Source organism: Rhipicephalus sanguineus, chromosome 2 (genome assembly GCF_013339695.2).
Source record: "Rhipicephalus sanguineus isolate Rsan-2018 chromosome 2, BIME_Rsan_1.4, whole genome shotgun sequence".
NCBI lineage: Eukaryota > Metazoa > Arthropoda > Arachnida > Ixodida > Ixodidae > Rhipicephalus > Rhipicephalus sanguineus.
This window is the reverse complement of record NC_051177.1, coordinates 211,243,391-211,315,479: the sequence shown is the minus strand read 5'-3', so window position 1 is coordinate 211,315,479 and position 72,089 is coordinate 211,243,391. Positions and strand designations below refer to the sequence as shown.

General features: G+C 46.6%; 1 long non-coding RNA gene across 1 annotated transcript; it reads right to left on the bottom strand.

The window, feature by feature from the left end:
* Window positions 1–42,931: 42,931 nt before the first annotated feature.
* On the bottom strand, window positions 42,932–44,964 carry LOC119381472 (uncharacterized). The gene is made up of 2 exons (XR_005181465.2): window positions 44,686–44,964; window positions 42,932–43,076 (listed from the first exon to the last, which is right to left on the bottom strand). It is a non-coding gene; the product is annotated as an uncharacterized LOC119381472 (long non-coding RNA).
* Window positions 44,965–72,089: the final 27,125 nt, after the last annotated feature.

The following is a 72,089-nucleotide window of genomic DNA, read 5'->3' as shown; positions in this document are numbered from 1 at the left end:
AATTAGGATGCGTGTTCAGTGGCTCCATCAGGCGACGTCGTTACAGCCAGTCTAGCATTAACGCGGGTGTGGCTCTCACTCGCTCCTGTCCGATGAAAGCCGTATGTGAAGCGGGCCACGCCGACGATGTTGGGCACCTGCACGGTTACGTCAGTGATTAGGCGAGGGTGTTCTGAACCATCACCACGTATAACGACAATGTGCATCACATAATGGCACTGAAAGAAAGAGAGCTCACGATGTGCATGCTGATCCAATGGATAGCATTCTTCCTAGACGAGATGACCATGGCAGCTCTTTCCGTCTTCTTCTTCTTCTTAAACCAGCAGTTGTAAATTATCTATTTCCCAAACAGGACACATAAGCATGTGAAAGAGCGGTCGCGCGTTTAGGCTGAATAGTATCGAATCTGTAACCCACCCCTGCCTGCGACTTCGCATAAGAGTTGGCAGTATTGACTAAATATATAATAAAAATTGAAAGGGAAGGAGGAGGGAAGGGTGGGAGAGGGGTAAAGGCCGAAACCCATTGCAGCGTTCAAGCAAAACTTTGCCTGACTTGTTAGTTTCCCAGTCTGCAGCCGACAATGACGATTGTTGAAAAAGGGGGTGGGGGGCTCCGCCCTTCGAACTTTTCTCAGTAGGGGGGCTGGCGCCCCTCTTGCCCCACGGTAGATACGCCTATGCTCTGGGCGTCGCCATAGTCCTCTCTGGGCTATTGTCAATATGCCTGACCCCCAAAAAATGAACTGCCGCGGCTGTGATGTCAGCTCTTGTGCTGCCGTGCAAGAGTCCAGAAAGTAGGCGATCCTTCTCTCCGTTGAAAATATGTTCCGCGCATGTCTTTTTCTCGCTGTGTCCAGCATTTACTTAAAGAAAGTTCTTAGCCATCTGGACCTCTCCTTTTGCTAATCTTCTTTCCTTTCCTTCTCTCTCGCTTTCTCCCTGGTCGGAACAGTGCAGAAGTTAGCTCCTTTCGTGGAAGCTGTCCATGGGAACCGTCTCGATTCTCATCTTGCGGACTCGAGCTGCTTGTCCTGAAACGCGAATTGGTCGCAGTTCATTCGGAAGCATCAAATGTGGTTCGCCAAGTTCGAGGATTGAAAGGGGACGGTCTTTCTAGTAAACGGGCATGTCTCCCAAGATCGTCCCATATGACCCCCGAAGTGGTCGCAGAGGCACGCACGCCAAGTTTTATCCAACCTTCCTTGTTTCTATCGCCCCTATCTCTTCTGACACGACGCGGCCTGCACTTTCGACTGTGGAGAGCCTGCTAGCGACTGATCATGCACAAACAAGGCGCGTACGTTTTCGGCAGTGGAGTCACCGAAGTGCGTCCCACGGTGACGACGACGACGACGTTGACCACGCGCATGCAGCGAATGGCGTAATCCCCCTCAGTGGGTTTGAGCCACAGTTAGAGGTGAACAAGAACAAGAATCGCGCGACTTGGCGGTGGACGCACGAAGCTTTTCGAATAGCCTCACCTCGTGTTTTCTGGATTGCGGTTTTGCCGGCGCAGAGAAATCTGTCAGGAGAGACAAGATGGCACGTCCCTGCTCTTACTTTGCACCTGAAGACGACGCAATCCGCCATCTTCAAGAGGATCAAGGTCGCAACGAGCTTTACACTCCCTGCGATTTGACAAACAAGGAGCACTTCGCAAAACGGCGCCTGTCTTCTTTGGGATTGCTTGAAAAGTGGCGTTCGCATTTCTTCGACCCCCGAGACTTCAATGAGCAGCTCAAGAGGGCCGTGGTGAGTGGAATTACCGTTTGACATAATCGAGGATGCTGTCGGAGCATAGCGGAAGCACGCGTGAATATTTGGCGGATAATACGTTGACTTGGGCGAGCTCGTACATACTTTGGACGAATGCAGCGCGATTTTGACGAAGACAGGAGACTCAGAGAAACACAGACGAGCGCCGTACGTCTGTGTTTCTGTGTGTCTCCTGTCTTCGTCAAAATCGCGCTGCATTCGTCTAAAATATTTGGGGGAATTGGTTAGGACTGTGTCAGTTTGGTTAAGTTGATTAACGTGATTATCGCGCCCAAGATGTCTGTAATGTGTAACGGGTGCTCCACATGCGGAAGAGAACGAGCTTGTGCGCACGTTAAAACGTGCACCACTCGACTCTGTCCAAAATTATAATTGTCATCAATGTACTCGATATATTAAGTACCGAACGGGATGCACCTTCATGCACCATGCAGCTGCCTTCATTGAAGGCAGCTGCATGGGCTGTAGCACGATGGCGATTCTGGCTAGCTCGTTCGGGTTCACGTTGAATTTTGTATGAAGGACAACATCAGAGCCAAATAAGTTTGCCCATTTTTTTAACTCCTTTGTCTCAGTTGCGCTTCACAGAAAATTCGGCTGCCGCTAGCCATGCGTACATTTCCCGTTCCATAGCGGAATCACTTTTATTGTAGGCTAAATGCATTGAATGACTACGTGGGAGTCACAGCAGGCTGGTTTCGGCAAGACTATCGGGATGCGGCCAGCGCGTCACACGAAGAGCATTCCCCTGAACGCGAGTGCATAACGCTGAACGCTGTGCTCTCCACGTTGTGTTCGAGCCGTGCAAGTGCGCGCCAAAGCGAACTACACTGCGGATAATAGACAGATTTATTTGGGCGTCCACAAGAACGTACGGACGCAGCCTGCCATAGGAAATGGCTGGCAGGCTGCGTCCGTACGTTGTTGCGGACGCCCAACTAAATCTGTCTAATGTTTTTAACTTGGCGATAGGTGTGGTTCTGCATCAACGGCAGCGCATCGTTGGTTTTGATGGCCAGCGCTGTTCGCGTCTCCCTTCCCCTAACGGCGTGGGCAGCGATAGAGCAGCTAGCAACGCGTCGTGCGTCGAACAATATGGAGGGTGTCGATGAGAGCGCGCGGCTGCACACAACCGCACTCGTCTGGTGTACCTTGTAGTGGAGATTCACCAAACATGGATGTGAAGTTTGCAGATATTAGGGAGTTTTAAAATAGCGTAGGCGAAGATGTGCGTTAGCGTTTGTCACTACTGTGCATGCGTCATACGCTATCCTCTTGGGTACGCACAGTAAGTGACAGAAATTGTGTACGTACGCAACGAACGTTCCTTTTGCGTACACTATTCTATAACTGCCTACGATTGGCATATAGTCAAGCAATTACAGTCCCACAATTGTATGGGAAAGTGGTTTTTACAGCGACGCTGTACCCTGCGCCGGCGTTATCTGGGCTACGGTGCTTCGCTGAGCAGGTCGCGTGGCCTGGCCTCGTGAGAGGGGAAAGTGTCACGACCACGTAGAGGATGTGTAACTGTAGGGGGGAGAGAATAAAATAAACTTCCTTGTTGAGACGGGTTTAACACAGGCTCTCACGGTGCAAATACAACTGTCATAACCAAAGAACTGGATACGGAAAGTAGAAGGGTAGGTCTGAAAATTAATATGCATAAAGCTAAAGTAATGTGGAACAATCTTGGTTGAGAACAGCGCTTTGCGATAGGTGGCGAGACACTGGAAGTTGTAAAGAAGTACGTCTACTTAGGACAGGTGGTAACCGCGGAGCCGAACCATGAGAGTGAAATAACTAGAAGAATAAGGATGGGATGGGGCTCATTCGGCAAGCATTATCAAATCATGAATGGTAGTCTACCACTATCCCTCAAGAGGAAGGTATATAACAGCTGCATCTTACCGGTACTTACCTACGGAGCAGAAACTTGGAGACTTACAAGAGGGTTCAACCTAATTTGAGGACGACGCAGCGAGCGATGGAAAGGAAAATGATAGGTGCAACCTTAAGAGACAGGAAGAGAGCAGAGTGGGTTAGGGAACAAACGGGGGTTAAGGATATCATAGTTGAAATCAAGAAGAAGAAATGGATATGGGCCGGGCACGTAGCACATCGGCATGATAACCGGTGGTCATTAAGGGTAACTGACTGGATTCCAAGAGATGGCAAACGCGTGAGGGGGAGACAGAAAATTAGGTGGGTAGATGAGATTAAGAAGTTTGTAGATATAAAGTGGCAGCAGAAAGCACAGGACCGGGTTGATCGGCGGAACATGGCAGAGGCATTTGCCCTGCAGTGGGCGTAGACAGGCTGATGATGATGATGAACTAAAGACCGGATTTTAGGCTCTTTTGTTCCTTACGCGCCTACCACGCCACTTTGATATATGAGCATGAATTAGAGGTTAAGAAGGGCTTCCATAGTGTCTTTATAGTGCCTAGAATTGCCTTTTTTTGGCGTTTGTGCCTAAATGCTTACAAATCCCTATAAATGCATATTTTCGAAATTGGCGCTTCTATGAACATGATTCAGTCGCAAGTTTCGCTCCCGAGTGCAGTTTGAGACCGTTATTCGTGTTACCGCACAACATGGACTATTCGGAACTATGAGGTTCAACCTAGTCCTCTATTTTAACAAAGTGCTGGAAACAACCGCTAGCAGCGGTGAAGTGGGACACGCCGGCGAGCATTCGCCGCCGCACTCATATGCTTCGTGCGGTTGGTGAATGCGAGACCGCGGAGAACCGTCAGCGGAAAGGAGAGAAGAGCAAGAAACGAAAGAAAAAAATGTGACGTGCACTCGGCTTTTGTTTTGTTTGTAATTTACTTTGTAAGTTCTTAACTGCAGCAGCGTAGCAAGAAATTTTTCATGGGGGGGAGGGGGTGTTCAACCATACTTTATATGTGTTCGCGCGTGCGTTTGTATGTGTGCGTGCATATATACACATGCAAAAATTGAAGGACACTTTGTAAATTATAAATTGTGGTCGGCGAAAGCCTGTGCCCATTCGACTCCGCTGACCGACGCCGCCGCATTGCTCAAGAGCTGCGCAACACGCGTTCGAAGGAGCAATGCGCAACTGTTGCGCGTTGATGGACGGACGCCGCCGCTGGACGCCGCCACCTCGATGCGTAACAGTTGCGCAACGCGCTTTGGAAGGAGTAACGCGCAACAGTTGCTATGCGCCGCTGTGCCATCACGTGATTGCTGAGAGAGTGTGAGGGGGTTGACACCGCGAGTATAAGACATTAAAGGCTTTCGCCTTACAACTGAAAAGTTTCGAGGGGAAGAGGGAGGGTTTGAACTGCCCGGACGTCCGCAGTTAGTGGTTCACTGCCAGGGGCTCTACGCGATTCGACTCAGCCAACAGGAGGAATCCCTACGTTCTCGTATTTTAGCGATCTCGCTATCTGCTCCTGTTCTGCCCTTCTCAGTCATGCCGAAAAGACGCCCAGGAGTGTGTTAATTCGACAGTGGACACTGACTCACCGTGCAGAACACGGGAAACCGAGTTCTGCACGTGCGGGACAAAGCACAGTTCCACGGCTATGTTCAACTATTGGCGCCTTTGTGCCATCTTAAAGGAGCACTGACATCAAATTTACGCATGTCAAGATTTTTGCATCCACAAGCAGTTTCGACCCCCTAGCGACGATTCGCGACCCAAAATGCAACGAAGGGACGAATAACCATATGTTTTGATTTATATCACAGGTATCTAGCACGATTCAAAACTGCCGGCAATCCCGCCATTTTTTAGCGCTGGCAACGCTTCCTCGCGATAACCTGCAGACCACACCCCAGCGACCACTTGTCCACAGAAAGGAGTGACGCGAGGTTCAGCTGCTCAGATAACATTTCCTCTGCTAGGCGCGCACTTTCAGTCATACCTTGTCACCAGAATCGCCGTCGTCGCGTCAAAAGTGTCGACTAGAGTTGAAGACAACATTCTGGAACTCGGAATAGCCGCGATAGGCGACGTCTCGAATAATTTTACTTCGACACTTTGCAAAACAGAGATTCAAAAATGGATGTCCGTCCAATCAGCAACAAGGAGGTGCCAGGGGACGCACGCCTGAGCCATGCTCGCTGGTGTGTCTCAATTAGCTATATTAAAGAAGGTATTCCGGTATACGCAAAGGGGTCTATGGAATATCGGTATAGCGAACGCACACCAGTGGGCAAATAGAATACATTAGCTTTCTCCAATAACAATTCTGGGCTTGACAGGTTCTTCTTTACGCCTCCAGTCGGCCCCACCTATCCGGCCTCTCACGGTTACGGCTGGAGTAACCCGGTATTACGCTAGCGCGAAGAAGTCTACGGACGAACTAAAATTCACTATTAACGCTACCTGCGTGTTACATGTTAGCGATGATATTTATCTATACACTACTCCACTTTGATAGCTTGTTGTCATGTTGGCATGTACCCCATGAGTGTAACGAAGTGACTCACTCATTCCGCTTTTTCCGCGTTTCCAACAACACTATTTTTATTGCAGCTCACAACGGTTCCCCAACATGCTGAACTGGTGAACACACGTCGAGTCATGCTCTTTATTTTCGCCTGTCTTTTCTTGGTGGTTCGCGCCCTGTAATTTCATGAAATCATTCAAAGCAGCGCGACGCAGGATTGAAGAGGGAGATCGTTTCCAGGCGCCGGCGCCACGATGAAAACACTGTGACCGTCGACGTCATCGCTACTAGCGCATCGTCATTCAGGATGGTGTGCGCCACACCAAACACGTCACAATAGTGTCGATGTCGCAGGGTGCTCAAATCCCCTTTGAGCTTTCGTACGCTCTTTGCCCTCAAAATAAAACTTCCAGGTGACGGACGCCATTCAAATTTGGTCAACAATACCTACGCATACCGTGCGATGTAATGAAGTTGTAATTTGTAATGCAATGTAATGAAGTAATGTAATTTGGTGCCAGTGCCCCTTTAAGCAGTAACATTTTTGTTTTCCTGTCGTAGACAGAGCTCGCGGGCGTCTTCGTTTGATATTATTTGCATTTATGTGAAAGTTTATTGCGCCTATATTTACGATTTAGGAAGCCTAAAACGTTGTTCTGCCTGCCTATTTTTGGCGCCTAAGACGAGCTTTATTAATACCTAAAAATCCGGCCTGTGATCATATCCACTGGTTACACAACTTGAGTTTATGGGAAGCATATGAATGCGGCGTGCCGACGATCACGTGACCAGGGGTAAGGAGGAGCCCCGTGAGAAGGGGAAAGAAAGGAAGCCGCGTGATTGACTACGGAGAGGGCTTGCGAATCAAGGAGGAGTGAGAGGAGGATAATGAGTGGTGTTTGCAAAAAGTAGGTAGAGCGGCTGTGCAGCCGCGCTTAGTAGACTTGCAACACGCGAGCGCATGGCATCACGAGCTTAAACATTGCGCATTCTTTCCACTAGCCCTTATTCCTTGAACTAATCGCTGTTCTATCACTGGAGGATGTTCCCAAATAAGAAAACAATATTTCGTTACAGAAAAGAAGCTAGTTGAAGCCATACGCAATCTTTAAACCCGTGAGGCTACACGCTCCCGTGTTGCAAGTCATATTGAGCGCCACGGTACCTCAGCATCCGCATTGCACAGTTTGTTCTGGGCGAATGCGTTGAGCGGTGGCGGAGTCAGCTCTCCTCTATGCTTTACTCTGTGGGTGTGACGCACGCAGCGCTGCATCACTTACTCTGTCACACTACATTACGAGAGTTGCGGCCGTGGTGGAACGCTGCCAGCGCGGTTATGCATATCCCACACAGCAGCAGCGCTTGCAACGCTGTTTGCGTTCCAGCGCAGCCGTGATAGTAATACACGTTTTGTGCGAGTGGGTTGGTGGAATGGGCCACGGCCTCACTGGAATGCAAGCGTTGCGCGGCCATGCATGTGCATATCGTCGCGCGGAATCGACATGTTTTAACTTAAGGAATAAAAAGAACAAAAAAGCAAAAAAAAATCTTCACTGAAAACTTTTCCGAAACTTAGGAACAAAATGCAGGGCTCCACGAAAGATTCACTGACCGTTGGTTTTCATGGCCTGAAAGTAGCTGGAATCTTTTTTAACACGAATTATGCCGGGGCCCAACAAGACTTTCATGACATATTTCCGTCACGGAAATACGTCAGCAAAATGAACGCCATCAGAGGGTAAAGAGAGGAAACTAAGGAAAAGTTCCGTTGAAAGGAGTCGAACCCACGACCTCTCGGTCCGCGACAGTGGCTGGCGGACGTTTAGCCCACTGAGCTACCGCCAAACACATAACGGAGGCTACATGAACGGGCCTTTTATCTTTCACACTTTCCTCTGAAAGTGCTCTTGGTTTGATGGATGGATGTTATGAGCGTCCCCTTTATAAAGGGGCGGTGACATGTGTGCAACCAGGGTCGAAAAGGTTGCTACGTTGGCTCCACCATTAGCTCCTGCAACGCATCGTTGCTACGACCATCCCATTCAGCGCATTCCAATACAAGTGTAATGTCGTCAACGCTTTAACACATCGCGAACTGGCGGCTTTAGCCCAAGCCTCGCTCATAGCATCCATCCGTATCCAAAAAATAGCTCTCCGACGCTCGCCTGCTGTCGCACCGCGTTTCTCATTCACCCTGTGAGAATTAGCGGCCAAGCTTGAGGGAACCCATGACGTTCGTTGTGTTTCTCTTCGCGCGCGTTTCACGACGCTTTGAAGGACTGCATATCGACTATCAGTGTTTACCATGTGCTTGTTGATGCCATCTTTGCGCGGGATTCACCATATGCGGTGTCCAGGTACATCTTGACAGCCTCAGCTACCGCAGGGTTTAAATCATGATCATGGGCGTTAGTCATCGGTACTAAGATGTGCCACTTGGCGTCAACGTGGGTGCGTCCACATCAAGTGGCGCTACATCTACCAAACAACAGACATTGTACAAGCTCTCACATACCAGTGCACTATTATAAACAATCAACTACTTTTATGACGACACGCATCACTTTCATGCTATAGCGATTCCTATGATGGAGGGATGAGCCATCTTTTTTTAGTATGCAATGTCAATTCATGGCCGTAAAACTACAGGAGTTGACAAGGTTGAACCTATGGGAATGAAAACGTGTACGTTCGCCATTTTTATCCTCCTCAGTGGCGGTGGGTGCGTTTCTGTGTGCAACTTGCTTGCGCCAATCGTGTCGACTAGCGGCCAAGAAAGACCAAAGCACATTAAGTTTTGGATGATATCCGAACCTACTGCGTAATCAATGTCCCTTCATTAAATTTGTTTCATATAATCGCTTTGCTGAAGGCACAACTGTGCTCAACGAGTCGTTCCGTGCTGCTTTCCGGGAGCCACGTATAAATCGCAATATTTGCTCGAAATTGAGATAACCGGTAACAAGTTGCGCAGGTATTTCGAGCCTTATGTTTGTTTATTATGCGAAAACGGAACGTGACTGAGGTATGCTTAAAAAATTAAATTATTGAGAAACAACCTTCTCTTTGTCGCAAGAAAATATCGAGTGCCTTAGAATAAAATCGCGTGAATTTGACGAATTTACACACTATGCGGCATAATTCGAGCCAGAAGGCGCTAATTATGACGTATCTGTAATGAGCGAGCCGTAGCAGGGAGAACAGAAAAAAAGTGGCGGGACGCTATCCCGTTTGTCGATTGAATCTTGGTACAAGATCGTAGCTTTGTCGCCTGATCGATGGAGGTCGGAGACGTGCGGGCGCCCACTTGGATTCAAACTCTACCACCCTAATGCATGTCCTCTGGAACTGCCACACCATTAGATAGGCCACTCTTACGTCCTGTGCGGAGCGGCTTACTTACGCAACACCACCTAGACGGTATAAGTGGTGCCGCACGACTGTGACTGGCCAGCAGTGGTTGGTCAACCGTGCCTAGACGGTGGCTGCGGACTCTGGGGCTTCGAACTGAGGGATCCACCTCCGAGGCGCAGCAGCTTTCCACCGCATTATGACGTTATTAAGTCAACTCCGATCTCATCTCTTGTTTTTGTACTCCTGACACACTGGCACTCTAAATTCCTTCAGGCAAGGGGACATCTGCAAAGGCGTTCATGCGCAGTGATATACGACATATGAGTATCTCCCTCCGCGCAAAGGAACTTTGCGGGAAAGCAGATCCCGCATCTACTTTTCGAACGAAAAGGCTGATCTCTTGCATACAGCGTGCATAACTCAACAATGCGGCCTTTCAACGAAGGATCTCTGGGTGCGCCCATAATCCCCGCCGGGGCTGTTGTAAATATGCGTGACCCTCCCCCAAGAATGCACTGTCCAGGCAACAGCGTCGCCCTTCGTACGCCCGCATCACGTCGCTAGCGCCGCCATGTTGAATTGTTGCGCAACTTTGTCAATAGTGTGGTACATTGGAGTCTGCGCAATGGTCGCCGTTAACAAAAGCCCTAACAAACAGCGTGTTTTTTAAATGTTTTCGCTCCTGCTGATTTTAACGAGCAGAGTCTTTTTTGCCTGCGTTCATCTGAAGAACCGCCGCCACGAACCGCCTAAAAATAGTGCGGCAACTTCTTTCTGCAAAGGGTTCTTCAGAGAAACAAAAGGGGTGTACTGCAACGTACTTTGCTTTTGCCCGTGCATCAGTGGTATCAATCTCCTACTGAACTTCCAGGGGCGCTGAGCCATGATTCATCAGGGTTTGCAGAATGCTTGTGTTTCCTAAGGATAACTAGCGCCCACCCGTCTCCCGCACTGCACTTATCTTTTATCCGCGAATCATAACTCTGTTGTTTGTATGTGATACTTTATTTACCACAGCTTGGGAAGCATTCTAAGTAAACGGTTGATATGGCGGGCAGCGTGATTGTCCTTAACAAATTGTCGATTTCACCTTCGCTCGCAACTCCAGAAGCACTGTCGATGCAAACAGTTGAAGAAATGGCAGCGTTTCATACCCCAATCTGTACACCATGCGAATCGATGAACAACAACGAAATACGCCACGTGCTCGCATTTATGCCTTTATAACACTGCCACGTGCGCTTGACAGCACAGCCACAGCATTCGATCGTGCCAGTCTGAGCAGGATTGTTGATTAGGCTACTCGGTGATTCATGATCTTCAACTTTACAGTGCAAAAAAGGAAAGGGGTGATAAAGACTAGCGCAAAGTACCAACTAAAGGTTGGCGCACCTTATATAAAGTTTGGAAAAATTCACCATCATCATCAGCCTGACTGCGCCCACTGCAGGGCAAAGAACTCTCCCATGTTCCGCCAGTCAACCCGGTCCTGTGCTTGCTGCGGCCACTTTAGACCCGCAAACTTCATAATCTCATCTGGCCACCTAACTTTCTGTCTCCCCCTCGCGCGTGTGCCTTCTTTTGCAATCCGGTCTGTTACCGTTAATGACCAGCGGCCATCTTGCCTACTCGCTAATTCCCTACCCATGCCCACTTCTTGATTTCGACTAGTATGTCCTTAACGCCCGTTTGTTTTCTCACCCACTCTGCTCTCTTCTTGTCCCTTAAGGTTACATCTATCATTTCCCTTTCCATCGCTCACTGCGTCGTCCTCAATCTATGTTGAACCTTTTTTGTCACTCTCGACGTTTCTTCTCGGTAGGTAAGTAGCAGTAAAATGCATCTGTTATATGTGTTATATGTTATAGGGTGATTCCACGTAAGATCGAACAAACGATGGCTGGTCGACCTCTCAAATTTATTTCAAAATTTTATATATTATTGCCTGATGAGTGGAAAGAAGAGATCCGCAATTTGTTTTGCCACCAAAAATTTTTTCGAATCACAGGAAATGAATAATGACGAAGAGGTGGAGTGGAGCGCTCATCCGCTCTGCTGTTTTGCGGAACTTTCGTTATGAATTGCACAAAATATATTAAAGTTAGGTAGCTGAAATTTATTTACCTAAATATATGCATGTTTTTGCTTCTGCTCAGGTATTTTTAGTTTTTATACGTAGTGTAGATGTTTTTATAAAAAACCTCAAAAATGGCCCAATCGGCAAAATTTTCTTTAATTTGAAGGTCTTTATCTCAAAAAAGCCTTGTAGCAGACCGACAAAAATTCTGCATTACGTTCTTCGCATGCTTATCTACGAAAGTGCCAAATCTTGTATTTATGTAACTTTTCAGTAAAGAGATATGATCGGGCTAAGTTCAAGAAAACACCGAACAATGGAAACTTCTGACGACAATTAAAAAAAAAACCATTTTTTAAATTTCTTAAACTTTGTCCACTTATTCTCCTCCACATCAGCTTTCACAATCATTAAAAACATGTTGCATAATGTCGTTGCACTAATAGTTACGGCCCCTCCAATGAGACCCTTAGGCAAGGATGGGCAATTCCGACTTCTTGCCCAGCAAGTGTATAAAATGCAGGCAGGATTGAATTTCTTTTTATTAAAAGGCCAGCAGGTACCTAAAAAGGTGTCGCCGGCACTGAAGACGTTAATTTTGAAAATATTTGGTCACTGCAGCGGCCACGAGCGCGGGGCTACCGATCAGCGCGCGCGCACCCGAGATGCTCGTTGTAAGAGACGGCGCAGTGAGAGCTCGTTTTCGCGTCCTCAGACCGATTGAGTTCGAAACAGCAACACCTCTCGGGTGACTTGAACGCACGTGCACCGGTAGTCGCAGTGATCTGGTTAATTGCGTCGATTTCTTTTTCAGGGGGCATAAGAATGTCATCGTTAAACTGTGCGTTCCGTGAAGATCTTTCATTGCAGTGGTAGCAAAGCACGCGTAGCACAAGTAGTCCGTCTCACTGACAGTCACTGATCTTTCGGGCGTTAAACGTTCCTTCAAAGCATTTATGTCTAGGTCGGTAACTCTGCGAAATTTTGGCTTCTTCGCAATAATTAAAGGAGTACTGACACGATTTTGAGACATCGCAAAAGGGACACTTTTTGCTTCGTTGGTATGCAGTGTCCACGCTGTCCACACACTGGAGTCGGAGAACACGTATAAAATATTTTAATTTGACCTTGAAGTTTTCGTCGCTGAGCATTTGCAAGCCAGCCACACTGCAAGGACATTATCCCGACAAGTCAAGACAGTTCCTCCGAGTTCGTGAGTTCTGCGTCCTGCATGCAGCCTAAATCGTAGAAATCACTGTCAGGGTCACTGGACAATTCACTCATCGAGCAGATGACGGATTTCCCGCTAGTACGTCGCGAATTTCTGTATCTCCGTGACGTCACACTGCTATGAAACGACACTGAGAAGTCACCCCCTCGATATCGAAACCGAAAGTGTCTTTTTAAGGTGGCGCTAATTAAAATATATAGGATGCATTCCCAGGCACCACAATAATCGTTTTACGTTTCTCAACACCAGTATTTTTATTTAGAGCAACAATCCGAATTTTTTTAAAAATTCGTGTCAGTACTCCTTTAAGCTTCTTGTGCTTCGAAAGGTAGTCTCCACAACAGACTCATTCAGAGCTATACTTTCTCGTCATGACACGCACAGGAGGAGTAGAGTAAGAGCAACGCACAAGAGCTATCCGCACCGAATGAAGTGTGAACAGCGCACCGAACGCGCGGCCAGATCACGCCGTCTGCTGCCGACATCTAATATAGACAAGCGCATCCGGTTACCGATAGTTTTGCTTTTCTTTCCTTTGACAATCCATATTTTGCTTTGCCACTGGAGCGCCACGTTAATGCTTTCCACTGATCGCAACTGGCGCAGCGCAGTTTCTGTAGCAGCAGCGTGCGTGAAGCGAGCGCTCATAGCTCCCTTATAGAGTTTTCATCTTGCTTCCATCTCCGCCGTGTTATCAGCGCCTAGCTGAGATGCGAACAGAGGGCGTATAGAATAGCGAAGCTCCAGTGCACGTGCGTTCAAGTCACCCGAGAGGTGTTGCTGTTTCGAACTCAATCGGTCTGAGGACGCGAGAACGAGCTCTCACTGCGCCGTCTCTTACAACGAGCATCTCGGGTGCGCGCGCGCCTACTCGGTAGCTCCGCGCTCGTGGCCGCTGCAGTGACCAAATAATTTCAAAATTAACGTCTTCAGTGCTGGCGACACCTTTTTAGGTACCTGCTGACCTTTTAATAAAAAGAAATTCAATCCTGCCTGCATTTTATACACTTGCTGTGCAAGAAGTCGGAATTGCCCATCCTTGCCTAAGGGTCTCATTGGAGGGGCCGTAACTATTACTGCAACGACATTATGCAACATGTTTTTAATGATTGTGAAAGCTGATGTGGAGGAGAATAAGTGGACAAAGTTTAAGAAATTTAAAAAATGGGGTTTTTTTTTAATTGTCGTCAGAAATTTTCATTGTTCGGTGTTTTCTTGAACTTAGCCCGATCATATCTCTTTACTGAAAAGTGATATAAATACAAGATTTGGCAGTTTGGTAGATACGCATGCGAAGAACGTAATGCGGAATTTTTGTACCTCTGATACAAGGATGTTTTGAGATAAAGACCTTCAAAGTAAAGAAAATTTTGTCGATTGGGCCATTTTTGAGGTTTTTTATAAAAGATCTACACTACACATAAAAACTAAAAATACCTGAGCAGAAGCAAAAACATGCATATATCTAGGTAAAAAAATTTCAGCTACCTAACTTTAATATATTTTGTGCAATTCATAACGAAAGTTGGCCAAACCAGCAGAGCAGATGAGCGCTCCACTCCACCTCTTCGTCATTATTGATTTCCTGTGGTTCGAAAAAATTTTTGGCGGCAAAACAAATTGCGGATCTCTTCTTTCCACTCATCAGGCAATAATATATAAAATTTTGAAATAAATTTGAGAGGTCGACCAGCCATCGTTTGTTCGATCTTACGTGGAATCACCCTATATATGTTACTGTTATATATGTTACTCCATATCTGTCTGGAGGATAGTGGTAAACTACGATTCATGATTTGAGAATGCCTGCCGAATGTGATCCACCCCATTCTTATTCTCCTACTTACTTCAGTTACATGGTTCGGCTCTGCGGTCACTACCTGTCCTAAGTAGACATATTCCTTGACCACTTGCAGTTCCTCGCGACCTATCGGAAAGCGCTGTCCTCTTCCGAAACTGTTCTGAGGGTCCTAAGACGACTCGAAGGCTTTCTCTTCTAAGCCAATTCTGTTCATCCTTCCGCGCCCTGAAGCTTTCGCGCCTCAGGTGGGGCTGCACTTCCTCCGAGATCACCCCTCTTTTGATCAGGCAGCAATGTCATGTGATTGCGCCGCCATATGTCACGATGACGTCACAAATGTCGGCGATGTATGACGGCATCTTGACGTTACATCTCCACATCTAGTATGACTCATCTTGGTATTCTTATAACGTGATACTATTTTTGGAACCATTCGTGTTGACGTCAACATTGCCGATGGTCATTTTCCCCACCCGATCAAACAAACATGCAGGGCTCTCGCCTTAATAAAGGAAAGCAGAACTGGGAAAAGACACAAAATATGCAAGTTTGCGGTTGATGCAAGAACAGTTTGACAACCAATGGAGGTGATTCAGGCTTTGCTTGACAAAGAGTTTCAATTGACATTTTGCAAAAATCTGTAACTTGGCTTTCCCGCAAGAACATTTTCCACCCGAAAACTCTCGTCCACAGACTGCTTTTCTCGCTCTAAGCGCGTTTGCCCCTCCACATTCCAGCCAAGGTGCAGGGGCACTCATAGGCATTTCAAAAGTTACTGCAGGTATACCACGCCTCTTTGTAAGCTTTATGGTGTACAGCGAGAAAGGGAGAAACGAAAGAACGGAAACGCAGGAATGAGTATCGAAGGAATAAAAAAATTGTGGTCTGCTAGTTTGTATTTATCGTCGTCCCTGTTTTCGTCTGCGCTAAAAACACGAGGTCACGCACCATTCTCTTTACTCGCAATTTCACCGTTGGCCGCTTTTTCATTGTCGTAACGTGTGTCTGTATAGGCACCCGCCACTGAGCAGAGGGCGCGACAGAGCTCTTATTTGTAGAGTTACTGTATATGTACATACATACAGAGTACTGTATACGTAACAATAAGTACGTTACTGTATACGGAACTGTACTTATTTGCCGCCTCAGCATCGCCGGCATCGGCCGCCAGGAATACCAAGAAAATAAAACGCTCGCAGAACACATCGATGCGCTCAGGTGTCTCACAAAACAATTAAGCCAAGGAAAGCATAGAGAAGATTCTTTGTTGTTGTTGTTTTTTTAACTGTGGTGTGATGATTTTGACTTTAAATGAAAGGTATTAAAGTGGACGAAAAGTTACGCTTTCCATCGGTGGGATCTGAACCCACAACCTTCGTACTTTAATAGCGAGGGCTTAATCCCGGCAGACTTGATGCCTTAGGTAGCATTCCAGGGTATATTGGTCAGCGGCCACCTCTTGCGAAGATCACGTGCCACGTGACGCCTGCTGAAGACAAGAGTGTTCAACAATCGCCGCCTTGGATACGAGCAGCGCTGGTCAACACTCCCAAGGATTAAACGCACATGAATACCCTTGGACGTGGGAGCGCCCTCCGCCGAAGCTCGATTGGTAGATCATCGGACGAGTATTCTTAGGTTGTGTGTACAGGTACCGCCGACGGAAAGGGTGATTTTTTGTCCACTTTATTCGATATTTTTCAAGCAATCCCCCATAGAGCACTATGGGGAAAATGTGTACGTCGAGCGAGCCGGCTGTTCGGTCACCCGCTGCTCAAATGGCGCCGTGACAGCATGAAACGCGTAGAACCTGTCACCGCTTTTGTGGCGTTAGCTACACTTGCCTAGCCGGAGCCGATTTCGCGTGGATGGTCTTGAGCCGTGCTGCGCATGCGCGAGGATCAGTGATGTCCCACAGCTGGGTCATCGGAGCTGGCATCTCACGCCCTCTCTGCCACCGCCGCGCGCGGCTCGCCGCTGCTGGTCTGCGCCGCATTCATGAGGAGTGACATCGTAGCCATAGACACAGTGGCGCCGGCGCGCGCGCACCTATTCGCCTTCGCTGTGCAGTCGCCGTCTGACACAGTGCTTTTGCCGCTTGATAGCGCCTCTGACTGGCGTTTACAGGTGGGTAACGCCATGGAGAAGGAGAGCGCAAATGCTGCTCGACGGCGCAGAAGAGCCGAGAAGCTTATCTCATCAGATCCCGAAGTAGTTGCCTCGCAATTAGCGGTTCAGCGTACGAAGAATGAACAGAAGAAGGCTAACAATCCTAGACAATCTGGAAAGCTAAGAATATTCAGCTGAACCTTTGCTAACGCTGCGTATATCCTGGCATAGCCGAGCTAAGCCACTGCAAATTTTGTGACTATACTTACATCGTAAATACTACCCATATCCGAAGGCATCTGCATGTATCTCTACGTATGAAATGTGAAGGAAATAACGCATTCAGTGCATGTATTATCGAGCGGATGTATATCGGCTGTAGCAGTTAAGCAGCATACAGTGAAACCTTGGTGATACGAATCTCGCGGGATTACCAAAAATATTCGTATCACCAGAAAACATATAAAATTAGTATGCGACAAAACAAAGTTGGCATACGCTTTGATTCAGTGTTTTTCAGGGCCGCAGCGACGTCATGAACAGCTCTGAATGGCTGCCAGTAAAGCTTTTAAACGGCAACGATCATACTTGTACTCGTATATAAGGTGCGCGCGCGCGTGTGTAATTAATGAACCAGATGTGTTGTCCCCCGAGACCGCTAGTAGCCCCTTCCTAATCTTACTACGCTTTTTTTCATGACACCAAAGTACGGGGGCGAAAGTGACTTCAGAAGCGCTTTGCACACGACAGATGGAGGCCAAGCTCCTTCAAGACCGTCCGCTTCGTCTCTTGGGGTCTTCGTCCACCTTTAATGGGACTTCATGGCGTTCCCGCAGCCCAAGTTTCAGTCTTGTTTCATAGAACGTCTGATTGCGGGGACATGGCTTGCATCGACGTGGGAGGCACGTGTTAACACAGTACAAAGACGCTGCTGCCTCGAGCACAGGAGCACGCGTCAACGCGTCAAAAAAGAAAAGCGCGACGACAACGTCATCTGCAACCTAAACGCGAAGGCGCCTAAAGGTCTCAATATTCGCGCGCACTATCTCGGAGGCAACGACGCAACGCTGATGGTCGCGCATGCCCGCGCCCTCGCGTGACTGCCGCGTCTTCCGCGACAGCGCGGGCCGCACCTGTTCGTACCTGTGCGCTAGCGTACGTTCGTGTCAAACGTTGCGGGGTGCAAATCGGTTCGCAACAACCGTACTCAAATACATTGCAGGCTAATGGGCCTTGGACGGGACCACAGAAATTTCGTATCACCCCGAAATTCGTACGAGCCGTGATCGTATCACCGAGGTTTTACTGTATACGTTATCGCGTGCCGATACTGTCAAGTGACACATATGATCTGGAACACCGAAGCCATGTTTATTCAATGATTACTTGTAATGCAGCGATAGGAATGGAACGTACTGAATTGTAAGAGATTCCCTTTTGTTAGATCATTTAGTGCCATGAACGTTTTCGCGCTTGCCAACGATGGCCTTTAAAAGCTCACTGCAGTGTCCGATCTCATATTGCTTAGGAATACACTTATCTGCACTGTGGTTACCTATGAGCGAACACGCGAAAACAGCACCGGCGTTTGTAAAATACAACACCTGCAGTTAATATCAGCTAAAGGGGATAGAAACTTGTCGGATTTGACATCTATGGTGCGAGCGACGCTCACTGCTGTTTAATCAATGTATCTTATTTTATTAAATGTCGACGTACTGTCGCGCTCAATGTGACTTGCAACATTCGAGAGCGTGGCCTCACGAGCATCAAGTTGCCCTTATTTCCACATCTAAATGATATTTTCTAATTGGGCATCATCCCCAAGTGACAGAACATCGTTTAGTGGTGGAACTAAAGGCTAATGGAAGCTATGAGCAATCTTTGAGCTCGTGAGAAGGCTTGGAAGGAAGGACAACACCACACAGAAGAACAGACGCTCAACTTGCAACTGAGTTTATTTCGAAAGACATCTCACTAAGAAAACGTATGCGCAGGCGCGTCACAGCAGATTGTCACACACCCGATAACAAATTCCTGGGAAAGAGCGCGTTTACAAACTACGATAACGTGGAAGGGTTGTTTGATCAGCTTTTACACTTATCCGCTTTGAACGAACTCTATTTCTTTCTATGTCAGATGCACCGAAGGTGCACTGACGCACGTGTCTGCGGCAGCATTTATCTGGTCAGCCTCTACGATCTCCCTTTCTCGCCTGCCTTTTACTCTGCTGATGACGTCAGTCTCCTCGAAAAGTAATCTGCATCCGCAATTCCTGCAATGCGCCGGAAGGTGCGCCCCATCATTCTGAGCTTTTACTGTGTTTGCATGCTCCCTTATTCTGTCGTTAAGACAGCGGCCCGTTTGGCCTATTTAAGATTTTCCTTGTCCTTCCTTCCAAGCCTTCGCTCTCCCAACCCAGATATGTTGAACCAACTCGCCCAACAATTACTTATTTTGGAGCTCGTGAGGTCACGCGCTCCCTTGTTGCAAGTCATATTGAGCGCGATTGTACGTACGTTGATTCCAAGTGGATCCGCGAATTGCATGGACCACTCCTGGACTGGACCTCATATACAAAACATAGTTGTATACTTTTATTCATTTCATGCCATACGGCGTACTGGCACCAAAAAAAAAAAAAGTTCATCCAGCTCCACTTCGCCAACACTGTCGAAACAGAATCCTTCATCAGGCTCTATCGCACTTCTATGTTTTTCAGTATTCCGCTCGTTGGCGTTTAGCTTCGGCCTCTCTTGCGCGAGCATCGCGGTTGGCTTGGCGGCGACATGCCCGTTCTCGCGTCAGCTCTCGCTGGCGCTCACGTCGGGCGGCTTCTTCATCGGAAGAATGGGAAATGTTCACCGTATTTGAAAGTGCAAACTCGTCAACACTGATACTGACCCGCTATTCTGCACTCCACTGCGCCTCACCATCACCCATCTTGGGGCGTTTCTCGAAGGTTCACCACTCGGCAACCTGCGCCCTCGCCTCTCGCAGCACACGTAGCTCTCCCTTTCCTACTGATCCTCACGCTCGCCACACTGCGAGGACATGTGGTCAGTGCTACCACAATCTCGGACATGAAAGCCCTGACTAAAGAGAGCTTCGCTGTTAAAACAAAGACGCTTCGGAACCGCTCACTTGGTCCAACAGTGGCACGCTGGATAGAAATCGTAGAGAGGCCGTCTCAGCTCAACACAGGAGTTCGTTCGTAATTGAATTATGCAGTAATATGTCGCACTTTGCCAAATTCACTTCAGCTGGCACAGCGCAAAGCTCAAGTGCTGGACACATGGGGCGAATTCAGATGCGATTCACCGTATGGCTGTTCGCCCCAACAGCTGCACCCAACAGACGTCCGACAGGTTCCAACAGCATGCGGAGTCGCTTGGCACGCCGCACAAGCAACCAATAGTGGTACGCGAATATTCGAAAATTTCTAATAACGAATCAAATAGGGCATATAAGAAAAACCGAATACTTCTCGAATGTTTTTCCAATAGCAAGCACCGATGAATAAACCCCGAAGGAACCAAACGTTGTAGCAGAGAGGCGTAAATTTTCTTGGTTTAATCATTAGAACGTTTAACTGGGCAAGTTGGTGTGATTCCATTTTGAGTAAATAAAACGCGCCAAAGAACGAGGACGAACAGAGGAAACGACAGACCACGGCGCTGACTCGCAACTAAAATTTTATTTCGCAACGAACATACTAAATAGCACCTGGAAAAGAATATCAAACGGCTATCGCGTATGCACAAGGCGACACAAGTAACAACAACAACAAAAACCCTACGTGGCTGATTAGTTATGAATACGAGGCAAGCTATCTCTGGGATATGACACTTCAGCCTGTGACAAGGCTATCGAAGGTTGGCTGATGCATCTGTGACCTTCGAATGACATGTAAAAAGCTTCTATGATTTCTCGTGTGCGCTGATCCCTGTGCCTATGCAAAATCTGTCTTACCAAAACTGGGATTACAACCACTTTTTCGATAATGAAGAGTCAAATGAGAACCTGTGCCATTTTTAACACTTTGCGCGTGCTCTTGGACTCTAATGTTTATACACCGACTAGTTTGCCCTATGTAAATCTTACCACAGGAACATGGAATTTTATAAACAACATTAGTTTGACAATCTACAATTTTTTTCTTATGTTTCACCGCGCACCTTAGCCGTTTGTCACTTGTTCTTCCATTTAACTTTCTGTGCACGGCTGGACATACCTGTCGCAACGTGTGGCCAACACTGAAAACAACGTGAACATTGTACCTATTTGCCACATTTTTTATTCGATGTGATAACCTATGCAAATAAGGAATCACTGCTGAATTCTTTCTTGTGGTAGCGCGGTTACCATCAGTTGTTCTGTTCGGCCTGGCTTTCACTGTTTTTGCGACTTTTTTCACAAGCTCTCGTGATAACCCAAGTGGGGTATCCTGCTTCTTGTAGTCTTGACACCTGTCGTGCAAAGCTTTGTTGCATCAAGTGGTGACATGATTTAAACAAAGAAGACTTGGTGCATGCTACGCTAATACCGCTTTTTACCACTTTCGAGTGTTCAGAAGAAAACGCTAGTAAAAGCTAAAAAAAAGAGTATGCGTGACTCTTTTCGGAGAGTTGACTTGCCACGTATAGGACTCTCTTCAAATAGTCACGGTGACTCTCTTGGTGGGTCAGAGTCGGCTCGCTCTAGGAGAGTCCCCCGACCCTCTAGGAAGAGTTGAAAGACTCTCATCCGAAGGATCACGTTACCACTTATAGGGAGTCGGGCGACTCTTGCCGGTAACACTCCTAAGGGGGTCAGGTGACCCACACCGAAGCGTCAAGCGACTCCACGAGTATTTTAAGCTACTCATTTGACCCTTGCTCTACTTTTGCGCGACTACTGTTGAAAATAGTGGAGTATTCATTTTAAGCATGCCTAAACACTTGCCGTTCTGCCCAGCGACTGCAAAAAGAGAATAGTTCAGTTTTAGCATTATTTTAATAAAACTCGTCAAAACAACACATATTTTCCAGCAAAGTTATATAGAAAGCGCGAAAAGATGGTATTTGATTTCCAATTAAGAAGTTCGGGTATTCCTCGTTTACATGCTTCTTCATGTTTACATGCGCGACTAAACTGCAGAGCCGAGCGAAGGAGACGGCAGCGAGAGAGCACGCGCCAGCCGACCCACGGAGGTCTGGCCGTTTTTAAGTGCAAAGCACTTTTACTGATGATGATGATCTGTCTTCCGAACTCGTTCCAAAGAACCCGCAACGCGTTCAACTTGTTGGCGGCGCTGCGCACGCCCGAGATGGGGCTCAGGTTGTTGTCGAACCACAGTCGATCGCACACCGCGCAGCTATATCCGAAGCTGCGGTCCAGGAAGTCTCGCTTGAAGCGCGCGTCCGGCCGATCGAATTCGAGGGCCCGCGCTCGCTCACGCATCGCGCGTCCCCGCGCCAGATCGGCTTCGGGGTGCTCGGCTCGCTTCGCACGCTTTCGTTCGGCGTCTCGCCGCCGGCCTTCATCACCATAGGCAATGCGCCGCTTACGTCTCTCATCGGCCTCTCGAGCGCGGAGTTCGGGATCCGCAGCCCACTTCGCCCACCTGCGCTCGGCAGCACGGGCCTTAGCTTCGGGACCGGCGGCCCGCTTACGCGCAGCATCACGGGCCCTTCGTTGCGCTGCCTTGTCTTCAGCCGATGCGGCATCTTCAACGACGCGTGCAATGCTCGCATTCGATTGCGTTGTACTAGTTCTTGGAGGTATCGCAGTCTAGGTTGATGCCTGCGATGGATCCATACCTATGACGGCGTTCACCACAAACCACGAGCGAGAAGTGAGAGCGAGCGTAACCGGCGGACGTTTATATGCGGGACTGGCGCGCCGGCGCCACACACACAACACGTGACGGCGGAGCGAAACACGCCAGGCGGTTGGAGAGGGGGTGAGCGGTGGGGAGAGTACGCACACGAGGGGCTGTTACCGGGCGAGGAGGGAGCTGTCAGGGCGAGGGGAGAGGCGGCGGCCGAGGGTGAGTGCAAACCTAACGGGGGGAGAGGCACACCAGCTGCATGGCGCCGTGACGTCACGGCGCGGCGCGCGCGCAGTCACGTGGGGCGTGACGTCGCTGCGCCGTTGCTACAGAAGCTCCTCCCCGCTCCTCGCGCCGTTGCTAGGGGAGAGGAGGAGCGCGGATGCCGGCGGAGTGGGCGGAGTTTTCGGGGTCGCTTAAGAAGTGCATTCGCACCTAAAAGTGGTCACGGCTGGAGGTCTCAGATTTGTGGCTTGCTAGGTTGTCGCTCCTGTTCAGCGTGAGCACCATGAACAACGGTATCTGAAAAGCAGAACGTGATATTATGATGAGAAAATGAAATTGCAGTAATGGTTTGCAAAACCTACAAAGTAAGTGGTTCACATAGCCACAATGAAGGAACGAAAACAAATTTTCACGTAAAAGGCAGCGGGAACCTCGTCTCGCAATAGGCACTGGCTATACACGAATGAAAGCACTTTTTTTCTGAGAAATCGCTTCAAAATTTGGTTTCAGAATAAACACGGTTTTGCGCCGGCTTACGCCGACACCCAAACACATCCTCCGGCAGTCAGGGGCACGCCGTGAGCGGTTACTGACCGCATGTTTTACAAACGTAACCCATACCCAGATAAACACATGCGAGTACGAGGGCCCGAACGACACCCAGCGCGTGCGGACGCCGTCTACGTCGAGATCAGACATGTCATATGCTAGAATCAGCACACATAACTCCCACAATCACGTACACTCACTTGATTCCGTTATAGCGTCATAGTAGATGTTGGCAAACCATGAAAACTGCAAATAGAAACGAAGGAAAAACGTGCACGGCGACGGCCGCAACAACGGGCGCCGTCGAAAGTCTAGCATTATCGCCTTACCGGCGAGGCGTGTCGAACTTGAATGACTACCGCACACGTTCTGGAAGCCACCGTACTATACTGCACCTCAAGCTACCGTCTTTAAGCCAACAAAAACCATTATATATAGTGCGTCTGAGCGTTCTGTACACAGACGTCTTTTTTTTTTTTTCACGTTCCCACGCGCGGAAGCACGCAGCACTCTCAAGATCGATGGAAATGTTATTATGAAGTAGACTAAAGTGCATCTCAAAACGACATCTTGCACCTTCAGTAGTGCAGACACAACGTGCGATCAGCAAGAAATGACCCTTGATAATTGTTTGCATCGCTCACTTTATGGGAGCTTGTACAGCAACGCGCGTAACGGTGGCAACTCGTTAACCGACAGCTTTAGTTGGGCATCCGCAACAGCCCCGCGGACACGGGCTGCTGTTGGAAATGGCTGGCAGATAACTTCCGCAGAGCTGCTGCAGACGCCCAGCTAAAGCTGTATAATTAGTACCTACGAAAGCAGCACACTCACTGTTAACTGGCGCCCGTTGTCCGTATCCGCAGCTCCATGAATATTCCGCCCTGCAAGCGTCACTTCGTGCGCGGAGCCGGCGTCAACACCATCGAAAACGCGCATGAACATGAAGTGATGAAACTTCAAGACACGCAACCCGCGCAACCAACGCAACGCATTCCAATAGCATAGACGAGGAGGCTGAGACTGGCTGAGACGACTGAGAGAGAAGGCAGAAGCGGCGCGTCACCCCGGCGCCAACCTCGTCTCCGTTGGCGAGCAACGCGCCACAACGGCGCCAAAGGGCAAGCGCGCGATATGTATGGCGTATACAGTGGCTCTTTCATGACGCCATTCAGGAGCGTCCAGTGACTCCTTCCGAACTGCTAACTCTTTTTCTCTGCCTGTACCTCCCAAAAGGGGTCACATGGACGCCCGAAGAGAGTCACGGTTCCATGACCCTCTTTTGACTCTTTTTTTTCTTAGAGTGTAGGGGAATGCTCCCAACGGATGTGATCCCCTGTAGAGAAAAATAACTTTAAATCTAGACACTGCAATTGTTTTTCAACAGGTAATTCACACGTAAAAGATAGGCCCTTACCGCATTCTCTGAACACTTTTAAAATATCAATAACTCTTATTTGTAAATCACAACTTCTTACAATACCCCAAAAAATGTCTAGACATCACACAACTTTTACTACCAGGTCTCCGATGCTCTTTTCAATTTTTCCTTTTTTAATCGCAGAATGACCAAGACGCATGCAGTCGAAGGTTTTTCGGAACTACCGACGCTAGATTACTCACACAATGAAGGCTTCTTGCAAAAATCCAGTGTCGCCGAAGCGACAGTTATTAATCCGCCATCTTTATCATGACATTCAAGATGATGTTGACTCATGCATAAGAGGTTTATTTAAAATTTGTTGACAAAGTGCCACTTTAAATACTGTAGTCGCTTCTGTATTCACGCGCTCGTTTCGCAGAATTTCCGGTGTCGGTATCGGCGGACCACGGCGTGTTTGGTTGTGAGTGTCGTCCGTGAGCGTCCGTGTCGTCCGTGAGCGACAATTCGATGTGGTTGCAAACGGAGAAATAATAACAAATGTTCGGTTTCAGTGGGACCGGGGATTCAAACCTGCGACCCCTCGCTCCGTGGCGTGATGCGCTTAGCCGCTCTAGGGTGCCTACAGAACCGACCGTTTGTTCATGTAGGCTCCCACCACGCATACAGCATCTAGCAAACCAACGGCGAGCTATTTGTATACATCACTTTGCTTTGATGGTATGCAGATCTCTCAGGTTCTTCCGCGGCTTGATTATTACCCGCGAGATGGCGCAAAGGGCTCACGGGGCGTAAAGTCACTGGAACGGGAAAAGTACCGCGAGCGTCCTGCCCGCCGCCATATTTGGTCCAGCGCGGCCGAAGTAGCGGCGGCGCGGTGTTGTTTTCACGCGGAGTAACGCATGTTTTACGCACTGCGCGCACTTTTGCAGCCCCAAATGAAGCATACTGTTGTTCTCTAAGCGATTAGGAAAGAAATAGCGGCAGTTTTCAGTTGTCTACACGCGCGCGCACGCGTACTAACGCGCTAAAGAAATGCGGACTTCGCGGCATTTACGCGCTTGGCTGTCGGTATTTGTTAAATGCGAAGCATTTCTTAGCGAACTTCTGCGACTTTGAACGTATCTATCTATCTATCTATCTATCTATCTATCTATCTATCTATCTATCTATCTATCTATCTATCTATCTATCTATCTATCTATCTATCTATCTATCTATCTATCTATCTATCTATTTATCTATCTATCTATCTATCTATCTATCTATCTATCTATCTATCTATCTATCTATCTATCTATCTAGCCGCCCGCGGCTTTGTGCTCCCATGGCCGTTTCGTTAATGGGATGTACACCAAATTTGTTATGGCATAACATGACTGTATGACGAATATAAATTACAGGTGATAACACGAAAATAATGATATGCATGCTATGTACGGCATGATTTGCATGCCACGCTCATGGTACGCTCGCGGCCGCTTCGGTAGCTTGATACACACCAACATTGGTATGGCATGTCAGGACTGTATTACGAACATAAGTTACTAGTTATAACGTGCAAATCATGACAGGCATGCTATGTAAAACGTGTTTTACATGACATGGTCTCGGAGCGCTCGCGGTCGTTTAATGAAATGCATATATAGCACAATTGATATGACGAGATATTTCTGTATGACGAACGTTAGTGACAGGTGGTAACATGTAACTCAAGCCTTACATGACGTGCGTGCCATTATTTTAAAGGGGTGGTGCCACCAAAATTGTGGCTTGCGCGTTCTTTGCTGTAAGCGTTTCCTAATAGCTCCATGAAGCATGATTCACGCACCAAGATTCATGTATTCTCGCTAAATAATTTAATATTGCCTTTTGATGTGGACAACTTTCGGTTTCGGTTTCAGGGAGCCGAGGTTGGGCAGTGACATAGAAGTGTAGGAGGCTTGGTCACGTGACCGCACAAGGCTGTGGCGCACATAGCCAAGAAGCGATCGAAACTCGGCGAGTGATGTAGCAACCGATGCTTTGCCGGTACTATAGTGAATTAGAACATATTCTAGTTCACTACAGCCGGTACGAACGTTGCGGAAGTGGCGGAGGTCCGGAGGTCACTCGCGTTACTACAGCAGATTTGCTGTGACGTCACTACAACTTTTGTTGCCCATCCTACAGATCTACGTCAGTGTTGGCGCGCTAGCGATGTGTTTCGATCGGGAGAATGGGCATTTAGGTACACTTAGGAAGTGAATGAAAATATATTATAAACGTTTGCTGCGTCCGACCCTTCGTGTGGAATGTCCTTGCATACAGAGGAAACCCACAACAGGCTTGTTATAGCCTCGAACTTTAATGGCACCGCCCCTTTAATGTTACCACCTGGTATTTATGTTCGTCATACAGTCACGTCACGCAATACCGATTTTGGTGCATATCAAGCCGGCGAACCGGCCCCGAGAGCATCATAAGTACGGCATGTAAATCATGCCTTACATGACATGCGTGCCATTATTTTCATGTTACCACCTGTTATTTACGTTCGTCATACAGTTACGACTCGCAATAGCGATTTTGGTGCACATCAAGCCAGCGAACCGGCCGCGTCGGCGGCCGGGAGACACTAGCGAGGCGACCGAGCTGGACCCTTTATGTGGCGAAGCCGCCGAAAGGGCGCGGCGGCGAAGAGAAAACGAACGCGGTACTTTTCCCATTACAGTGATTTTAACGGGGCGCGCTTTTAAGTGGCATCGCCCTGTCATGTGGCTTGTTTTGTCGCGCCGCATGCATGCATATTGTAGCCGGATGGCGCTGGCACTTTTCTTTCTCCACCGAGAAGCGACAGGGACGGCATGCGAACATGGTCCCATTACGCTATCGCGTTCTACTCTTGAAAGCGAGCCTGAAGCGTCCTGTAAGTTTTTCAAGGTGCAGTTACAAAGTATTTCTAAGGTTGTAGTTGCTGCTGTATACAAACGTGCGTCAGTTTACATAATTGTCGCAATTTTTGTCGGTTTACGGTAATCGTAATGTTTATTTCATTATGTTACAGCGCGACAAGAACGAAGAAAAAAATGACACCATCTCCCGCTAAAGGGAACCCATGTGTGAATGCGAAGCAGCGGAAAGATGGTTCGCTTGAGCGGGAGATGGTGGAATTTTTTGTAGCGTTAGCAACACTTGCCTAGCCGGAGCGCGTGGATCCTCATGAGCCGTGCTGCGCATGCGCGAGGATCAGTGATGTCACACAGCTGGCTCACTGGAGCCGGCATCTCACGCGCTCTGCGCCACCGCCGCGCGCGGCTCGCCGCTGCTGGTCTGCGCGTTCGGGAGAAGTGGCGTCGTAGCCGCGGCAGACACACTGGCGCCGGCGCGCGCGCGGACTCCACCACCGCAGCGCGCGACTCGCCGCTGCTGATCTGCGCATTCGAGAGGAGTGGCGTCGTAGCCATGGCAGAAACACTGGCGCCGGCGCGCGCTCAGCTATTTGCCTTCGCTGTGCAGTCGCCGTCTGACACTGCGCTGGAGCCGCTCGATAGCGCCTCTGACTGGCGTTTGCAGGTGGGTAACGCCATGGAGAAGGAGAGCGCAAATGCTTCTCAAGGGCGCAGAAGAGCCGAGAAGCTTTAAGAATAATCAGCGGAACCTTTGCTAACGCTACGTATATCCTGGCATAGCCGAGCTAAGCCACTGCAAATTTTTTTTCTTGTGTTCTCGAGCCTTTGCCTTCCTCTGGCGTAGAATCAGCAGTCTTCCAGTCTCTATCCAGCTCCCGCTGCGTGGAACTGCCGGCGTCCGAGGTATCCGACTCCCGCAAAGTCGCAAGATCATGTGCGTGTGCCTCTCTGCAGTCCATGCCATTGGTGTTGTCGTCGGATTCTTCAGCGAGGAAAGGAGAGCACGAGCGCCCCGCGTCTAGAGCCACAGAAGCAGAGACGGCCATCGGCCGCTCGTGCCATGTCAAGACGCCGGAGGCGTCGCTGCTGCCTACTCATCGCAGGAGAGAATGAGGCCCGCGAGAGGGGGGAGCGTAGGAGAGGAGAGAGAGGGGACGCGCATGCGCTGGAGCTCATCGCGGCGTTGCGCAGGAGAGAATGAGGCGCGCGATAGGGGTGGGGGGAGTGTAGGAGAGGAGAGAGAGGGGGAGAGCACCCGCATGCGCATTGGGGGTGTGGACGCCGCACGGCGGTGGGAGGGAGTAACCATAGCCCCGACCATAACCTGCTTCGCATCTAAAAGATTAGGCGCACATACGACAGGACACACCGCTATCAAGCGAAATTGTTTATTCAAGAAACGCGTTTATATAGGGTGGGCCAAAGTTGCGCGCTTGCGCACAGTTAACCGCGACATACATGCCTGCGAAAATTACTGACTTCAAATATTAGAAATGGTTCCCACGTGTCATTCTTTTTGCTGCTCATCTTAAGTCCAGAAGTACTATTTCGTTTTCATGTACAGGGATAGACGGCTAGCTAAACGCATCACGTTTTCAATTGGTAGTCGGTGCTGTGTCCTGTCCCAAGTATGCCTAAGCTTTTGTTCGTTGTTGTCGCACTGTAACATAATAAACTATAGTACCAACTAGCCCAGTTCACTGTACTCTTAGATGTTCCTTTGTTAAAGCTTGCGATTATTAACAGCGGAGCTGTTTAAGCTTTTCGTTATGCCGCGTGGCATGAAGAGAAGCTCGGCCCAGCTTGCCTTTGCCATGTTGAGCCTAGTTAAAACTTAGATGGGCCTACTCAAGCCGACGTAAGTATAGCCAAACCTAACTGAGCCTAGCGCTGTGAGTGCTTGCCTCCTCGATCGTCAAACTACCTTGCTTATATAGTGAGGTAATTGGCGAAGGAACCGAAATCAGTTAAAAAATGAAACGTATATTCTGGTATATACAATGCATGACCTGTAGTTTATGTTCATCACGCACTCGCGTCATGCCCTACCAATTTTGGAATATATCCAGGTAACAAAACGACCGGAAGCGCACCATGACAGTGGCAAGTAAATCATAGCGTACATGACATGCATAGCATGATTCGCATGTTAAGACCTCTCATTTATGTTCGTCATACAGTCACATCGCGCAATACCAATTTTGGTGTATATCAAACGAGCGAAATGGCCGCGAGTGCACCATGAGTAGAGCATGTAAATCATGCCATACATAACATGCATATCATGGTTATGTTAGCACCTGTCACTAATGTTCATCATACAGTCACATCGCGCAATACCAGTTTTGGTGTATATCCAGCTAGCGAAACGGCCGCGAATGCACTATGAGCGTGGCATGTAAATCACAACAAACATGCATGCAAATCATGGTTTTCATGTTACGACCTGTTATATTCTTCATACAGTCACATCGCGCAATACCAATTTCGGTGCATATCAATCTAGCGAAACGGCCACGAGTGCGCCATGAGCATGGCATGTAAATCATGATATCATGTCACGGTTTTCACGCTGCCACCTGTTGTTCATGTTCGTAATACAGTCGCGTCGCGCAATACCAATTTTAGCAAAACGGCCGCGAATATATCCTGAGTGTGGCTTGTAAATCATGTCATACATGACCTGCATGTCATGATTTCCATGTTACGACCTCTCATTTACGTTTGTCATGCACGCAGTCGCGTCGCGCAATACCAGTTTTGGTGTACGTCAAGCAAGCTAAACGGCCAGGAGTGCGTCATGAGCATGGCATGCAAATCATGTCGTACATGTCATGCATGTCACGATTTTCATGTTACCACGTTCATTTACATTCGTCATACAGTCGCTTCGCGCATTACCAATTTTGGTGTACATCAAGCTAACGAAGCGGCCGCAAGTGCATCATGAGCGTGGGAAGTAAATCATGACATACATGACATGCATGTCGTGATTGTCATCTTACCAACTGTTATTCATGTTCTTCATGCAGTCACATCGCGCAATACCAATTTTGCTGTATATCAATCTTCTAAAACGGCCGCTAGCGCACCAAGAGCGTGGCATGTAAATCAGGTCTACATGACTTGCATGTCATGATTTTCATGCTACCACCTCTCACTTACGTTCATCATACAGTCGTGTCGCGCAATACCAATTTTGGTGCATATCATGCAAGCGAAACGGCCGCGTATGCACCATGAGCGTGGCATGTAAATCCTGACACACATGTCATGGATGTCATGGTTTTCATGCTACCACCTGTTATTCATGTTCTTAATACAGTCACATAGCACAATACCAATTTTGGTGTATATCAATCTAGCGAAACGGACGCGAGTGCGCCATGAGCGTGGCATGTAAATCATGTCGTACATGACATGCATATCATGTTTTTCATGTTACCACGTGTTAGTTATGTTTGTCATACAGAAATGTCTCGTCATACCACTTTTCGTATATATCCCTTCATTTAAACGGCCGGAGCGCCCCAAGACCACATCATGTAAATCATGCTGCACATCACATGCGCGTCATGGTTTACATGTTAGGACCCGTCATTATGTTCGACATGAACTCTTCTCAGGTCGTACCAATTTTGGTATATATGAAATTAACGGAACGGCCGCAAGAGCCCGAAGGCCGTGGAATGTAAATCATGCTTTTCATGACATGCGTGTCATGTTTTCATGATATGACCTGTCATTTATGTTCGTAATAAGGCCATGTTATGACACACCAATTTTGGTATACATCCGAATAACGAAACGTCCAGGAGAGCACGAAGTCGTAGGCGGCTAGATAGATAGATAGATAGATAGATATATAGATAGATAGATAGATAGATAGATAGATAGATAGATAGATAGATAGATAGATAGATAGATAGATAGATAGATAGATAGATAGATAGATAGATAGATAGATAGATAGATAGATAGATACGCTCAAAGTCGCAGAAGTTCGCTAAGAAATGCTTCGCATTTAAAAACCTCGATTCACTGCACGCGTCTCGCCGGTCACTGCGATAGTTTGTTGTTGTTGTTGCAATACCCCTCTCCAATACCCCTCTCCAATTGAGGCGACGATTTCCGTGAGCCTTGAGCAGCCGCAGTATTAGGCGTCCTGAAACATTGTGGTTCCAATCATTTGTAAAGTAGCCTGTTGAAAAGTGACGAAGGAAGCAGCGAAATCCAAACACTGGCGCTCTGTAACAGTGTGTATGTGTAACATGTGACTGACGTGCTGTACAGGCTTTACTGACTCGTACTTAGATCGGGCAAAGCTGCGTTCTATAGGCTTACAAATCCCACGTACCTAAGGCGGAGCGCCGAAGCAGTTATGCTTCGGCACTCCCCCTATGCAGTACGATCCTGGCATGAGAGATCGATAGAGACTGTCATCAAACAATTTATAGCACCAGTTTGATCCATCGTTATTGTTTGTTCGAGTTTTTCTTTTTTCTTTGAAGCGAAACTCTTCTTTCCGCCAGCGACGCAGAATGAGCGAGCGAGAGCACATGGGGCCGCCGAGCGACGTCGGCTCCTGCATTTAAGAGGAGTGGCTTTCGACGCTTCGGCGGGCAAGATGGCGGACATACGCGCAACTCTGCTCCCGTAGGCGCTTTTACAATCCCGACCAACTCCAGCCGGCGACTGCAACGCCGCGGCGCGTCACGGCACGAACTATTATGAACAGCGCAGAGCTAGGGGTTTTTTTGACGACCGCGCGTGGCCTAGGCACTAAAATGCGCGAACGTCCCTAGCCATTTTAGTCCCTAGCAGTGGCTGGAGCGGGGAGCGATTGTAAACGCCATGGCTGCGCTGTACAATGTTCTGCGCCGTAGTTGTGCGCCAGTTTGTATTTTTGTAATATTAGCGCCGCCTGCGAGTGTGATGATACGTGAGTGTTGGCTGTTTCGTGCAAGTGGTAGTGTTGAATGCGCACTGACGACGGGTACTTGCTGCTGTGTGGTCGCTTTTAAGTGCGATCAGGACTGATTGCAGTATGGTTGCAATTTGAGTGGCGGTATTTGTTACGGATTACTTTGGACCGTGCAGCAGGGACAGGTGTCACACGAGCACTTTTGAATCGCTGGCGGCGTGAGGAGCACTCGGGTACAGCAGTGTTGTGTGTGTACGCCGGTGAGCATTGCACTAGGAGTGGAAGCTTGCGCCGTTCATGAAATAGCAAACGTGAGGATATCCTGCGCTCATGGTTGCATGTGCGCACCGTACTTCTTCAGCACATCTTGTTTGCATACTCTGACAGTACATCTTGTCGGGTGTGAAATCTCAGCTAAGGCTTCATGGCTACGACCTTGAATCTTTAATAACCACTCCTACCAGATGTGACATGGCAGGATCTAATACGTTAATTGACCACATATTTACCAATTTTGCTACGGACAACACAGAAGGAGTCATTGAGCACAGCATAACAGATCATTACCCTATATTCCTGACTTTAGGCACAGAAAATTACAAGTGTAAGGAACACAAAGAGAGGATATGTTTTGATTCTCAAAAATTCGTATCTATGGCACAATCAACAGATTGGACCGTCGTAATAAGTGAATCCTGCGCTGAAAAGGCTTATGAGCTATTTTTGACTACAGTTACACAATGCATCAATGAATGCACGTCTGTACATATCATAACTCGTCACTTTAGTAATCCCAGAAAACCTTGGGTTACAAGGGCGCTACTTCGATGTATCTTAAAGAAAAACCAGCTTCACAAAAGAGTGACTTGTGAGCCATTTAACTCTGAACTTAGAGTTCGTTTCAAGAAATATTCCAACATGCTTGCAGCCGCACTTAAATGTGCAAAACGAGAATACTTCCAGAAAAAAATTTTGGATAATGGTAACGATACGAGGCGCAACTGGCAGGTCATAAACGAATTCTTAAATAATAAATGTCGTGAGCAGATAACGAAAATTAAAACTGATTCAGCGACATACAGCCATCCAACTGATATCGCCAATGCATTCAGTGAGTATTTTAGCAGTACCTCTGAACCTCTGACAAATCCCCTATTACCAACATTACCTCGCCAGCCTTATTCTTTCTTCTTGCGACCTACGAGTGCAGAAGAAGTTCTTCATGTTATAACTTTGCTCAGGTCCACGGGACCTGGCCTTGACTCTGTCCGCCCATCTCACATCAAGTTAGTTTCTAATGAGCTCTCTCCTATCATTGCAGATATTGTTAACAAGATGTTTAAAGCAGGCATATTTCCCGATTGCCTAAAAGTTGGTAGAATAACACCTGTTCACAAAAAAGGCGATCGAGAACTTCTGAGTAATTATAGGCCCATTTGTATTATTCCATTTTTCAGCAAAATAGTCGAGCGTCTTATGCATACAAGAATAATATCCTACCTGACGAAGTTTAATCTGTTGACATCTAAACAGTATGGCTTTCGGCCTGGCTATTCCACTGAGCTTGCGCTCCTAACCCTCACCGATAAAATAAAAGGGGCAATCGACCGAGGCTTCGTAGTTGGTGGCGTATTCATTGATTTAACGAAAGCTTTTGACACAATTAACCACAACATTCTTATACATAAACTTGAATCGTATGGAATAACTGGCCCTCCACTTCAACTTATCTCTAGTTATCTGTGCAATCGCACTCAAGTTGTTCAGATTGACGGTAATGTTTCAGCAGCTAAGAAAGTCAATCAAGGTGTTCCTCAGGGCTCGATCCTTGGCCCGCTGCTCTTTTGCTCTTTATTAACGATCTGCCCAATGTTTTGACCGCTACAGACTGTATCTTATATGCAGATGACACGACCATTTTTACTTATGCTAATAATGTCGATGAGCTACAACGAAACCTTAACATGGATCTACATAATATAAGTTCCTGGTGTCGAATGAACATGTTAAGAATTAATCCATCAAAAACCGTTTTTGTAGTCTTTCATTCCTTCCCGACTGTACTTTCAAAATCTATATCTGTGCGTCTGGACGATAATTTAATTCCAATGTCTGACAGTACAAAGTTTCTCGGTGTAATTCTTGACCGACATATGAAATTCAATCTTCATGCGCAATCACTCATTCGCAAGATAACCTTTGGAATACGCGCCATAATCAAAACTCGTTCATATTTTCAGCCACACATAATCCACTCCCTTTATCACGCGCACATTCACAGCCATCTATCTTATTGCATATCAGCCTGGGGTAACACATATTTCACCCATCTCAATCAACTACAACGCCTACAAAATCAAGCACTTCGACTCATGACTTTCAGCCATTTCTTAACCAATGCAACGCCACTTTATCAGAATCTAAATATACATCCTCTTTATCACCTCTTTCAGCTGAAGTTATCAGTTGTGATGTATAGGCTTTTTCGCAGGAATGTGCATATAGATGGCATTGTCGTGGAAAGCCTTGTAAATAATAATACCACTAGGTTTTCTGAGCTTGATAACCGTCTTCTGCCTAAAATTCGCACAAACTACAGTAAGTTCACTACCACATTTGCGGGAATCAAGCTGTGGAATTCCCTTCCTCACGTAATAAAATCATCAACCACGGAACATGCATTCAAAAACCAAGTAAAGAAATATTTTTTGCAACAATTGTCTTCATCTTAGCAACTGCTTTTTAATGTAGCGATAACAATTGCTACATGTTATATTGTTCTTATGTTTTGTATTGGAACTTGCGATTGTTTGTTCTTTAGAGTTTCCTTTTTGCCTCGTTAAACATATATGTACTTTTCACTTTCGTTTTTTCGCATTGTGCATTTTTTTTCTCACCGAAGATACCGTAACCACTGAATAATGTATATTTTGTTTCTTCTCCCGTTAACATCTTGTATGGGAGCCCCCCTGACAGTTTCTAACTTTGGGGCTCCTTGTGTATTACCAATCTTGTACACACTTTCCTGTAACTGACGTCGTTGTTGAATAAACTTGAACTTGTCACAGTTAACCATTGCAGTTTTTTTTTTCTCAAAGGTTGAATTAGTAAAAGGACCGAGGCAGTTGCGCGGCCTTGGCACTTCTATCTTCTTGCTCTGGAATATTGCAACTTTGACCAGCAACATGAATGCTTGCCTAAAAGCCCTAAATTATTGCGGCGCAGTACTAGTACTTCGTTTACGGTGCTTCAAAGCAAGTTATTTACAAATAGATAATTTTATTGAAATGTGCTGGTGTTCTCTTTTACCGTGTGCTGGAGCCTTCCGTAGTGGTTATAACTCATCTAAGTGCAATATTTACAATATTTAGCATCGATGTTCTACTTACACATATACCCAGACTAACCATATCTATCCATTTTTGTGTGTCTGGGCATTCTGTTGGTTTAACCACTGTGGAGCATGTTGGTTTAACCACTGTGGAGGTCTGAATAAGGAGGTGCCATTGCAGCATCTAGTGCAGGATGCAATACAAACACTGAGCAAGACTGTGGCAATCGTGTTATTTTAGTCTGCCTTTGTGTTGGGTCCTGTGCTAGATTCTGAAGCATTAATAGGTCATGCTCCCAAATGCAATGTTTGTGAACTCTTGCTGAAGACAGAATGAGCCACACTAGGATTGACCAGTCCAACATTTTTGCATTTCTTACTTGTTGATAGTGGGATAAAATGCCAATGGTCACATTTGCACATTTTTCTGTTGTATACTTTAGCATATTTAAAAACTTGCAAAAAATGTAAAAAATAATTTTATATAAACCAAAGTGCATCAAAGAATGTGTAGGTGAAATTCGACTTGCCAAGTACGTAATGAGCACAATATCCAGTACATCTAAATCACCACATCTCTCAGCTAAGCTGTGTTATTAAAGACTGATAAAGTTGATACCTAGCAGTCTTATTTTGCACACAATTGCCCTTAGTACAAAAAAATTATCGATCGTTTTTGGTCAATCTGTTTGAATGTACAGATTCATGGAAAGTTTTATGTGAAAATACTTGAAAGTAAATTATCACTGCTTGCCTAAACCGTAGGATGCAAAAAAATGTTTGAGAAAAACAGCTTTAAGGATTTTAACCGACTGTCCGTGTAATAAAGAAACATTCAATAAGTCAAATTCACCAGCCTGTTTCCAGTACGTTCATCTAACAAAGTGGCAAAACACTGCAGGTTGTACGACCAAGTGCAAATTCCCACGAGGGGTGTCAAGGTGCTAGGCATTAGCAAGTCATCTTTCTTATCAATATGCTATGCGACGTCTTGTTGAGGGCGTTGCCACACGACACTGTTGCAGCTTATCACAGATCTCGCAACACAACTTGAAAGTTTCACGTACAACGTTCAGCATGTCACAGAACTAGAGCATCTCCTTCACTTTGTCTCTGTGGAACCAGAGGGATTCCGGCTTCGAAAATAATGACTTTGGGTGAAACGGAAACGATGCAACGATGTGGCTCATTCTAGAGACAAGAGTAGTCACGCCAACAACTCAATCCCAACGTCATCAGTGCTTCATAAGGAAGCTTTAAAAACCCCTTCTATTACAGGCTGCACCTTTAGCAAGTTTCCACAGCATTTGACAGAGTTCATGGAAATTAGCAGCGCGGAAAACGAGACGACGCACACAAGGAGGAGAAACAAGAACAAGCGCTATACTTTCAACTAAGCTTCTTTAATTGGAAGTAAAACATATATGCATCCCACCACCAAACGGTGCATGCGCAAACAAAATTTGCTCTTCTCTCGCTCAAAACCTAAAGCACACATGGCACATGTTATCCCAAGATATGAAATTTCCTTATCATGTAGTGTCACTGACGCCTGACTGACACATGCTGGTGACAGATTAGAAATGTGTGCAGCCTCAACAAGTTTACGTGCTTTCTGGCTTCTGTGTTTGTACAAAATAGATGCGGTCTGTCTGATGTCTTCTCCCTGTGTGCGTCGTCTTGCTTTCCGCGCTGCTAATTTACATCGATCCATAGCAACTGGCCCAGCCTTCCACACTTTGACAGAGTTGTGCTGTAGATACGTACCTCTATCAAAGAAGCTTCTCTCCACCAACATACCGTGCTGAAGCAAGACTGAAAGTTGGGCTAGTTGGTGATACATTATGGGCGGTAACAGCGCACACACTCACGGGACGGATAGAAGGGAACACAAACAAGCGCTGTGCAATTGGCTTGTTTGTGTTCCCTTCTATCCGTCCCGTGAGTGTGTGCGCTGTTACTGCCCATAATACCGTGCTTTCGATGCACCAGTAAATTTAGGTTTCTGTGTAAGGGATTGCTGGTGTAGAATTTCATGCTTGGGTTGCAGAGGTCATCATGCGTGTGTCCAGTATGCGCGACCCAGATAAGCTAAGCCAAAGAGCATATGAAGATGTCAATGGCAGTAGTACGACTATGTACAGCTACAACCAAGATCAATGCAAGAGGCAACACTTTCACGTGTGTGCCTCTACAGAATTTGCATGCATGGGCAGTGACAGACTATTTGTGCCGTTTAATCAGAGGCGTGTTCAATGGAAGAAGCAAACATGCATTCGTTACTGAAGCTCTTTCAGGGTGTTTGAAGTTGAAGTGTCTCAGCTCTGTAATTGTAGCAATCATCACTTATGCGAATGTCAGCAGTTGCACACCAAAAAGACTACGCATTGTCGCGCTTCACCTCTGACATCAACTTTCTAACGTTGAAGTCGCACTGAGAGCCATCGAGATTCCCCACATTTGCCAAGATTTTTTTGGCCAACATGATGACTTCAGTGTTCATCGCGGCATTAAAAAAACTGGACACAACATTGCTGATGAGCTGCTCCATGCATTGATTGAGAAAGAAAGCTGAATAAGTGTGCTGACTGGCTGGGACCAGATGTGGGAAATGATGAACAAGTGAAATTTACACATATAAAAAGCGAGGAAAAACTCGCTGCCATGATCTCTAAAGTTTAGATGGACATTCCAAGGGAACACCATACACTCGTCATCAAAGGCTGTTGACTTAGGAGCCATGGTATGCATGTTAATTCAAGTAGAGGTTGATGAAGAGTTAATCGATCATCTTGGCAACAGGAAGGTGGAGCCATATCTGATACTGCTGCTCAACTATGCAACACTTCAAGGAAACAATAGAACTACTGGAAGGCAGACGCAAAGTGTTATTGCCCTGAAAAACTGGGTCTGAACTCTGTGATAGCAAGGAAACTGCCACTACCAGACAAAAGAAACCTTCGAGCCACTTGTCTAGCAAAAAGGGTCTTCCGCAGACGTACGGCACCGTGATTCACGGCCATCTACAAGTCGGCCCTGCGGAAGTAGTAGATAGAGCCCACCTCAAAATTTGCCAAGGGTTTATTACATGCCACATAAAAAAAAAATTGTTCGGGAACAAGCATCGACGACAAAGCGGCGTATGCTGGCTGGCGCATCGTATTTTACTGCTGCTAGCGGTTGCTTTCCAGAAGTTGGTTGAACTAGAAATCTCTGCTGAATCCCATAGAGTTCCGAACTGTCAATGTGGCCGATATCATGAATAACAGTCTCAAACTGCCTTCGAAAGTGAAACTTGAGCTTAAATCGTGTTCATAAAAGTGCACATTTGGAAAAAAAAAGGCATTTATAGGCACTATAAAAACACTATAAAAAGACTATAAAAGCCCTCCTTAATCTCTAATTCATGGTCAAAGTGGCACGATAGGGCACAAGGAACAAAACAGGCATTTGCCTAAAATCCCGTCCCTAATCATTATACACCTATTCATTCATTTCGGATACTTTTAAATTTCCAGTAATTTATATTCAAAACGAAGCGAATTCGTTACTGTAATTTTCAAAGTGCTCGAATATTTGCACAAACCTAGTAAAGGTATCAAATGGAAGTTTATGTGCGAAACGCTCCATGGTGAGATTGGCTGGTAAGAACTGTGAAGACACCACTTTGCAGAATTCTCCGAAGAGGCTGCCTTGATTATGAAGAACTTATGATAGTGATCACAAAAGTTGAAGCTGTTGTCAATTTGATAACTTGATTCGCATTCATTGACGCAGAAGACGGCGAACCATGCACTTCAACACTGGCTGATCTGTTAAATGGCCGAAGGTGCACAGTGATACCACAAGGCAGCATCGATGAAACTGAGACATAGCATAAGGGGACCATCCGGAGATATCAGTACAGAAGGTGCCCGAAAGAAAACTTATAAATCATGACCGAAGAGTACTTACTCCTAGTGAGATCAGCGCACTTCTTCTACAAAGGGGGTATGAAGAAAGTTGAGGGCGATGTACTTGTCCATGCTGCAAAACTTTCCACATCAAGTGTGGCTACTCTCAAGGGTGATTTAAGTTTACGAAGGAGATGATGTTCACGTTTGCTTGTACAAGATAAAATAACAAGATGGCTTTGCGACAGCAAGGGTCATACAAAGACTGTACCCGCTAGAACTGCGGCCGTGACACCATTGCACGTCCGGGAATATGTTGAATTTCCCACACTTATTCTACAAGAACAAGAAAATTTGCATGGCAGTTAGCTCATGAGCTCCGTCCACCGGGAAGAAGCAGCCATTTTCAAGGTCTGGGCTCATGTGGACTCTAATGAACGTTTGTAAGAATTCCTAAATCAATGTCCGGCGTCCTGTTTGCCAGAACTCATAACTTGAGCCCTTCTTTGAAGTGGTACAATCTCCTTTTGAGCAAGCTGATGTGTGCATTTTTTTTTTCTTGCAAAATCTGCATCTCCAGCTGACTCATGTTTATGAGCTCTTCAGCAAATCCACGCTTGGTGCATTCATTCCTGAACTTGTGTTGACTCTTCATATTCATCCTATACTTCGGGATATTTTATGCAGCACTATAGGTTTCTCCTTAAAGTCATTCAATGTATTTGAGAACTCTAAATGGTGTACGAAAAAACACACAACTGCAAACAACGTAAACAACACAGTGCCGCAGCACCCTGCAAGAAACCGTAACTTTCAGTTTCCGATGTGCTGCCTAGGAGGGGTTCAAAAGTTGATCATAACTTTTCTAACAGCTTAAATAATATAATTTTTTTTGCTAAAATATTCTTTAATAGACAGGGAGCGTGCAAATGCAACATCCCCCCCCCTCCCCAAATTATTATTTTTATTTTATCTGGGGTTTGACATCCAAAAATGACCTTATGATTATGAGGGACGCTGTAGTGGAGGGCTCCGGAACTTTCGACCACCTGAGGTTCTTTAATGTGCACCTAAATCTAAGTACACGGGCCTCGGCATTTTCGCCTCCTTCGAAAATGCAGCCGCTGCGGCCGGGATTCGATCCCGTGACCTCCCCTAAATTATTTTTTAAAATGTGTTTTTGAAGATGGTTATCATACGTCGGCAAACTCACTCACGAGTCGACTCACTCAGATCGAGTCGCAAGTTTGAGTAAGTCTAGGTGAGTAATATTTTGGCTTGTCTGAGTCCTAGTGAGTCCTCAGCGCAAAATATATTTCTTGAGTGAGTTCCACCTTTAATAGACCCTTTTCATAATCCGCAAGTGCGCTTCTCTGCGCTGCATATTTGAACAACTAATGGCGGCACCTCTCTTGCTTAGAGTGGAGACGTGGTCCTAGTTGCACGTGCTGAGGCTTGTCTATTATGCGTATTTATGTCAAGAGAGCCGAGTCTACATTTTCCACGTCATAGCGTAAGCAAAATGCGCTTGAACACGCTGTTTGCAGTAAGTGACTAGCCGCCATTAGTTGGGCAAACTGCATGACAGGAAAGCTAGCTTTACAATTATGAAAAGGGTCTATTGCTGACCTCAGGTCCTATCCACTCACTTATATGCATTATTATCAGCCTTATATCAGCTTACGTTTACATTCAGATCTATTCACACATATCTCAATGCACTAGCATTCATGCGCCATCTCAATGTTTCTTGATCCGAGGCACGAGTTAGGGGAGGGGGGTGCCAAGACTTCCTCGCGCGAACTTTTTCTGGGACTTTTTTGATAGAAATGTTAGAAATATTTCGTGTGAGTCGCATATTTCATAAAAACGTCCTTACCTGGATTGGAACCACTCATAACTCATATGTGATGGCACAGGATCAAGAGGCGTATCGTAGAGCACCTATTATGTGTGATATTGGCATTAAAGAACGAAAGAAGGAGAATTTCAAGGGTTCATTTTTTCTTTGTTAGACACTTCAATTCCCTTTTTTCAGATTTTACACTATATATACTACAAATAACATCCCCTATACTTTCCTTGGGTTTCTGGTCTGTTAGTTCTATTAAATTGGCATTAAAGAGCATTCACACTATGATCGGAAAAGCTAATTTTATGCCAGTGGACTCATGAGTCGGCTCACTCAGACTCTCATCAAGCCGTGAGGCTGAGTGAGTCCGGCTGAGCAATTGTTAGTGAGTCCGAGTGAGTTCTCGGTACAAAATTCTTTCGTGAGTGAGTCCGAGCGAGTTCCAATATTTTTACCGACCCATGGTGGTGATCTACCTTAAAAGGCTGTGGTGTTGTGCTCTTATACACGAGGACAACTGATTGAATGTTGGCCTCAGCTAGGGCTGCAACTAGTGAAGTAGGTTGAGGTCGTTCAGATTCCACCCCCACCCCAATATTCTCGTCCTTTAATTTTCAGGTGATACTAAAATATCCACACGCCTTTATAGCGATGATCACCATTTGCCAAAGTTAGCCGCTCTAGACAAAACCACCCCGAAAAAAAATTGCTGGGTACGGCACTGACCACACACAGCCGCTCCATTATGATGGGGTTGAAATGCATAACTGCACGAGCACCATGCATTTGTAGGAGGTTATGAAACACGAGGAACTCAAAAATAATTCAGGAGCTGCCTGCTACGTCATTCACCACATCCAATTTGCCACATCGTGCATGAGCTGGTTCCATTCCATGCCTGCAAACCTCTAGATTTTGTGACTCCCAGTAAACCTCCACTATGTGTAGCTATGCAGATCTATTAAAGATTACAGAATAAATCTAAACAAATGAGAAAATAACAGCTGGAAACTGCTTGGCATAAGTGCTGAACAAAGTGACAAAGTCTTTAAGTCAGCAGACCAGTAGTGCCTACCAAAGGTCTTGCATGGTTTTGTCCATGACTGTATACAGTAGTGTCATTCATTAGTTTCACAAGCTATTCTACTTGCGAGCATGAAAAATAAGCAAGTGCAGAGTTATGCAGCGGCTATCACAATGCAATGCTTTAGGGAGATGATCTGAATTCTGTCCATGGCCTGCTGCACTTTTATGATACAGGAAAATTAAAGGAACACCAAACATGACCAAATGTTAGGTAGATGAAGACAGAACGAAATGTTTTATTAGCAATATTTAAAATGCTTGCTTAGTGGACCTCTTTAGGGGAGGCTTAGCTTGTGAGCCAGCTTCATGTGCGGATTCATTGCCACCTTTTACACCCTTTTTCCTTTGCAACCTGCGGCAAAAGAAGCCTTGATTGTAACAGACATCTGTGTCATGGCAAACACTCTGTAAATGCTTGTAACAATCATAATTCTCGTTCTTCCTAATATTTTGTGTGTGAATAATTTGCATGAACTTTGAGCTAGCATTCAAGAATTAAAATTTCAATGCTGTAATAGCACATACATGAGATTGCAGATAATAATTTTGGTTATTTACAGAACACACCACATCCTGTGAATAACCGAAATAGCTTTCAGATGGTGGTACGATATATTGCATTTCCTGAATTTACACAGTAAAGTTCTCATGAATTGAAATTCGACAATTTAGGGCTAAAAAATCATATAATTTTGTTTCCATTGTCTCGATTTTGTGTCACATCGGCGTAATTTCGACTAGAACACTAATATCACAGCCGACGTAACCTTCAGCAGCCAGACCTGTAACTGCATGATGTAGTTATTGTGAAGTATTGTGCACACCAATTGCAATACTAACAGTTTTCATGCTGGATTTCAATCTGTAAGCACTGTACAGCAGCTCTATTGCATGCACAGTGTGAGGACACGTATTTCAGGAAACATAGCTATAGGCTAAAAATGGTCCAAAAGGGGCCAATATTATTCAAATAATGCCCATCGCAATCATGACACCACCAGTGAGTGTCGCCAGTATGCTTATTGGATTGTTTGGAGCATTATGAAAGAGAATAACATGATGCTTAAGACGAAGTACAAGAACGTTCGTCATCTTCACTTCCTCCTGTCTAAAGCACCATTTTATTAATCTTAAAACGGTGGTCTCCTGTTTTATTCACTTTCAACAGTGAACAGAAAGCACTGCTTTTTGTGCCTTTCCAGAACATGGTAGTCTTGTTAATAGTGGCATACTTTTGTGTGTACTTGGCTAACTAAAAAACGTGCAAATTGTGCTTGCTTTATTCATTTGCCAATACATGTCTTTTTGTTTTAATTTTGCCCTTCCTGCCACTTTCACCGACTGCAGTATGCACAAGATAAGTTACTGTGAATAAACGGTGTAAAAAAGGAAACTGGGGTCCATTTAATTTATTACGAAGACACAGCTCTGAGACACTTATCTATCTCCGCCTCTCCATTTTTATTAACAGCCTGCGCTTTTTCATGAACAGCGGACTTTAGAGCCAGATGCACGAACGCTGGCAAATGAGCATAGCGTTCAGTCCCAGCCAAAAGTTTTCCTTTTTCTTTCTTTTTACGGCGACACGCACCTGCAATTTTTTCGGTGGTTTGCTCCATTCTTTGTCCTGTCTGGTATAACGGCGAAAAAGTAGTTTGGATGCGACGTATTTTGCTTAATTTTTTGCGCTACCAACGTTCGCTTGCGAGAGATACTGCCGTTGCAAATCAGTCACGAAAGCAGTCACTCGCGACTAGCCAGACATCATATCGTTAGAAAACCGTTAACAATTAGTAGATCGCGTGAGGAGATGTAGCACAACAGCAACAAAGCGTACCGAGCTAATAAAATAGGCAGTTTTAGAATAGCGTACACAAGTCTTTGCGTTAGCATTTCGAACCGCTGTGCATGCGTCGTAAGCTGCAGAAACGCCGGCATCAGCTGAATGGTTCACAGCTTACCCATGGGCGAAACGAGGCACAGTTCCGAGCTATAGATGTTTGTCTTCATCAGTGCGGTCACTTCAGTCAAGATTTTTCACGAGGGAGGATGCGTTCGACGTATAAAAATCGCGAAAGTTTGTTGAGAGTCCGTATTGAAAAACCTTGCGCGACGAAACAGGAAGCCGCCATGACGCTTTCCCTTCCACGGAAGTAGATGGTGCTTTGCAAAAGCGCTGCCAGAACAATGCACTGCAGCAGTCTGAACAATCATACCACTCGAGTTCTATATTATTTCTCCTTGGCTTTTTTACGTTATAACTTTATTCATTATTGCGGCATGGGATCACGACGCGTGCAACCTGCGAAGGAGAGTTCTTTGGTTGCATCGTCAGTATCATCATCGGCGGCAGCCGCCAAAATTGAATGCAGAACCGCAGCAAAGGCCGCGCAGCAGATAAAATAAAAACAACGCTAAGTAGGTAACCGTAATAATTCGCTCTGTGAGACTTGATAACTTTCCACAAGGCATGTGGCAAAATGGTCTGCAATGCGCTTACTTTGCGGGCAATAGAACTTGTCCATTTATTGATATACTAGTTGTAGGAACACTGGACTCTATGCATAGACATGTAACCATTGAAACACACAATGGTGGTCTAAGTGTGCGCAAACATTCACTTCTCAATGCTAGTAACTCAACACAGGCTTGAATAAATGGCACACAGTGCAGCAGCTCCTGGAAGTACATACAGGTATACACAGAAAGCATATTTATTTACCAAAGTAATTCATAAAGCAAGAGTGCATATAGGACTGCTATTATGTTTGCAGGGGCGTAGCCAGAAATTTTTTTCGGGGGGGGTTTCAACCATACTTTATGTATGTTCGTGCGTGTGTTTGTATGTGTGCGTGTATATATACACATGCAAAACTGAAAATTTCGGGGGGGGGGGTTTGAACCCCCCCAACCCCCCCCCTTGGCTACGCCCCTGTATGTTTGCATAACTTTATCTGCCTCCAAGAGATCCTTGTGACAATGGAAAACATTCTGTTAGAATCCCTATACTAACACCTGGTTTAAAATTTCAGGCACACTGCATTTATATAAAAACAAAATCAAACAAATCTTATTTATCTATCGCTTATTCAACACAATTGTTTCTTTACAACACCTGTAATACAGAGTGGTGCTACATGGAAACTGTACATGCAATTACGTCGTAGGTGGCAACTGCATAGCAACTATCTCAGATGAGTTGGTGCTCTGTACTCGTGCAGCAACTACCAACTTCACCTACCCTTTACAGTAGGTGAAGTTTCATGTTTTAGCTCACAAGTACTTGGGTTGCATTTTACCCATGAACTTCGAGAACGTTCGGTTTTTACGGTTTTTAGACCTTAAGAGATCCTGCAAAGGACATGCTTGCTGGGGCTACTACCCGAGGGCTAAGAAGGGATTGCTTCCCTTTGATTCAACACATTTTAAGACAAATAAGAGAGCTACAGCTTTGGTGTGCCTGGAATCTGCTCTAAAAAATTGTGTCCACATCAAATGGTGCCCAATTTTGAGAACCAAATATGCTTTCGGCTGCAGGGTTCCCCAACTCAGTCTTGACTGCTCTTCCTGAAACCCTCCGCTAAAAATTGAAACGTGGAACAGGATGTGCAACTGCGAAGGTTCACCGGAAAACCCTAGTGCAGAGGTTGTACAATACGTTCATATAGTTTCCCACTATCTTAAGAAGATGAGAAGTAGGCACGGTGTCACAATTTGTTTGTCTACTCCTAATAAGGTGGGAAAGCTGTGGCCATGCATTTGCAACACCAGTAAATGTGGATGCTGGAAGAACCACAAAACGCTGTTGGTCAAGTGTTCCACAGGGGTGGCGTATTGCATTCCCATGTCATGTGGGATGTTCTACGTTGGCAGAACTGGGCGCTTTGTCAATCACCATTTGGGGGGACACGCATAAAAACTGCAAAAGGTAGATTACAAGTACGCAATGTCAGCAAAATGTGTGGCCCGGTTTAAAGGGACGACGGTTTGCGATAGGAGTGAAGGCAGCACTGCACGTATCAGTTTAGAAGCCTATCATATTAAGACATTTGATAAGTGCATTAGCACCATCTCTTGCCCTCTTTAATGCTGAGTTTCATATTCTGGATGCAGCTGGTACATCTTGGATCTCAAAGGAAAATAAAAATCATGTTTTTGTGTGTTAAGCCTTGTTTTGCATCCCTGTTTTTTTTTCCCATGCTTCACTCTGGCATATATAAGGTGTGTCATTCTGCCATCAAAGGGGCCCTGCGACACAAATTAAGCATGCAGTTTTCATTGCTTCTTCTCGAACTATGGAATGCACTGATTTCGATCATTCTTTTTGCATTCACCTCAGTATTCAGCATTACACGCACTACAGCGCTGCAGTTTACAGATGAAAAGGCTATCCAGGGCCCCTTTAATCCAGTTGTAGGTCAGCGCTAGTGTGTCCGTGTCGTCTCTAGTGCAGTGGTTCTCAGCCATGGATGATCTGGGAACCCCTTGCAGTGAGAGACAAAGGGTCAGAGTAATAAATTAACACAACATGCAGCTGAAACAGGTGGCTTTTATTTCTTCCTGGCAAAGCATGGTCAGAGTAATGTGCCACGCTGATTCGATGTCAACAGCTTGTTAACAAGCTGTGCTGTGTGCAGCCACCTTCAACCTCTTTTTTAACAATGTTTGTTCTTCAAATATTGAAAGCTAGAGTAAGTGTGCTCGCGCACATATGCCGAAGACAACTGCAACAGAAGCTTTGAAGCCATCTGATAAAGAAGTGGAATTATAGGTTAGCTTTGCCGCAGTGCAGAAGTTTTACGCGGCGAAGCATACCACAAATGAAAAGGGGCCGCTGTCGCAGGGTAGAGTCAGCCTCCAAAAAGTTTTTTTTTTTTATGAGTGTCGCGGACCCGTTGGGGTCCGTGGACACCCAGTTCAGAACCACTGCCCTAGTGGGTGTGTTCGCGCGGTTACTCGTCAACAATGAACCAACCTGCCCAAAAGGAAGTATTGACGATGTCTTGTTCTGTCTTGGCAATTTGAACATTGCGCGCGTTCTTGTTGTTAAATGGGAAAGAGAAAACGATGAAAACAAGAATCGACACGGTGATCAAGGCACAGACCAGTTTGCTTTTAATAACGGGAGTCAACAAAACAGCGCACAATGCATTCGCACTGGCTTTCCAGGCGAAATTAAACGACCAAGCACAAATGACTGGAAGCAGCGACGCAATAACCCGTCTGCGGCTACAGCCTGTTGCCACACTACAGCTGCTGAACGGCAAGGAACGATTGCGGATCGTGTTTGCCGCAGAACACTCTACATAACACTCTACAGAACAACGCAGTGGAAGCTGCCGATGCAGTCGCTTGCCGTTTTGCAAGTCGTTTACACGTTGCGAAAAGAAGCCTCAATACAGGGCATACGACACCGGCTGGTTATCTCATAGCAATGAGAGTTCAACAAAACAAGAAGCACACATCGCGTTCATACCGGCTTTGCCATCGAAATGACCGCATGCTCGTGTGGCATGGCAGATGGACACGTAAACAAATGGCAAGACCTCCTCACACGCAACAACATCGAATGATGACGGGCCCGACAGCGGACCGAGCTCTTTTCCGACGTTCGTATGTTCCACGGAAAAAGGAATGTTGATATCCGAGGCTTTCCCTTCCGCACAACACGCGACAACAGCTATCTGCACCATGGAGGCACTGCAGGAGCGGCACTCTAGGGACTAAAACAGCTAGGGACGTTCGCGCATTTTGGTGCCTAGGCCGCGCGCGGTCGTCAAAAAAGCACCTAGCTTCGCGCGCTCGTAATAGTTCAAGCCGTGACCGCGCCGCGGCGCTGCAGTGGCCGGCTGGACTTGGTCGGGATTGTAAAAGCGCCCCGTAGGGAGCATATAGTAGTTCTACCGCAGTGGATCCGGTGGCGACATCGTGTGGCATTTTGTCCGGCTACAATTTTTTTTTGTTTTCTCAGTCACGTCACTATTCCTGTCGAAAATAAAGGTACCTCCGCACTAGTGGTGCCAAGCATGAAGGAAGTGCGGAGCTGGGCGGCCTTCTTCGTTTCTCTTTCCTTTTTCTATTTTCTCTCTCTCTATCTTTCTCTCCCTTCTCTCTGTTTTTTTGCGTCTTTTTGTCTCTGTTTATTTCTATTTCTTTATCTACCTACTTCTCTCTCTCCTCTCCTCACTTGCTCACCCCTCTTTCTTTCCTTTGTTTCTTTCCATTTCTCTATGTTTATATCTTTCTATGCTATGCTTTACTCTCCTCGCCCTACTCCCGTTCCTTACCCTCACTGTCCCTTTGCACCTCCTTGCTATACTATACCATACAAGGCTATTCTGTGTTCCGCTAGCTTACCTTGACAGCCAGTGGTAGGACGCTCGCCTTCGGGGTCGCGGGTACGCGGATTCGAATCCACCTTGCCGAGAAATGTTTTATCCATGAATTTCTGTCTTTCTTTCTTTATTTATCTCTCTCTATTTCTCTCTTTCTTCTCTCTTTCTTCTCTCTTTGTCCTCGTCTCTCGCACATCACGGTTATTGCATGCCACGCCGGACAAATAGCGCGCATGTGTTCTGGGAGCGAAGAAGACGAAGAAGGCGAAGAGAACGCGTGCTCGTTCATGACTGATGGTAATTTCTGTTCAAAGATTACGGACTGACACTCGGCTTGAACAGCTCCGCTGCTAAAAAATTATGAGGAGTACTGTGACTTCTTAATTATCTCACTGCCAAACGCTTTATACAGAGTCAGGTGAGCGGGTTAGTCGCTGTTCTGTTTGTGAGTCTCTGATTAGACTCTGCGTAATCTGGTGCCGCTGCCAGCGTTGTACCATACGGTACGTTGTCCAGCGTTGTCCATACGGTAAACGAAACCCGGCCAGAACTCGTGACGTACGAGTTTTGCAAGGGGTTCCCGCATGATGACCTCATCGCGTTTTGCTTCGATTTTCCGATTCGGCGCATTCGCGAACTTCTAAACTGAATTAAAATGCTTTTTTATGCTGTATTTGTGGCTGATATTGTACAGATGGCACATGTTATTCCCATCAAAGCCATGTAACAGTCAAATTGTGTTAGAATTTTAGTGTCGCGACTCCTTTAATGCTCTCCATTTCTAACAGTGCAGGAGAACTCCTTCCAATGAAGAAAAGGCAGCCTCGAAACTCAGCTGCCTCTTCGGCTACGTCCAACGCCAGTTCCAGGCCAAGCTACTGTCTGTGCCAAGTGGACTGCAGCCGTTGCACTCTGCCATCGGTGGAAGCAGGACTGGAAGTACTTCTGCGATGTAACAGGACGCCGACTACGTATTGTGCCACTTAGAGCACCACCCTGGCCCCCAGAATCAACAACCTCCTAGGCTTCTCGATTTTGAATTGACCCAATTCACGCCAGGCACGCATGCCATTCGCAGGGTCGAAGGCTCAGACTGCCAGAGGACCCACGAGGACGACATGGCGTTCGCGTACGCTGGCATGACCTTGCTCTTTCTCCTGCACACGCTACAAGCTGCATCGAAACAGGTTCAGGTTATGGATTGTCATCTTTCTTCCTGCAAGTTTTTTAACACGAAAGTGGTTCATGCCGGGGCATCACTTCAAGTACTTTCCATTATGGAATGGACGTTGATAAAATGGACACCCTCGGTGTGAGAAAGAAAAATAAACGAAGAAAAAAGATCACCGCCGCTTGTGATCGAACACCCCACTTTGCGGCCGCAACGTGTAAACGCCCGACGCTAAGCCGACTAAGCTACCTTGGCAGTGCTGGAAGCACTTCAGGAACGCGCCATATATCCTTTACGCATTCCTCCCTCGCACAGTGCTCTCTGTTGGCGGTTTAGGTTGACAGGGCAGAGCGGGGCGGTGCCGCCGTCTGTGAGAGCTGAAAAGAAGTAATGCGTCACGATCTACACTTAGCGCTTACTCCGAGATTGCACGCGATATCGGCGGTTACTGATTAAGGCGTCTCGATACCAGCGAGGGACACTGGCTGCGCTGGCGTCGCCGAGGCACTCTAGACGCACTTAAGTTCTTGCCTTTCGCTTCGTGTTAGCGTGCGCCCGCTCATCGGCGTAGTACAGCTTCCACATGCACCAAACGGGATTTCTCCGCCGCCGACTCCTTCGATTGCGAGAGCACCGACTAACAAAAACCGCTGCAATACGCGTTTGCGAAAGGACCGATTTCGATGTTCGAATGTCGTGCCTTGGTCGAGCGAGACAGAGGCAGCGGAACGCCGCGTTTGGAGGCTCAAGCTACCAACCCTCTGCCTCCCGTATTGCTGAAGCACAGTGTGATAGTGTATGCATGAGCACAGGGCGTCGGTTATCCATTACTAGAAAGCGCACACCGTGCCGTTTCCTCTCCTTAATTGACAAACGCTTTGAAGAAGTGCATATCAAGTCCCAGTAATTTCTTATGTGCTTGTTGGACGTCATCTTTGCGCGGTGGATGCACAATACGCTGGGTCCAATATATGTCACAACTTCAGCTACCCCAACGTTTAATCATGATCATGGGCGTTAGTCGTCGCGAGGAGACATGCCGCTAGCGTCAACATTCGTGCATCCACGTCAAACGATGCTATAGCGGCCAAACACCAATAGACATTGTAGAAGCTCTCATATATCACTACACGGTAAGCACTACTTCGGTGAAGACACGTTTCATTTTCGTGTTATACCGATTCCGATGACGCAGGATCAGCCATGTTTCATTATATTCATTCAAATGCTGAAGGACAATACTTTATTTAGCGACTTCTTTGTTAGAATGAATCACTCTTATCCCTTCAACAACGTAACTAAACGGCAGTCCCTTCAACAAGATAAAAGTGTTGTAAATGCTGCCGAGTTACTTATTTCAGCGTAAGAGTACGTTTCAGTGCACGATAGAAACGAGCACCGAAGAAACGCAACGGTATTTGCGTTATCTTTTGGCACTGTGCTGGTTTTAGTAAAAACGATTCAAGATCAGGGGTCCATTGATTATCGTGTTATGGAATCTTCTACGAAACTTAAATCACTTTTCTGTGACCCTTGAAACTAACGATAACGCATATACTAACTCATGCGGTCATGGCGTAATAAAAAGTAGAGTGGCATAAGCGCATGTGTTCTGTATACATTTGATTGGTCGAAACCTCTTAGAAAGTAGAGGGGAGTACATAGTGTTTCGCACCATATATGACACGCTTCGACGTTCTTTACTCTATAACCTAAAGAATCTATAAAAATGGCTTATCAGAAAGCCTGAAAGGCATGAATTAACGACAGTTACGTTGGCCATTTCCTTACCCTCTAATGCAAAGTTATGAAACAAATGGATAAGTCCGGGCTAATAGACACCTTTAACGTACACCTAAGCGCACGGATATATCCGCATTCCACCTCAGCCAGCGATAGGCCCCGCGTATGAAACCGAGAAGAACTATACACGGCAACAACTCTTCTTGGCAGTACTGTGGAAGCTACAGAACCGAAACGCATGACTGCGCGCGCCAAGCAATAGTACCGATTTTATTTTCCAGTTTGCAGAGTTACGTTGTTTGAATAAATAAAGATGTCTTCATTATAAAATGAAGCAACTATGGAGCCGTTGTGCAAAAAAAGTTATTTTACACTTAATTTTTTTCTTTTTGCATTTCTTGGACAGCACCTCGTTTCCCGCACGCCTGTTCTTGCAAAAGATGGGCGTCCCCAATGGCGGCTGTATGATGTGCAGCCGCAAACTAGCCATTTCGTTTCTCCGAGAACCATATACTCGAAATGTGACAGAAAGTTGACTGTCAAACAGACCAACTTCCTCATAGAAACAGTGTGGGCAAACGGGACAAGACAGGCAAACAGGACTTTGCGCTGTTAATAGTGATACCCTTTTAAAACAGACCAAGCAAGCTATCTGCGACGTCGATGCTGGGGTAAGGTGCCGTCAGCCTGAGTTGTTGACGAACGACGTGCGCCGGACTATCCCCGAGCTCGCCGGAGTGAGGGAGCGAACGGTGGCCCAAATTAAGTCTCCAAGAGTGTATGTGTTGGTAATACATATTTCATTCAAGGCTGAAGAGCCCAGTTGCTTCCCCAAAGAGCAAGAAAACTGAATTTCTCGGGCGAAGCTGACAAACGGGCAAGACGATGCCAACTGCGCTACCACACGTTCGGATGTACAGAGATGGAAAACATTTGGCAGCCATCACACTCTGTCAAAGTGCATGGCCAGCGAAGCTCCATAAAATAATTTACTCTTTTGAATTAAGCGTCAGCTCTCTTGACATCATTCAATTAGCGGTATCATGGTACTTGCATCTTTGGCTGCGTGTGTGCTTGGAGACGCTCCTATCTTGCCACAGCTTGCATAGCTTTAGTACCCGTGCTGCAATCGGCTGTCTATTTCGACCTGTACCAGGGTTGAAGACTAAATTTTAACAATACGCGGAAGCTAAGCTTACCGTTATAAAGACTGTAAAATGATGCGAAAACCTTCTGAAAAGAGAAACATTTTCTGAACATGAGTCTATATACGGTAAATAGACGCATCTATGCACACTATCAGAATGTCACTATCCCGTTCACATTTGCATGTATACGTGTTTCTAAATGCACTAACGCTGCGATCAAGCAAAACCGAAACTGGCACAGAAATCGGCCTGCAAGCTTCCGGACTACTTGCGGAGTAACAAAATGTGCGGATGCCCTGCCTCCGTATCTTTCACTCCACTGCAAAGTTGAGGCCAAACCCTACGAGAAGCGCTGCGGTGAAGCCATGTTGCAAGGTGCGTAGTTTCTCAAATAAATGCATGAAGGCCCTGAAATATCGAGGTACTTCTAATTCATTGAAACGTTGTCTGCAACGCTATACTTTGAGGTAGATTTTCTTATATACATGTCGTATATACTTTCTCAATGCTGTAAGTAATGTCCTTCACTTGAACAGTGGAATGAACTCGTTCTATTACACCGGTCGTATTAAATTAGCTAGGCAAGAACTAGCATGTCGTAACCACCGGTGCTTGATACAACATTGGACGTAGCAGAGCTCGTGAAAGTTCTTTCGACATTAAATTTTTAAAAAGGGGTAAACAAGCTTTTAAACTCGTAGGCAGTGCTGGGCAGTATCGAAGATACATGTATCTTCGATACTATCTTAGATACTTTTCGGGTATCTTGTATCTGTATCGCGATACTTCTCGCGATACAAGCCTTGGAAATTGAAATGCTTGTTTATATCGTGCAGACATACGTACAAGCATTTGATGCTGTGCTAACACAACAGAATAGGCTGCCCTCTGAGGACGCGCGCAGGACGTTCGCACACTAGCGAACACGGTGTGGCTAGCAGACGACGCATGGAGCCATAATCAGCTGCTAAAGTTACGTCCACCGTGTGATTCACAATGCGCACTTAAGTTTAATAATTATCTTGCCAGTCTCAGTGGTTGGCTCGTGTCACTGGGACGCTGTCGCTTCGCGGTGCGCCGTCGTCGCTCCACTGTTTTGCTCGAGTGGCTCGTGTCACTACAGCAAGAGTACGGAGCGCCAACGACGTGGGGCTGGGGCGTCCACCGCTGCCACCAAGGCGATTTCCTTAACAAAAAATATTACGGCGCCCGTGGAGCACTTAATAAAAAAAGAGAGAAGGACAACAGCGAGGTTCGAACCAACGTCCTCGCAGATCCGAGTACGACACGTACTAGCCCGCTGCGCCACTAGAGCCGATCGGTTCGGCGCGTCTAATCTCACGCTGGACGTAACTTTAAGACTTGTTATTCTTACGTCCAGACGTAACTGCGACGGCTCCTATAGTTACGTCTAGACGTAACGCTAGACACTCCGTTCTTCCTTTCCATCAAGAAACCAATTATTACAGACATTCACAACTCGCATAACACATGGCCTTTAATTATCTCACGCTCGTTATCGTTGCTTATAGATTTGGCGGCGGTCCACTGAACACGGGGACATCGCAGAAACAAAAGCGGCAACGACTTGCACATGAATAACTTTCTGCAACACTCTACACAACGCGACCACGTCCCCACGGTTACACCACGGCCAGAGGCGGTTCGCGCGCACACAGTTCACGCTCAAAACCAACACCAGTAGTGCCTTCTCTGCCAACACCCACCACACCACGCAGAAATAAACGGCGGCCTGAACGCTACTCTGCTGCCACCTACATACACTTCAAGCCAAGTCAAGCCGGTTTCAAGCGGCTATATGGGTGAACCGAACGCTTTACCCCACCTACCGTCTCCTGCCACCCGCGCGCACGAGACGCGGCCTTTTTTTAATTTCGTCAGTGCCATGACACTTGGCACTTAGCCACTCTCCTGTGCCGCGTACTACAATGCGTGCGGCATCTTTTGCACACATGCTGATGCCGCTGTAAAGTCATTATCGAAGTTCCTCTTGTGTGATCCTTCGTTACGAAGTCTGAAGAATGCAGAATGGCGGGTTGCTTTGCCTCTCGTAGCTTTCACACTTAGTCGATTTGAAGGATCTCGTGAATGTAGAGAGAGAGAGAATAAGTTGAAAGAAAGGCAGGGAGGTTAACCAGGGCTGAGGCTACCCTGCACTGGGGAAGGGCGGAGGGCCAATAAACTTAGAGAGATGAGGAGAGAAAAGTTACTGTTGCCGTCGACGCAACCGTGGTTCTGCGCTTGACATCACAGGCGGTGAGTCAGTCCCGTGGCTGAAACTACAGCAGCGCATTCGTTGCTTTATGCAACTTGTATGCGCGGTCCCATGCAACCAAAAATCTTGTCGACGGTGAAGTCGTGGTGGTGCTGCTAGTGCTCTCAAGCAACAGACTTCTGAAGGCTTGCGAGAACTGGAGTGATTGTGTCCAGCAGTTGCAACAGCTATAGCACAAACGGTGCCGATGCTGGATTTAACAGAACAAGCATTCACCTAACAGACGCTATCTTGCTTACGTCTGTTTTTCTTTTATTCAAAGAGTTTTTAAAGCCATAATTTCATTGTTAGCAGAAGTTATTTATTAGCTGTCCGTCTTTTCTATCCCGTACACTACCTAAGTCCCTATATTGTTTTTTTTTCTTCCGGTCTGCTTACTGCAATATGCCTTTAACGTGCTGCCAATGTAACCTCTGTGCTTTATTCCTAGTTTTAACTCTCTGCGTCATTTCTGCCGCTGTTCTTCTTCAAGTGGAATATAACTTTATATACTTATATACGACTTGAATTTATTGTTATGTAAGGTGATGTTGAGAACAAATATATAATAATCTGGGCGCGCCTGGAGTATACAGTAACGATATTCTGCTTACTGTTAACTAAATTAGCAAATTTGAGTTTGCATTAAAATAACGTAAATTATTAGGCGCCATCTTAATACTTTGGCAAAGATATTCGAGAAACACTGTATGCCAAATGTTCCGTTTTCTCATGAGCGTACCAAAGAGTCGTTTTACGGCCATTTTACATAGGCACTGAATTTAATTATCGTAGCTATTAGGAGTTACTCGCCGCCGTGGTCTAGTGCTTATGGCGCTTGACTGCTGGCCCGAAGGTCACGGTAGCCGGATTTCGATGGAGGAAATATGGTAGAGGCCCGTGTGCTGAAATGTAGGTTTTAGAACCCCAGGTGGTCACATTTCCGGAGCCCTCCATACAGCCTCTTTCATAATCATATCGTGGTTTTTCGACGTAAAACGCAACAGTTATTATTAGCTCTTAGGGGTGTCTCCTGTATCGTATTTCTCTACTTATTCGCTTGTTTGATACGGAACCACTTTTCTGTTTTACTTAGATATATTGTTTCGTTGTTTAGGCTTTCCTGAATCCTTTTACTGTTGCTAATTGCCAGGTAATCGGATCTATAAGTGTCATAATGCGAATAGCGGCGGGTGTCCTACAGCGCTTTGCGCAACTGTACAATGCGTCTGAAACGTTTCTGGGTTGCACATGTTCTTGGTGACGTAACACCTGTCCGGTGATCCGTTATTGCGAAAACCGTGATATGTTTACCGGCAAGGTAGAACTCCACAGCGGTATTTGCACCATCGTGCGGAGGCTTCTTATTCGCAATGCCCCGAACTGTAGGTGGCGCGCCGTGCTTTTCAAGATGGCGCCAGGAGGAGGGTCACCCGTTTGTTAGCATAGGACAGATAGGACGTGCGGACGTACAGCGGCCCATGCCACGCAGACCGGATGAAGTCATGAGCTGCGCTGAAATGGATATGAGACTAAAATACTTTCTCAAACCATGGAAAGTGCTAAGTACTCACCACCTAATTGGTGGTGAGTAATTGGTGGTGAGCTTCGCCATTAAGTCACCATGACATACATGTCACATGTATTGTCAAAACTGTAAATAAACATCAAACTTCAAACAGACGAATGATGAGGATGGACGACGAGAACGAGGACGATGATGGCGACGTCATCAGCGCAGCACGTGCGGCAGCGTGCGAATGCGAGGAGACGACGCGAACAGAGCGGAAGTGCGTCACACTTCTGTGTGCTGACCGTGATCGAGCGCTGCAGCCGCTAGGTGGTGATAGTTGCACCCGGAGGCTTGTCGTTTTTGAAACCGAAAACTGACACTGGTCGGTAATGAGGAGCCTGTAATTAATTATCTGTCGCGCGCTGCAGCAAACGATGTGCCGTGTTATGACTAACAGGCCCCCAGCAACACATTGCAGCAAAAAAAACGCGAGGCCAAAATTTTGTGTCAGTAGAGTACCCTTAACAAATTTGAGAATGTATCGAAGTATCTTAAAGATACAATTGGAATGTATCGTATCGGATATAATCAGTTTTGCAGTACCTTGTATCTGTATCCCATATACTTCTTGCCTGAGTATCTTGTATCGTATCGCGATACAATTTCAAAGTATCTTTGCCCAGCCCTGCTCGTAGGTCTCGATATACTTTACTGAAGAGTACCTTTATGTGCACATCCAGCCTAGCGGTTCACAGGGCAGCAGTAAAATCGGGGAAACAAAGGAAACACCACGTGAAAAAAAATTCAAGGGGCTGATTTCAACAATAATAATATCTGGGGTTTAACGTCCCAAAACCAAGATATGATTGAGAGACGCCGTAGTGGAGGGCTCCGGAAATTTTGACCACCTCGGGTTCTTTAACGTGCACCCAAATCTAAAGTACACGGGCCTCAAAACATTTTCGCCTCCATCGAAAATGCAGCCGCCGCGGCCGGGATTCGATCCCGCGACCTTCGGGTCAGCAGCCGAGCGCCACAACCACTAGACCACCGTGGCGGGGCAGGGGCTTGACTTCAGATACACTTATATGATGCGTAAGGAAAGCTATAATAGTGCGAGAAAAAGATGGCAAAAGTAAAATGTGCAGTTTGACTAGCGAAGTCAACGATCCTAATAGGAGGTTCGCCGTAGTAAACGACTGAATACGTCCTACTATTCTGGGTTTCTTGAACTGCCTCCCAGTGCACGACACTCGAGAGTTGCATTAAGCCACCATGTTAGCGCGGTTTTCGCAGTCGAAATCTGCCTTAAAGTCAAAATCTGCCTTAAAGTGAATGTCTTTGTGCTATCCGAAGCAGCAGCTCTCAACAGAGACTTTAGGTTGGATATATTTGAATATCAATTATGAAAAGGCCTAGCTATAAAGCATTTCAGCAGCACAACGGCTCAAGCAGCGAGGCGGTGTTTAATAAGGTACATTGAAACTGCTTGAAACCTCGTGAGGGCTGGATGAACAACTTCGCGACGGTTTCGCTCACTTTCCAACGTGCACTTCCTCTTCTCGGAGTCCAAATACGTGCAGTGCCGCGAAAGCTACACTGCAATAAAAATTGCCCTATTTTACGACAAAATTTGGTGGTATATTGTGACCGAACACTTTTTCATAACTTAAAAACGACCTTTCTATTAGACGGCCAGTGCGTTTTGTAGAAACCGTTCAACACGATATAGGTGCAGTCGTACTTAGGAAACAGAAGGTTTCGTAACCATAGGCGTGCGCACAGGGGGGGGGGGGGGGGGGGGGGGGGGGGGGGGCAGGCGGGGCGGCCGCCTCCCCTAATCATCTGAGAGGGGAGGCGCAAAATCCGACCCGTACATTTACCCTTCTAGTCACCTAAGAGAGGGGGGGGGGGCGCAAAATCTTCCCCATACATTGACTTAGTAGGGTGGGGGAGGGCGCTGAGATGAACCTATGCCCCCCCTAATGGGGAACCCTGCGCACGCCTATGTTCGTAACCATGCTTGTGCTTAACGAGTGAACCGTTAAGATAGTGGTGTGCCAATAGTCGAAAACAGAAGGCCCCGTCTTCTGTATCCGTACTCTACGAGCCGTCCGTAAGAATACAAAGTGTGCCAATAGTTTCGACAACAGAAGACCCCGTCTTTGCGTGTCTACACCTACGGGCGAGCTGTTAAAATAGTGTTTTGCAATAATGAGAAAATGTAAGACCCTTACACTGCATCTATGCTGTAAAAGAATGCTGTGTACATTGCTCCTTCAGTGAGCAGCAGTTGATGCTCACAAACAGATCAATTGTTGTTGAAGACACCTCCTGGAATGATACATCGCAAATACGTCAAAAGCACCAACAAAACTTATTTACTTAATTGTACAGTAGCAGACATCTTGAACAATGAGTGACTTCATACTTCATAAAATGGCGCAAGAAGGTGCGCTATTCTCAAAAGCAGTGACGAACCTTGAAAAACAAGCTGTCTGCAAGGTGAAGCGCCAATATGTCCTTCCGCACAGGCATGGGGTAAGCAGGGCTTGTTCCTGCAGTTGGAATAAATTAAGCATTGCTACTTACGAATATATCCTTTAATGTCGATAATGCTGGACCAAACAAAGAAATATTTAAAATCACACAATCAGGGTTCGTACAGGGTTGAAAGCAGAAAATTCAAGGATATTCAAGGGCCTGTCACGCGTTTTTCAAGGGCTAAAAAGCCGTACCCAAACGAGAATATTTTTTTACCATAACAATGTTTCAAATTCTGGCTAAATTTATCGCACTTATACATATACAGTTGAAACTGAATTGAACGAAGCCATCACCACGCTCCAACTATTTTGTTAAATCGGGAAGTTTGTAAAATCGAGAAAAGGGTCTCTTAGTCCTTCGAAACCTAAAATTGTAACAGAGACGCCCAAAATCTACCACGGCATTGTTTTTGCCGCTTACCCACGCGTGCTCGGTCAAACGTCCGTGGAGGTGCACCGAACATTGAGCGTCACATATGTGGTCCAGGCGAAGCAGGCCAGGTAGACTGTCACGTGAAATATGACATGCAGCCAAAATACAAAGACGGGGAGAACGAATGCAGTGATTATGCGAGCAGGACGAGCAAGAAAGTTGCGAGGAGATGATCAGTGTTGTCTATCGTATTAATCATGAAATAACGAACGCACACATTAGGGTTCATCTTGGAGCATTATCAGCAACAATAAACCACGGCCACTCGGTGCAGCATCTGGTACGTTTTGAGGCCACTGTTCCGTGCAAGTGGGTGGCGTGTAACCTTGACAAAGTAAAGCCAGGCTCGTGACTATGGTTAACAGACGTTTTAACGCAAGAGCGTTAATGCCTGCGCTTCAAGAGAAAAATCCATCTGTATAAAAAATTGCAGGAAATTAGCAATTTTTCAAAAAAAAAAAAATCCACGCATATCCCCAAAGTGAATGATGACGAGTGGGCGAAGCACTGGTGTCGTTAGGTAACCGTGAATCTCCCGTGACATTGCCCACTTGCGCATGTAAATGAGTGACAACGCGTGTGTGCAGTTATATAGAATCATTTTTATTGGACATAACTCGTATGTCGTGTTCAGTTGTAGATTCCGTTTTGCCTTCATCTTTACTGCTTTGCGGTCGGTGAAATGTAGAGCCAATGGTTCTTCGATCGGATCTAGCCTGAAGTTGGCAAAGACGACGTCGCGCGGCGCCGCGCCCGAGAACGGTATATTAGGGGCGAAGCTCCTTAAGGCGGCACCCGTTCGTCCCTCGTAGTCGTAGTAGTCGTAGTGCGTAACCAGTCTTACGCTTTGACCTCTAAGGTGGTGCCGGTGGGAGATTTTTCCTGTGCGTTGTTGAACAATAAAAAATTCGCAGCGTGCGCGTTAACTAAAAGCCGAATTCTTCTGTCTCTCATTCCCCATTAGCAGCCATTGGCATGTTCCAGTAGGAAACGCTAGTAGAAGTAGAAGTGTAAGTGTTAGCTAAAAGCCGACTTTTTCTGTCTCTCATTCCCATTAGCAGCCATTGTTTACCTCCAAGGTAGTGCCTGGTGAGATTTCTCCTGTGCGTGATTAAACAATAAAAATTTTGTTCAAAACGCCGTTGATTGATGAAATAAACCAACGAAAGACGCCAGATGTTTTGTAAATCAAAGCGAAAGAACGCCAGATGTTTCTAAAGCAAAACGAAAAGACGCCAGCTGCTTAACGAAAGACGCCACATGTTTTCTAAAGCAATGGTTTTCTAAACAATGAAAATTCACAGCGTACATGTAAAATTAAAGTGAGCTGCAAGTCGTCATAACTCATCGAACCTTTAGTATAAACGCGCCCGATCTCACGTCGGTGATGATGTACTGGGCAGAATTCACGGAAGATTCACGGTTTACCGATGAACCTCCGCAGCTTCGCCCACTCATCATCATTCACTCCGTGGATATGCTGTGATTTTTTTTGGGACCATGTGCGCGCTACTCGCGATCTGCCCTTACAAACATTCATTTCGACAGTCTATAGGCTGTCTAAACCCATTTTTAGAGTGTCTATAGACTGTCTAAATATATTTTTGTAAGGGTGTAGCCGGTTTTGCGCATACTGTCACCTGTTAATCGATGCGCTTGTTTTCGACCACCTTTCGAGTGGCGCCGCGCCGAGTACAGTCTACTTTTAAACCATATGCGCGCTAAGCTCGGTTTGTTTTGCAACCTGCGCTTCGACTCTAGACTACGGCGGACGGACGGACATTGTGAGGTCTTAACGTGCTTCGCCCCTAAAACCGTGTTGAATCGGTTTTGTTTCCAAGTTAGTTTCGGTAATTTGGATTGAGAACAACGTTGAACCTTACGAGTACTGCCCGGGAATGCATATTTTTTTCCTTAGATTTGGAAACTATGTAAAGTCAGGTTTGTTATATCTGAATCATTGTACTGCAGAAACCACATGCGCCGCTCGCTTGACGGAAAAAAAAATTGGGGGACACTTAAGCTTCGCCTTTAAGAGTTGAACGCGATAGCGAAATCCGGCCCCCAGTGCGCACTTCAACCACTAAGTGCATACTTATGAATGTGTATTGTTACACACACACACACGCACGCACGCGCGCGAATTGTACAGGCTTTCGATCTAAAGCAAGAGTCGCATGGCCTCCAAGATATACGCCGCGCGCCCGCCCTCTCGGATGCCATGAAAAGTCGAGAAATATTTCTCACAATGCCTCACAGATGGCAGCACATTATCTAGCGTTTGCTGCGTTAGCTTGATATCTTTTCCGCTAGATGGACATAGTTGTCCGTTTTTAGAGCTGTTTGAAAATTCGTGTGTGTATTTAGCGGCGATGGCTGCACTATCCCGGCCTTTTTCGACGTAGTTTGATGGCCTCGCGATTGCGCCTACAAATCGCCGTATGGGCTCGTTTTTGTCGTGACACCTGCCGAACAAAATGCGTTGAGACTCCTTTCACTACATGACATTTATGTAGTGTTTTTTTTCCGAATCAGCTGCAATTAAAATTGTGGCTTTGTGGTAAGACACCTGCCTGCCACGCGAACGGCCCGGGTTCGATCCTCATTGGGACCGAAGATTTTATCGTTTACTTTATTTGCTACTTTCTCGATTTTTCGCTCACGGATGATTTTTCGCTCACAACCAACGGTGCCGACGCCGACAGCGGAATTCCTGCGACACGAGCTCTCTAACGCTATCGCGTTAAAAAGCAGCATAAATGCCGGAGACAAGAGCGTCTTAAAATAGTTTGGATGCGAGCTCATTTGTACTTATCCGTCGTACAAAGACAGCGCTGGTTTAAACAGGGACATAGAAACAGCATACGAGGACGGGCGCTGACTGCCAACAAAGCCTTTATTGCGCGTGCGCAAAAATAAAGCTTATGAACGAAAAAAAAGGGGGGGGGGGTGGAAGAAGATGGCTGCTGTTGCACGAGGTACTGATGATAAAAGCAGGCGGGTAGATGGTTAAGATTGCTGTAGGAAGATGTATTCCTTATCAGAAAGGGTGAGTGACAGAGTGGTGACACACACCAAGCCTTTGCGCATCATCGTGAAAGTCTCGAAAATTTCTGGAGCGCGATTGTCTTTGTACATGCGAAGTACCTTGGTGTCTTGAAGCTGAGGAGCGCACCCGAATTTCGCACAGTGAATCGCCAGATTACTGCAGTGCTTCTTCACGTTATTCGCGTGTTCCCGCAAGCGGTCGTTTAGGCAGTGTCCTGTCTAGCCGACGTACGTCCCGCGACAAGCGGTTGTCTCTTCATACACTGTTCCCGTTTTGCATTTCACTAGGGACGAAACGTAGTTCTTCCTGCAGGGAATGCGGTCACAGTGGCTCCCGTTCACACGTTTGCACAACCAGACAGTTTAGAGCGCGCACGCCTCTAGCAGGCGAGAAATCTTCGCGCATTACATAGTCTTGATCGTTTAACCTTGATCTGGAATACAAAATGTGTTCTTTAACATTAAATCTAGCAAATGCCATGATAATTGGTCGGTTCCTTTCCTCACAGTACTTTACTAATCTGTGGGCACGTTCAATATCTTACGTTGTGACAGTCTGATCCAGCTCTTCCTTAAAAAAAAACGTGATAGCATTTTCCTCGAACTCGCGCCAGCTTTTATTTGCATGGTCAGGCAGTCCAAACATTATCAAGTTGTTCCTGCGAGACCTGTTGCTGCTATCCTCGAAAGACGCCGCGACTTCAACCAGTCTCCGTCGGTTTCCAGATGAGCTTTTTTTCACTCTAAGAAAGCCGCTTTGGAGAGCAGCAACGGTACTCTGCAGTTCCTGAAGCGAAGTAGCAAAAGCAGACTGCTGTTTCTTCACTACCTCTAGCTCGTCGAAAAAACGCGTCTGACCCTGCTCTAGCCTGCCAACAATTTCATAAATGCCTTCAAGACTAGCACTTTCGCTTTTACTTCCGGTAACCGAAAAAGGGCCAGGGTTCTGTTCCATATCTCCGGAGAGGTGACCGAACCAGGGCCAGGGTTCAGTTCCACGACTGCGGAGAGTAGTAAGAGCAATACATCAAAGACGCGAGAGGTAAACGCACGCAAACACATGCACGTTTTTAAACACTGAAATAGGCAGTCCGGGCACGACACCGCTATCAAACGTCGATTCGAACATCGGTAACAAGACTCAATGTTTCGATAACTAACCTGCGCGAAAAGGCGAGGTAAGCTCATGTCGGCAGCGATGTCACGCCCAGCAGCAGTCCGTCGAAGTGATACTCAAGTAGTGCCTCCGCCCCCGCAGTATTAGTTGACGAAGGTGGTTGCCAGGCCAGATGCTTGAATGAATCCAACGTTGGCACTTGCCAGTCCTTTACCAGAAGAAACAACGTCACCAAGAGATCACATGTATCTCTCGGCAACATAGAATCTGAATGCTGATGGCAGGCCTCCGCTCACACTTAAGAAGAAGCCAGGCAAAAGAATCAGCAGAGTTCCGAAAAGAACCTACGCGAAAAGGCGAGGTAAGCTCATGTCACGCCCCAGCAGCAGTCCGTCGACGTGACGCTTAAGTAGTGCCTTCGCTCCGCAGTATCAGTTGACGAAGGTGGTTGACGAAGGCCAGATGCTTGAATGAATCCAACGTTGGCATTTGCTTGTTGTTTACCAGAAGAAACGACGTCACCATGGGATCACACGAATCTGTCCGCAACGTAGAATCTGAATGCGATGCAGACCTCCGCTCACATTGAAGAAGCTAGGCAACGGAATCAGCAGAGTTCCGAAAAGAACCTGCGCGAAAAGGCGATGTAAGCCCATGTCGGCAGCGATGTCACGCATCGCCGCCGACATGAGTTGGTATATGGCTGGAGCAGTGTAGGAGTAGGACGATTTAGGTATGTACTGAGCTGAGAGGGTCAAGTTTGCTTGCAGTGACTACAGTTCGCACATTTGTATATTTCAGAGTGTCAAGTCCCTAAATGTAGTCATGGTGCGCTAACGAACTGATTGCCCGCCTATTTATTAGGAACATCCCAATAGGGGATATTCATACTGCTTGGTGCTCTGGCAACACTGGACGCGTCCGCCATTTTTCTGTTGGGCGCCGTCGCGGAATCGTCTGCTAGCGTCTCCATAGGGACAGCCCACGGAGAGGCTGAGCCGCAGTCGTTGGCGAAGCTTTCGGACCACACAAATGCGGCTGTTTCTTTCGTCATCCAGCGCCGAACGGTCAGCGGACCTCACTGCGTTGCCACAAACCGACAAGAACTCAATATCGGAGACTCTGCGTGCTCAGAAACTCATCCGGACGGCAGCTGCACCAAGCGCACCGCTTCGCAAAGCCGAACTGCTGCTCACTAGTGGCGTGCGCTTCAGATCTCAGGTAGGCATTCAGGAAAAGTGTTCGTTGCAGAGGAGATGTGACTGTCAAACTTCTAAGATAACCTTGGACTGCAATACACTCCATTGCATTTCCCGCTGTGATTTTATACACGCGTCATTAACACTCGTCAGATATCGACACCACGTTGTTTCTGCGGACCTGTGCAACGCTGCGCTGCTTTCTTTGGCTCATTTCTTTAGCCACGGGCATCTCCACACCCTCCGCAGCAGCGAGGGTTGTAGTTTTTTCGAAATAAACCAGGCATAGATATGTACATGAGCTATGTGCCGCAAACAAAAAAAAAAAACCACCACCATATCCACGAAGTGAATCATGTTAGAGGAGCTTGTTTGGAGATGATCGGGTAACCCGCGAATCCTCTACCATCACATATAGACGTGACAATGTTGTTATATATACATTAGCCCTCTTCGCTTCGGCCTCGCGGGCTCTCACCGCAGGGCCCTGGCGGCGAGCCCGCCGCGCAGCAACATTGGCTGGGGTGGTCATGCTGCGGAGCGCCAACGAAGAGTGTTCACTGACTGAGCTCTCGGCGAAGAGAAAGGAATCGCGCCAAACGTGAGCGCCAAACGAGAGGCGCGGCCCTCTGTTCACTGAGTGAGCTTCCGGCGAAGAGAAAGGAAGCGCGCGAAACGCGAGCACAAAATAAAAGACGTTGGCCTCTAGCGGTCACCTACCTAACTAACGCATGCGCCAGCATGGTGTGCGCCGTGTGCGCCGCCTTGAGCGGCGGCGCACCATGTAGTGAGCATTCTTGAAATCTCCGGAGCGTGTACACGCCGGCGACAACGGACAAGGCGCCAGCATAAGGAGCAAGCCCCTAAAAAGTACTGATCGCGCGTTGGAACGGGACACAAAAAGAGCGGCCCAAATAATGCTCTGTTATTGCGAACTGGTTGTTTATAATAGTATGTGGTCGTAATCTATTGCGCGGTATTAGTATTGTCGTTCTCGTTTTTCTTGAACGCTTTACGTGTGCGTTCAGTGACATATGGACGGACTCAGAGACAGAAGGCGATAATAAGCGTTTCTTCATTACCAGCGAGGTGGCGCTAGGAGCCCGACGGGCGCATTTAAAAGTCGTCGGCGAGCTCGCTCGCTCGCTTCTTATATTTGCGCATGGGAGCAGCTTGCCCTTCCGCTGTCTGCTCGCGCGATTTTCTCGTGGCGCGGGGTAGAGGAATGTTTCACGCTTTCACCGTGATGTCCGCGCTCATGTTACGGCGCGTACGAATGTCACTCGAGCTCAGGGACGCCGCTAAACGAACAAACAGAAGATGAGCGCGAACTATCAAGTGTCACAGCTCGACACTTGAAGCACGCTAGTTTCCTTCGCTGCTTCGGCCGCCTTTGCAACAGAAGCGCTGTTCAAACTGAGAGTATCCATTGGCGAGCCTCACTTCGTATAGCATTAGTTCCTTGCTATCGCATTCATTGCTTCGCCCTTGCGGCGAAACTGTGACTTTCTTTTTTAAATACTGCGCTCTTTCCTTTCGCATGCGACGGAAGCGTGTATAAACGCGCCTCCCTGGTTATGCACGGAGGCACGCGATGGCACGCGATCAGCGGAACGATGAGTGTCATGATCCACCGAACAAACAGCTCCATCTATACTGTACGGTTCCCTAACTCTTTGCTGCGTATTCGCAGCGCATGCTGGCCGAAGAAAGCAATACAAAAAAAAAATTCGGCAGATCCCACGCGTTGTGGGAACCGGTTTTATGCGAAGCAGTCAGCGAGTACTTCTATTCTGTACTATATGAGTTTCAGGCGAGCGTTACGAGGGTAATCGACGTGTTTTTCCAAGTGTACTAGCTATGTGCACATCGTGAGCCTACCAGGCACGGCGACAACGCTGGGGTTTAAAGGGTAACTTATGGTGCCACATAACGTCAGCCCTCACGTTAGAGTACATAAGTCAGTTTTATCGAAACTAAGTGCGCTTTAAAGAGACACTAAAGGCAAATATTGAGACGACATTGATTATTGAAACAGCGGTCCAGAAACCTCGTAGTACTACGTTTGTGCTAAGGAAGTGCTTATTTTGAAATAAAATCACGTTTTAGTGGTCCGCATCGCGTTAACGCACTTCATATCATCCGCCTGAAGGCGGTCTTTCTGACGTCACTGTTGCCGTACCCAACGTTGCCCGCCCTTACTGCGCGGCGGCATGCACCATTCGGGCATCCGGTAACATCACATGCATGCGGCATTTTGTCGAACTTTCTGTCACAGCGACATTCACGAGCGTGCAAAACACACGCGGCAGTACTAGATACCGAAACTACCACTTAGACGCGACCGCATGAGGGAAGCCGGGCGCCGGGCGAAGCGCAGTTCAGCGAAAACGGAACCTTTGAACCACGCGCGCCGTTCCCCATAGCAACGCCAAAGAGGTTTTTTTTTCCACGAATCAAACTTAAACGAACAAGCTGCATTTTATTACGTCTATTGATGCACGGAAGGTTCTTTTTAACACGAAAGTGTTTTATGCCGGGACTTCAGTGACGCAGTGCAAGACTTCAGTGACACATTTCCGTCACGGAAATGACGTAGAAAAATGTACACGATCAGATGGCAAAGAAAAGAATGTTTCGACAAAGGGCATCGAACCCACGACCGCTCGGTCCGCAACAACAGATGCGGGGCTCGCTATCCACTGCGCCACGGTCACAGACTCTAGGGGCTTTACAAACGCGCCTTTTAAATCTACCACTCTCCTGGTCGGCGGGGTGGTGGTGTCCTCTGGGAGCGGTAAAGTAAAGTATATCTTCATTACTGTGGCCTCCGCGAATAACAACTGCAACGCGTTACACGTACGTATCACTCGGCGCGTTTTCAATAGAATTTCAATTTTGTCAATGCCTTAACACACCGCGAGGTGGCGACCTCAGCCCAAGCGTCGTAAAAGCGTCGGCCTCGCTCATAGCATCACGCTAATCTAAACCAAAAAATAGCTCTGCGACGCGCGCCTGCCTCACCTGGCTGTAACATCGCGTTCCCCGCTCACGCGCTCGCCCCGAGAAAAATTGCGGCCGGGCTACCGGGCCGGCACGACGCGCTTTGCGTTTCTCTCTAGTCTGGCCATGGTGTTCAATCACATTTTAACATGCCGAGGGATGGTGACCAATATCTGCGTCCAATATGCGACGGTCTTCTGGCTATCACACCTCGTTGTCCGATTATGCTTTCACCGTTAACTACTACAGGTACCACAAGGATTTGTTTCATCATTGAACATGGATGTTAGTCGTCGGCATGGAGATGTACCACTAAGCATCAAAATGGGTGCATCGACGTTAAGCGGTGCTATAGCTGCCAGACATCAATATACATTGTGCGATCTCTATTATATCAATGTACAGTAAACGTTCACTTACTTCTTGAGGACAAGTTTTACTTTCGTGTTATTCCAATTCCTATGACGGAGGGATCAACCATGTTTTTTTTATTGCAGCTAGTTCGATTAGTAGTGATTAACTGTACTCGGACACTCTCACACCAACGGGATCATTTCCAAAATGTCCCACTCGTAGCGCACGTCGTGTGATACATTTAGCTTAATTTATCTGTAATTAGGGCACTGCTGTTGGTAATATTGCCGTTTTAGACGTTGTCATACATTGAGCTGTCACTCTGACACAAATTGTTATTTGCCCTTAGTGTCCGTTTAAGATGCAATCTTGTGAATATTACACGTAACTTTCCTTAATGTATTCCACCGGAGTATACAGCAATGCTTCAGTATAGCTTGCTGAATCATAAGAATACAAATGTAATGTTTGTTCTACTGCTAAAAAGCGGAGCCAACACTGTAACCACAGACGTTAACCTGATATGACGCCTGTATCGTGGGAGTACGTATGTAGTGTTTATTGCTTTCTTGTAAAATTAGATAGCCAGCGCCACAAACACAACTGACGTTGCACCGCGATTACGCCTGCATAGCCTGTTTTTCCAAACCAGTTTATAGACATGGCGTGGCTCTGTGGTAGAATACCTGGTTGTCACGCAGAATGCTTGGGTTGAATTCCTGCTGGGATCCTAATTATTATTCTTTTCATTCGTCGGGTCAACGCTGCCGATGTCGGTTTTTCTTAACGCTCTCTCTTTTAAATTACCAATGTCTGTTCTTGCCGTTCCTGGGTAGATATAAACTGTCAATCACCTGTGGCGCATACCCGTACACCGCGGCCCGTAGTAAACAGGTATGTGCCACATGTGTCTGTGGAAAGGCTTTGACATCGTACGCGACACGATTTTCACGTTATTCATGTCATGACCCGACAGTCATATTCTTCAAATCCTCTTACCCTCCCATGCCAATTTCGGCCTACACCAAGTTAAGGAGGCAATCATGAGATCACCAAGGCGTAGGCGGCTAGATAGATAGAAGGATAGATATAAACGCTCACAGTGCCAAAGGTTCGCTAAGAAATACTTCGCATTTAATAAAAGGGGAGAGACAAGGGGTGTAAAGCGAAGGGCAAACGCTGCTTGCGCACTACGTGCTTCGGCGTACACTGCCATGCGAAGCGTGCAAAGAGATGCCTGTTGGAATCGTGCGGCGGCATTGATTTACCGCGGATGCGTGCAGCAGCGTCTGTGGCACTGCCTACAAACGTTCATATACGTAAATCATTCCTTTCGTCGATCTGCAACACCGACAAGCTAATGTTGATCAGTCATGCTCTCTCGCGCGTGTGCGACGCCGGCCGTCTCTTTTAAAATGCACATATCGTAATATATTGTTCTGCAAGCCTAGCTTATGTTGCAGGCGAGCAACTAAATTGCACGGAGAAATGAGAACTCAGCTTGAAGAGTGCTTTTGCCCGCGAAGGTCATTTCCGAACCAAAGCACACTGCCAATCTTGTTGAAGAAACACGTTCGCGTCGGTACATTATTTTTCTTCGTTCAGGTAGCTGATAAATTCTATTTAGTTTAGTGTTCGAGCGAACATGCGCATCTTCGGTGGGGGTGACGCCAGGCTCTATGCTCGAAGGGACGCTTGGAGGGTGGAGTATTCATGAAGCCACGGACACTGACAACGTGCGCCTGTTAACGGTGAGTGTGCTGCTTTCGTAGGTACTAATTATACAGCTTTAGCTGGGCGTCAGCAGCAGCTCTGCAGAAGTAGGCTGCCAGCCATTTCCAACAGCAGCCTTCGTCAGTGGGGCTGTTGCGGATGCCCTACTAAATCTGTCACTGAAGGAGTTGACACCGTTATGCGCGTTGCTGTACAAGCCCCCATAAAATGAGCGATGCAAACAATTATCAGAGGTCATTATTTGCTGATCGCACATTGTGTCTGCACTGCTGAAGGTGCAAGGTGTCGTTTTTAGATGCGCTTTAGTCTACTTCATAAAGACATTTCCATCGACGCTGAGTATGTAGCATGATTCCGCGCGTGGGAACGTGGGAAAAAAAGTCTGCGTACAGAACCTTTAGACGCGCTATATATAATGGTTCTTGTTGGCTTAAAGGCGGTAGTTTCAGATGCAGATATAGCACGATGTTTCCAGCGCTTACGTGGTAGTCACTTAAGTTGGACACGCCTTGCCGGTATAAGGTGTCGGAATATGCTGGCGCAAAGCCGTGCTTATTCTGAAAGCAAATTTTGAAGCGATTTTTCAGAAAAGAAGTGCTTTCGTTCGTTCACAACCAGTGACTATTGCGAAACAAAGTTCCCGCCTTCTTTTACGTGAAAATTTGTTTTATTTATTTAAAACGAAACACACGTGTCAGATGTTTGTACAGTAATGGTGTCTTGAAAAAAGGGTGGTTTTAAACACAAATAAGCAGTGTTTGTGTGTTGGTTATTCCCAGAATCCCCGATCGCTTCTCACGCCTTTCACTCCTGTTGACAGCCACACCCGAGGAAACGAAAGTGTCTCTATGGTCTGGCGCTTCACCACTCGTGATGGGAAAATCAACAGTGGCGTTCGGCCTGTCAACGAGGCAGTTGGTCCTACATTTCCTTTGGTTGGACAACACGACGTAGGAAAAGAGGTGAGTGGCACTCACGCAAAGGACCCTAAACCAATTTTGTTTGTTGTTTAAAAGAGGCTCACCGCATCTTGTGGTGCAAGTTTGTCGCCAAGTGACGTGTTACAAAAACTTGTATTGGCAAGTTGCGTTTTACACGATAACGGCAAAAATTTGGTTCCTTGCCATGCCTATTTGCAGTTGTTGTTTTGTTGTGAGCCTTCATTATGTCTGTGCAAATGACTTATTGTGTAGGTTTTGCAAACTCTTACTGCAATTTTGTTTCCTGGTCATAATATCATGTTCTGCTTTTCAGATACAATTTTTCATGGCTGCTCAGGCTGAACAGGAGCGACAACATACCAAGGCACAAGTCTGATGCCTCCAGCCGTCACCACTTTTCGATTTATTCATAATCATAAAGAATAAATATGAAAACATGATGCGGATTTCAGCTGTTTATTTTGCACCATATGACACTATGACATCACTGTCACACATTTTAGGTGGCTATACTCAGACAAGCATGTAAATGAGGAATACCTCAACGGCTTAATTGAAGATCACAGACCATCTTTTCGCGCTTTCTATAGGTTACTCTGCCGGAAAAGGTGTGTTGTATTGACGGGTTTCATTCAAATAATGCTAAAATTGAACTACTCTCTTTTTTTATGTGGTCGCTGGGCACAACGGCAAGTATTATTGGACTTGCTTAATATGAATAATTCACTACTTCCAACAGTAGTCGCGCAAAAGTAGAGAATGGTTCAATGAGTAACTTAAAATAGTTGTGGAGTCGCTTGACGCT